General features: G+C 37.0%; 4 protein-coding genes across 6 annotated transcripts; 3 read left to right on the forward strand and 1 right to left on the reverse strand.

Moving 5' to 3' along the window:
- Positions 1–19,938: 19,938 nt before the first annotated feature.
- LOC138890267 (uncharacterized) lies at positions 19,939–20,409 on the forward strand. Its single transcript, XM_070173640.1, has one exon. It carries the CDS (start codon positions 19,939–19,941, stop codon positions 20,407–20,409), a length of 471 nt encoding a protein of 156 aa, XP_070029741.1.
- A 351-nt stretch (positions 20,410–20,760) lies between these two features.
- Positions 20,761–21,870, forward strand: LOC104237647 (uncharacterized). The gene has a single exon (XM_009791828.2). The coding sequence runs from the start codon at positions 20,761–20,763 to the stop codon at positions 21,868–21,870; it is 1,110 nt and encodes a 369-aa protein (XP_009790130.1).
- A 1,968-nt stretch (positions 21,871–23,838) lies between these two features.
- Positions 23,839–26,361, forward strand: LOC104237641 (pentatricopeptide repeat-containing protein At3g12770-like). Its single transcript, XM_009791818.2, has 2 exons — positions 23,839–24,039; positions 24,172–26,361. Exons 1-2 carry the CDS (start codon positions 23,947–23,949, stop codon positions 26,347–26,349), a joined length of 2,271 nt encoding a protein of 756 aa, XP_009790120.1. The 5' UTR covers positions 23,839–23,946; the 3' UTR covers positions 26,350–26,361.
- Positions 26,362–27,008: 647 nt separating this feature from the next.
- LOC104237642 (CBL-interacting serine/threonine-protein kinase 8) lies at positions 27,009–33,881 on the reverse strand. Of its 3 annotated transcripts, XM_009791821.2 has the most exons (15): positions 33,464–33,881; positions 32,486–32,548; positions 32,283–32,354; positions 32,080–32,187; positions 31,919–31,993; positions 31,765–31,818; positions 30,617–30,742; positions 30,355–30,444; positions 28,989–29,111; positions 28,887–28,907; positions 28,191–28,310; positions 27,865–27,984; positions 27,661–27,717; positions 27,507–27,581; positions 27,009–27,385 (listed from the first exon to the last, which is right to left on the reverse strand). In XM_009791821.2, the coding sequence occupies exons 1-15, from the start codon at positions 33,620–33,622 to the stop codon at positions 27,284–27,286; spliced, it is 1,365 nt and encodes a 454-aa protein (XP_009790123.1). In that variant the 5' UTR covers positions 33,623–33,881; the 3' UTR covers positions 27,009–27,283. The 3 variants fall into 3 exon arrangements, with proteins under 3 accessions (XP_009790123.1, XP_009790124.1, XP_070028375.1); XM_009791822.2 differs by lacking the exon at positions 28,887–28,907; XM_070172274.1 differs by lacking the exons at positions 28,191–28,310; positions 28,887–28,907.
- Between the last annotated feature and the right edge of the window lie 38,208 nt (positions 33,882–72,089).

Genomic DNA, 72,089 nt, shown 5'->3' on the forward strand with positions numbered 1-72,089 from the left:
GGGAGATAATTTTTTAATAGGAAAATATTAATAAAAGAATTCAATTTAGAATTGAATTCTATAAATGTGTTGCATGTTTTTATTTTCAATTATTGACTAAGTTATAGAATTCAATTTATAATTGAATTCCATAAATGAGTTACATGTTTTTATTTTAAAATGTTGACTAAGTTATAGGATTCAATTTAGAATTGAATTCCATAAATAAGTTACATGTTTTTTTAAAATATTTACCATAGGACATGTGATTTGTATTTTCCAAAAGAAATTATATATATATATATATTTATACATATATATATATATATATGTGTGTGTGTGTGTGTGTGTGTGTGTGTGTGAGTGAGTGAGTCCTAATTAAGAGTTAGTGAGACATAGATCTTATACATATTGTAAAGAAATCAAGAGAGTGATTCTTGAGAAGAAAAATTACTTTGAGAAAGTAATAGTGCAATATAAAACCAAGATAGAAAATACTAGTACAAGAAAATTGTTTCTTGTTCTTCTACCTTTGAGTTGAGATTTTTGAGAAAACTTTCAACACAATATTTTCATTCAATTTGTTCACGGGGTTTCATTGATCAAGGAGTTGATAGTAAGGACTAGTCTCGGTGTGGATACACATAGAGTCTTAGCACTATCGAAGAAATTTAAAAACGAGACTCTCTTCACAAGGTACGTCTTAGATCCGATCTTTGATATGTAAATAAATTTTAAACATGAAAATTTCTACCTAGGATTGCTTTTATCTTCCGTTGCGTGTTATGAACACCTCTATGCAATCTTACAGTGGTATCAGAGCCATGGTTTCTCGTGTTTAAAATTTATTTACGAAATATTTTATGATTATATTTGAAAAGTTTAAACTATAATACATGTGTCTTGTGCACTAGACAAATTGTTTGAATGCATGGATTGATATTATTTTATTGTGAATAAAATATGTAATCATAAAAATTAAACTAGTGAGATAGTTCGTAATTTGAATTTAAAATTTTGTATAAGATACGACGGTAATCTATAATAGGTTATTAGATTATATAGTTATTTAAATTGTTATTAGTTTATGAGGTATTAACTAATAATAATTTTCTGGCATGAATTATTTATGTGATATATGTGATATATAAAATAAACATGTTAGAAGTATGTTGAATTTCGTTTTTATGTCACATGCTTGTTCGGCATATGATTTTGAATTATTTATCACATGTGATGTAAATTAATTTAGGACAAAGCATGTAGACAACTTAAACCAAATTCATGTGCTATGAAAAATTTGATCATCATGTTATTAAAAGTTGTTTAGTAACAATTCCCTCTTACTAAAATTTGAGTTCTTGAATAATAAAATATAAGATATTTTATTATAGAGCTATCCATCAAAGTAAATAATTTTACTTATCTCTTGTTTAAAAGGAGCGGCCTGATTACCAGGAAACTTATAGTTCGAGAATATGTTAAAATTGTTTATTTGCATTAGATGTATGGATTAAAAGAATTATTCAATTTTACACTAGACGCCTGGACTACCCGGGGAAGTATAAAATTTAATAAGTTTTTTGCTATCATGATGGTTGAACTCAACTATGCCAATAGGATCGACCTGACTACCAGGGGACTATTTGACATAGAGCTATTTAAGGAATTTGTATAGGGATACAATTGGTAAGAGTACCTACCTTTAAGATATATGTGAGAAACGACTTGACTTCCAAGGGGCTCATACATATTGTTGAAGGATTCCTTTACTCCACTAATAGAAATAAAGATTTCTTAAACTATAATGAGGGTAAATAGTTTAAAATAATTAGTGGAAATATCATTTAGATAAAAGTCAATGTCTTTATGATATATGTAAATATTTTCTTATATTATTGCCTTTTCTTTTCAATATTTTAGATTTCTCAATATGTCTGTTATATCACTGCGTGAAATACTTGAGACCAACACATTGGTAGGACCAAACTTTGATGACTAGTATAGAAATTTGAGAATTGTTCTCATGCATGAAAAGCTTATTAATATGATCGATAAGCCTGTAAAGATAATCCCACCAGAGAATGATGTTCAAGGCACTAAGGTTTATCATAAACACTTGGAAGAATGCCTTGCTATTAAACACATCATTCTCGCTTCCATGAGTTCTGAACTCCAGAGGAAACATCAGAATATGGATTCAACTGCAATTATTGAATATCTTAAGAAGATAGTTGATATACAGTTGGACATTGAAAACTCTCCGGTTGGACCCCTTGTCAATCATGTGATTGTTCTTGCCGAAGAACATGAGAAGTTGGGGTACAAGCTTGGTAAAGAGCTTTCTGAAGATTTGATCTTGCGGTCAGTATATGATGATGAATGTTTTCACTATAAGAAGAAAGGGTATTGGAAGAGAAACTGCAAGGAGTATTTTGCAATTCTAAAGGACAAGAAACAAGGTGAGACATTAATGAAAAATGTTTTCAAGGTTTCTTTAGCTACTACTGATTCTTCACTGTGGGTATTAGATACTGGCAGTGGTTATAACATCTGTAATATGTTGCAAGGGTTCAAGATAAGTAGGAGACTAAAGAAGGGAGAAATTAATCTATAAGTTGGAAATGGTGAAAAAGTTGCAGCCATAGCTGTTGGATCAATTTCCTTACTAATGCCTTCGGGCAAAGTACTTATGTTAGATGATTGTTATTATGTTCCTAAATTTGTTTCGAACATATTTCAGCTTCTATGTTGGACAAACGTGGTTTTCACATAAATATAGGCAATGGTATTTGCTCTATTTATTATGGTGATAATTTATATGTGAATGGCTATCTCCAACATGATGTTTATGTCTTACCTAATGTAAATGCTAATTCGATTATGCATGTTTCAAGTCTTAAGAGAAAAAGAGATGATCAAGTAAATCATACATACCTTTGGTATTGTAGGCTTGGTCATATTGGAGAGAAAAAAATTAACAAGTTGTACAAGGAAGGGTACCTTGACAAATATGATTTTGAATCATATCCAACTTGTGAATCTTGTCTCAAAGGAAAAATGACCAAATCTCCGTTTACTGGAACTGGAGAAAGAGCTACTGAATTATTGGGACTAATTCATACAGATTTGTGGGCCCATGAAAATTCAAGCTAGAGGTGGATATTCTTACTTCATCACTTTCACTAATGATATGTCAAGAAATGGATTTGTGTATCTCATGAAACACAAATCTGAATCTTTTGAAATGTTCAAAAGGTTCCATAGTGAAGTTGAGAAACAGACGGGTAAAAGTGTTAAGGTAGTAAGGTCTGATAGAGGTGGAGAGTATCTTAGTGAAGATTTTACTAAGTATCTCAAAGAGAATGGAATTCTCTCACAGTGGACACCTCCAGAAACACCACAACATAATGGTGTGTCTGAAAGGAGAAATCGAACCTTATTAGATATGGTGAGATCTATGATGGGGTTCACTGATCTTCCAATAAATTTATGGGGATATGCTTTGGAAGCAGCAACATACTTACTAAATAAAGTTCCCACTAAGTCAGTCTCTACAATACAATATGAGATATGAAAAGGATGTAAGTCTAACCTTAAATATATTAAAGTTTGGGGTTGTCCAGCTTATGTTAAGAGACTGCAGTCTGATAAACTTGACTCAAAATCTGATAAGTGTAGGTTTATTGGGTATCCCAAAGAAACAATGGAATATTATTTCTATCACCCTTCTGACCATAAAGTGTTTGTGGCTAGAGGAGCAACCTTTTTGGAAAGGAAATTTATTTTGGAAGGAAATTATAGTGGAGATATAGAACTTGATGAAGTTCAGGAAACTAATGAATCAACACAAAATAAAGATCATGAGACCCAAGTTGAAGAACCTTTATTGGATGTTTTGAAGTTGCCAAGGAAGTTGTCATCTTCAACGATTGAAGTTCAAGAACAGGTTAATGAACCAGTTCCAAACCAAATTGAACAACAATCAAATCCACCACAAGGTGAACAAGTACCTCTTAGAAGATCTACCCGTGAACGACATGTACCAATTATATTAAATCTAATGGTACAAGATGATGTATCAAGTGAGGTTGATCATAATGATGATGACCCTAAGACCTATGAAGAGGCTATACAAAGTTTTGACTATGAGAGATGGCAAAAGGCCATGGAATCCGAAATAGAATCCATGAAAGAAAATAAAGTATGGACTTTAGTTGAACCTCCAAAGGATATAAAACCTATAGATTGTAAATGGGTTTTTAAGAAAAAGATTGGAGCAGACAGAAAGGTGGAGACCTACAAAGCTCGTCTTGTTGCCAAGGGATATTGTCAAAAGGAAGGCATCGACTATGACGAGACTTTCTCTCATGTGGCAATGCTCAAATCAATTCGGATTCTACTTGCTATAGCGGCATACTATGATTATGAAATATTACAAATGGATGTGAAAACAGCTTTCCTTAATGGTGAGCTAGAAGAGGATGTGTATATGACACAACCTGAAGGTTGCATATCTCCGTCTGATCATAATAAAATTTGCAAGCTACAAATATGGACTGAAACAAGCTACTTGAAGTTGGAATATTCGCTTTAACAAGACAATTGAAAAGTTTAATTTTGTTAGATGCGAAGAAGAACCTTGTGTGTACAAAAAGGTTAATGGGAGCACAATTATATTCTTAGTATTATATGTTGATGATATATTGCTCATAGGGAATGATATATCGGCACTGCAAAGTACCAAGATTTGGCTATCTAAACAGTTCTCCATGAAAGACTTGGGAGAAGCAACTTATAACTAATTGCTTTATTATTTGATAATTAAATTAAAGAATTTAATTAGTCAAATAAATTTAGTTATTAGTCCAAATAACATATTATTATATTCTTTGCTAGCACAGAGGATATAATTAATATTGTGAACAAATTGAAATATTCTATTTAGAATAGAAAAATGAAATTATATCTCTTGGTTAATATATATATATATATATATATATATATATATATATATATATATATAATTAGCACTTATTTTATATAAAAGATATTATATAAAATATTAATAAAGTCTGGTTAGTAAATTCAATTTTGAATTGGATTAATTAACACGTAAGTCCTTATGGTATTGTCTACAGTTTTCAAACCATTTGATATGGGAGATAATTTTTTAATAGGAAAATATTAATAAAAGAATTCAATTTAGAATTGAATTCTATAAATGTGTTGCATGTTTTTATTTTCAAATATTAACTAAGTTATAGAATTCAATTTAGAATTTAATTCCATAAATGTGTTACATGTTTTTATTTTAAAATGTTGACTAAGTTATAGAATTCAATTTAGAATTGAATTCCATAAATAAGTTACATGTTTTTTCTTAAAATATTTACCATAAGACATGTGATTTGTATTTTCCAATGGAAATTATATATATATATATGTGTGTGTGTGTGTGTGTGTGTGTGTGTTCGTGTGTGTGCGTAAGTCCTAATTAAGAATTAGTGAGACATAAATCTTATACATATTGTAAAGAAATCAAGAGAGTTATTCTTGAGAAAAAAAATTACTTTGAGAAAGTAATAGTGCAATATAAAACCAAGATAGAAAATACTAGTACAAGAAAATTGTTTCTTGTTCTTCTACCTTTGAGTTGAGATTTTTGAGAAAAATTTCAACACGATATTTTCATTCAATTTGTTCACGAGATTTCATTGATCAAGGAGTTGATAGCAAGGACCAGTCTTGGTGTGGATACACATAGAGTCTTCGCACTATCGAAAAAATTTACAAACGAGACTCTCTTCACAAGGTACGTCTTAGATCCGATCTTTGATATGTAAATAAATTTTAAACACGAAAATTTTTGCTTAGAATTGCTTTTATCTTCCGCTGCGTGTTATGAACACCTCTATGCAATCCTACATTGGTAACAGAGATTCTAGTGAGACTGCCCGTGAAATCTCTTTTACGATTCAAATGTGTGCATAAGAAATGGTACCCTCTTATTACAAGCTCTTTTTTTGTTAGAAAACACCTTCGTCACAAAGAAAACCCTACCCATGATCTCTTAATACCAGGCTATTTATGGCGAAGATGTGATCTCACAAACGTATAAAATATTACCCGGTTTGATTCCTGAAAAGCCTAGTCATTTACAGATTCCTGTACAATTGGATCAGTTTATTGGTCCTGTTGATGGCTTATTTTTCTTGCTCAATATTTCATATATGAGCCATGTCAATGATTCACATCGTATGGCTCTATGGAACCCAGCTACAAGAGAGTTTAGACCTCTTTCACTAGATCTTCCCAAGTTTACCCAATCGGTATTCTGATAGTGTATTTGGCTTTGGATTTGATCCAATAAGTCAAGATTACAAGGTGCGTCTATTCCTTAATTATGTGTGGTTTGCTGCCGTTTATTCATTAGACAATGACTGTTGGAAAAAGATAAGTTGCAATTTTGATGCTAATCTATTAATACATAGGCCAATAATGTTTCAATGGATTTTATTATTGGTTTGCAGACAGTACTGTTACAGCCATCCACAATACCCATAAGAAAATTCTCCTAATCCGATATTTTGGTATGCACAATGAAGTGTTAGGTGAATTTCCATGGCCTAACCATATACCAGCTAGCATTTGATTTAATTTTGTGATCTCACTATCTATAAGGAGTCCCTTTGCCTACTCGTGCGTCATCTTGATCGCGACGATGATCATAACAACAACTACTCTGATCCTCCAATTGATGTATACGACGAAAGATTGTGGAGTAAAGTTCTCAACGTGGTTCCTACAACGATTGAACTTCTTAATGTGGTGCCTACAATATTTGAGTGTGAGCCTATAGGGTTTTGGGGTCATGATAAGTTTATATTTTCACGTCATGAAAATATCATGTTATATGACTCTAAAACTCATGAATTTACCCATTTACTTGATAAAAATGAACAACGGTGTTACAGTTCTGTTTTTAATTACAGGGAGAGTCTAGTTTCCATCGAATGGGAAAACGTGTGTCATAGGCAACGCAATGTCTTGGATCTCATTCAAGAATTTTTTTTAAGATAGCGAAGATGAATAACTTTGAACGGATCGGAGCTGATTTTGTGTCATTCTTTGCTTGGTACAAAGATGGGAAGAAGTCTGCTATTAGAAAAACAAAATATGGTGGTGAACTGAGTTTAAAAGAATTTTGTCATTTAGTTCATCTTTGATTGAGAATATGAGATAATGTATGCGACCTCTGTTTTATATTTTCTGTTGAAGTGAAAATTGTGAATATTGTTTGGTTACTTGGTAGACATCTTTGTTTATATACATTGTGTGTCTTTACATTTCGCGTACAACCCTTTATTCTACATCTTTTTACCACACAATTAGCTCGCCAAAGATCATTTGATACCAGCGGGATTTCAACGGACAGTATATTCGTCACGATCCTAAATCCGTTAAAGATCGTGATGGCACCGGACACCACTGTCAGACAAGCCAACAATAAATACTTAATTTGGTTCTCATTTCAATATTTTAGAAATCATATTTTCCTTCAATTAAATAGTAAAAGATGGTATTTACAGAATAAATAATAATATTTTTAACAATTTCAGTACAGGACAACCCATAATCACCCCAAAATCCGATGTCACAAGTGCATGAGCATCAACTAGGAATATAAAATAAAATACAGTATCTGTCCGACCAACTGAACTTGCCTTGTTGTGATAGGGGTACCGCCTGGATTGATCAGAAGATCCTTTCAGTTGGCTAGAATCCGTTACTTGAACGAAATACAAATTGGACAGGAGAAATATAAATACTCTGATGGAGATTCTGCTGGCTGCGGGTCGTAATATGGAGTGCAGTTCACCTAAGTCCCTGCATGTATACACGTCTCTGCTCTCACAAGGCCACTAAACATATATATGTGCCTGCACAAAAATGTGCAGCAAGTGTATATGAGTATGTAAATCCACGTATACCCAATAAGTATCTAGCCTAATCCCGGAGGAGTAGTGACGAGGGGTCGACTTCGACACTCACTAGTGATCCATTAATATCAGGTACAGTAAAAGAGATAATAAACATGAGGCAGAGTAAATAAATGAAATAAACAAGCATAAAATACGTAATACAAATTCCCCTCTTTACAATAAACTCAAGCTTCCCATTAGAAATTTCCTCCTTAACGGGAGCACACATATCGGTGTAGTGGATCTCATCAAATAGATTGTCATAATTCAAATCAGGAAAAATTCACGGATACACTAGCTTCTTGTCAAATATTACGCACAATTTCATGAGGATATGATATAGGAAATGTCGATGCGTACGGCCCTATCCAACATAAATATTTAAATTGTGCACTGCCGAGGGTTGAACAGCACGAACCATAGATGCATCTATTAACCCGCCGAGGCGAACAGCCCACTCCCATGAGAGTGTAGTACATAAATCCTGCCAAGGCGAACGGCCCGATCACATAAGATGTGAAATACATAATCCTGTCGAGGCGAACGGCCTGATCCCATTAGAATAAGAAGCTTTGACGGGCCCTTGACCCCACTCACGAATAAACATGTGAGTTGTAATTTCTTTAACAAAAACCTTTCAATGAAACATATATATCACGGAAACATGCCGTAAGAGGAGTAAAATTATTCAGTGACTAATCATGAACTAGTGAAGTTTCTACAATAGCAAGCCTAGTCTCAAGTAGAAATGTAAAACAGAGGAATTTAATAAGCGAGAGACTGCTCAAATAGTACATCTATAGCATGAAGTGAACCTAAGCCTACCCAGACAATAACGTGAATATAGCTACACACGGGCTCTCTTCACCTAGCGCGTACGTAGCCCCGACAACAAGTAGCACACATAAATATACAACACCTAGGGGTTATTTCCCCCTCACAGGGTTAGACAGGAGACTTACCTCGCTCCGAAGTTCCACAATCGGCTCCAACATCACTCTAACACCTCAAACCGGTGTAAGTCGCTCCAAAACTAGTCAAGCAATGTGTAAACAATAAAAATATACTCTAATACTCATAATAAATCAATTTATAAAAACTCTCAATTTCGCTCGAAAAGTCAATAAAGTCAACACTCGGGCCCACGTGCCCGTACTCCAAAAATTATTGAAAATAAATATTACCATAACTCATATGGTCTATAACCAAAAATTCATCCAATTTCGTCCATGAATCGACGCTCAAATCAAGAATTTACCATTTTTCAACTTTGGGGCTTAAAATCTCAATTTCTATAATCCAAATACGGATAAAAATAGAAACCAACAGAAATAATCATGGATAAACAACAAAATAAAGGTCATATATTTACTCCCTTTTTGAGACAAGAACAACGCCGCGAAAATCACCTCAAACGGAGCTCTAGAACCCAAGATATGCCCAAAATACTAAAATTCTCAGTTTAAAATATTGTCTAGACGATTTTTCTTCATCGCCTTCGCGTTCACGAAGAGCAATTTTTCTCGTTGACCGGTCAACCCAGAAATCCTTCTTCGCGTTCGCGGAACCTCTCTCGCATTCGCGAAGAACAAATCTTCGCACCAGAAACCATCAATTTTGTCAGACATGGAAATGGGCATAACTCTCACATACAACATCGAAATTCGACGATTCTTGTTGCTATGGTTCTAATTATGATACAAATCTAATGGTTCAATCCAATCACAAATCAAAGGTCGTTTGCTCAATATAGTGCTCTTTGTGCCCAAAGAAACGACACTGAAACATCAAATAAGAGCGCAACACAATCCAAACACCTTCGAAACACACCCGAGGCCCAGGGGCCCCATCCAGTCACACAAACCAGTCCCATAACATAACACGGACTTGATCGAGGCCTCAAATCACTTCAAATGACATCAAAATCATGAATCGCACCCCAATTCAAGCTTAATGAACTTTAGAACTTCAAACTTTTACATTCGATGCCGAAACTCATCAAATCACGTCCGATTGACCTCAAATTTTGCACACAAGTCAAATTCAACATTACGAACCTACTTCAACTTACAGAATCGGAATCCGACCCCGATATAAAAAATTCCACCCCCGGTCAAACTTCTCAAAAACCTTCAAATTTTTAACTTTCGCCAAATGACCCCGAAATGACCTGCGAACCTCCAAATCCACTTCCGGATGCGCTCCCAATACGAGAATCACTATAAGGAGCTATTCCTAGACTCAGAATCCCAAATGGACATCGATAACATTGAAATACACCTCAACCCAAATTTATGAAATTCTTCCAAAATGGCAACTTTCACAATATGCACCGAAACACTTCCAGGTCATCCAAAACCCGATCCGGACATATGCCTAAGTCCAAAATCATCATACGAACCTGTTGGAACCTTCAAATACTGATTCTGAGGTTGTTTACTCAAAAATTACATTTTAGTCAATTCTTCCAACTTAAAGCTTCCGAATGAGAATCTTCTTTTCAAATCAACTCCGAACTTCCTGAAATTCAATTCCGACCACGCATGCAAGTTATAATACCTGAAGTAAAGCTACTCAGAGCCTCAAACTACTGAACAATGTGTTAGAGCTCAAAATGACCGGTCAGGTCATTACAATAAGTGATTAATTAACTCATATTTTGCATAAAGTTCTATTACTATTAGTGGTGGCTCCGCGCAATTTCTTATGGGCATAGACGTCCCATAATTTAGTCTTATTGACTACACCCCAATTCTGAGCTTTATGTTACTTTTTTCAATTGGCATGTCAGGTTTGGGGCGTCTCTATTGGATCAAATGACCTCCCTCTAAGTCCATAAAATCATAATTTCTATCAAATCACACATCGAATATATGACCTTCTAATTTTGAAAGTTGATATGACAAACCTGCTGTTAAAACAGGTTGTATAGAAATTCTACATTAAAATATTCACACCAAATAAAATAGTTATAATTGGAGTTTATATATATATATATATATATTTGGTCTTGAAAATAGGCTATTCCTCAACCCTCAGATTTTCCTTCGAACTTGTAAAGTTGCCCCCTCGACAACCATAAAATCATGTACTTAAATTAGCCCACTACTACCTCGTTACCTACACTGCCAAAAGACCTCTTGAATCACAATGGAATATTATTTGCAAGGAGACCATCCTATAGCATAGAGTATCCTATATATAGCTCGCAGTTTGATCCCATTACGTTTAGAAAGAGAAAGTCTAACCTCTTTCAAAGATATACTCCCATGAATACAACCGCTATTACACCACTCTTACCACCGGAACCATCAAGCAAGAACAATCATATGGACGTGGAAGAAACAACACCATATTCCTACAAGGAAATGCTTCTCGATAAACTGGTAATCCACCAAAATGATTACTAAAAGGAAGACGCCACCATAATCATCAAAGATGATAAGGGGAAAACATTGAAGGCTTAATCCCCCTTTCCCAGGAAGAGAAGAACCGCCTATACTTCCCATGGCGCTTCTCTATAATCATAGAGGTCTTTGGACGTAGAATGTCACATCAATATCTTCGCTCTAAACTAATTGACTTATGAAAACCATCTGAATAGTTAATTTTGATTGACCTAGGATGAGATTTCTTTATTGTCAAATTTAGTCTGGAAGAAAATATGGCTAAAGCACTACATTTAGGACCATGATTTGTCTCTGGGAACTTCTTTTCAGTACGTAAATGGAACCAAAATTTATACCGCAAGAAGCTACCTTCTCCACCACAGCGATATGGATTCGTCTCCCACAACTCCCAACAGAGTTCTATGACAAAGAAATATTAGAAAAAGTTGGGAGAAAATTAGGCAGACTACTAAAAATTGACACATGCACCTCCTCCATGTTGAGAGGAAGATATGCACGCATATGTATCCAGGTACCTTTGGAAACCCCAGTGTAAACATCAGTTATAATTGGAGACCACAAGCAAATAGTGATTTATGAAGGCGAAGACACACTATGTACAACTTGCAGAAGAATTGGGCACACATCAAAAAATTGCAACTACAAAAAAATACAATCACCCATGCCATAAGAAGCACCGGAAACCTCAGAAAAAATATGAAACAAGAGGGTGAAGATGAATGGAAGACAGTAACCTTCCTAAGAAGAAAGAAAGCGGAACAACAAAAGATGAAGGTGAGGAATAATGGATCCGCAAACAACCAACACCATGCATCACAAGCACAACGGATCCAAGTAAACATGTTCGACGCAAATTCAGGTGAGTTCCTACACACTCAAACTGTCCAATACAATTATAAGTCAAACAATACCATATCAAAATTTTATAGCAGGCCCAACGGCCCAACCAATAAACAAAGCCCCATCCCCCACTCTCCTGAAACCCTTTCCACGCCGCCCCAATCTAAACATAACGCTAAATGCAAGGCAGGAATGTGGCCCGAAGAAACTAACACGAACTCCACCCCTGGGACACACATCGACACCCACAACGAGACTGATGCAAAAAATGTCAATCTCAGTGCATTAGATCAAAAGGCTGGTCCCGATCAGCCAGTTGGGTCACACACCCAATTGGAGATACCTAGCCCAAATAATCACCACTACCCAAACACCTATGTGTACCCTACCTCTCTCTTAGAGAAAGGCTCTAGTGGGAAAAACTCACCTCACTCCATGAACACTCAAGTGCCACATCTGAGAATCCACTCAAGCTCAGGTAAAAAGACACTTTCCGTCCATTCCACAAGATACCACATTAATTCTGAATCCCTCTCCCCAGATACAATAATCGATGCCTTTTTCACTGACCAATATTTGACACCAAGAGATGTAATAGTGAATCGGTCCATTAACATAATCCCCCTCATTACCCAAAGTAGCAAATCAAAAAACACAAAAATGGAAAAAAACCAAAATCTACCCACCATTGTGACATTGCTACTACTACCACCGGACCACCTACCAGCATCCTGGTTGGAGGTTGCATTACAGGGGCAGGGTTTAGCCTACACTGTCACCCTAAGAAATCAACCAGTGAGCTTGATTGTCCAGAATCCAGCGCATTTGCAGAGGGTAACAGTGGAAGCACTGAACAAGGCCTTGTTTGCCTTTGGTCCATGCCTATGGCAAACAATGACAACCAACAACAACATGCAATCGAACATCGATCCACCTCTGCTCAACAGTCTAATTTCCCAAGCTTTCCAGTCAATACCATTCTTCCTAGATCCGGGAACGGAGGATCCAGCAGCGTCACTAGTCTTTGTGACCATCAAACCCCAAATCCATCAAGCCCCATCATTTTCTGCTCCACCAGAGAAGAATCTGTCACCACCATTGGGCAACATCACAAGGGAAATAAACAAGGCCCTAAATCTTCTGAAAAGGAAAAGCCCACCAGAAATGGAAGGAATAACCTATGGTCCCCTTCGCATAGACTCTCTACTACTGGACTTAGTCAGGGTGATAGAGTTCACTGTGGAGACCAGCGAAGTACTGGTGTTGCTGTGTCCAAGAATAGTGAGCAAATGTGGACTGAGCCTAGTGTCTCAACACTCTTAGAGAGTGACCAAGCCGCTTCTCAACCTGACTCCAGTTCTCAGCATGAGGGGAAAGAACCAAGCAACTCCAAGAGAACTCCACAGGGAATGGAGAAACCTCAGGAAAGCCAGTTCCCACACCTGCAACCACCCCTGATGAACTACATCATATGGAATGTTATGGGTGGCAACAATGCTGAATCCAAGAGGCACTGCATGGAAATGGTCAAGCTCCACAAGCCAGCTCTGCTGGTACTGCTAGAGACCAAGATGCCTGACCACAAAAAGTTGGCAGAGGAACTTTAGTTTGATATGCTAATCCAATCTCCAGTTATTGGTTTATCTGGGGGGATAGTGCTAATGGGAAAAGTGGATAGTGTTAGCATGGAAGAGATTTCCACCATCCCTCAGGGCATCCATGCCATGGTAAAGGTACTCTCTGACCATACCCCTTGGTTATTTTCTGCTATCTATGCTAGCAATATTTTAGCTAACAAAAGTTACTCTAGGAGAGCTTAGTTACTATCTCTAAAATCTACATAAACAATTGGTTTGTGGGTGGTGACTTCAATGAAGTCTTGAAATCTATGGATAAATTTGGGGGCAACCCAGTAAACCCTAGCTGTAGTAACTTGTTTTGGAATTGCCTTAATGAATGCAAGTTATTAGACTTAAGTTACAAAGGAAGTAAATTCACCTGGACTAATAAAAGATACACGAATAAGACTAATCTGATTCTTGAAAGAATAGATAGGTATTTTGCTAATGAGAGTTGGACTTCCCAGTACCCTGAGGCTACTGTGATCCACCTTTCTAGGACCCACTCTGATCACTGCCATATTCAAGTTGTGCTAAAAGGGGATTCACTCAATAATTCCACCAAGCCTTTTAGGTTTCAATCCATGTGGACTAGTCACCCATCCTTTTCCAATATCATCAATGAGGCTTTCACCCCTAATTTTACCCTAATTCAATCTACTAAGTCCTTTAAGAGGATTGTGACCCAGTGGAACAGGAACACTTTTGGCAATATATTCCATAAAAAAAGAATTTTAGCCAGAATTACAGGAATCCAAAAATCCCCTAATTATCAGTTCAACAGTTACTTGTTAAACCTAGAAACCAACCTGACCAATGAGCTTGATTCCATCCTCAAAAATGAGGAGGATTTATGGAAGCTCAAATCTAGGATTAACTGGCTAAATAATAGGGATGCCAATACTAGATTCTTCCACTCATCCACTCTCAATAGAAGAATAAGAAACAGGATCCTCTCTCTTAAAGAAGAGAGTGGATACTGGCTCTATGATCAAGGAGGCATCAAGACATCCATCTTCTCCTTCTTCAAGAATCTCTATACCTCCTCACAGTCACAAGCCCCCATCTCCACTACCAACCATATAGACATGACCCATACTATATCTGACTCTCTAAGTAATAGTCTGAATAGACCTCTTAAAATGGGAGAAATAAAATTGGCCATCTTATCCTTCAAGTCCTTCAAGACCCCAGGGCCTGATGGCCTCCATCCCCTCTTCTATCAAAAGTACTGGAGCATTGTAGGAAATTCAGTAATTGATTTCTGCAAGCAATGTTTCACTACTAAATCCATGGATGATACCATGAATCAAACTCTGTTATGTCTCATTCCAAAGTGCCCCAAGCTTCCATGCTCAAAAACTTCAGACGAATTGGACTTTGTAACACAATCTACAAGTCCATCACTAAGATTATTATAAATAGAATCAAGCCAATGCTTCCTGACATAATTGGACCTAGCCAAGCCGATTTCCTTTCAAATAGGAGAGATTCTAACAATGCTATCATTGTGCAAGAGTATATTACTCACTTTAGGAAAATGAAAGGGAAACAGACTCATATGATCCTTAAAATAGATCTAGAAAAGCCTTTGACAAACTAGAATGGTCCTTCATCAGGGACACACTCCATGCTTTCAACTTTCCCCCTGGACTGACTAAGCTAATTATGTCTTGCATTAGCTCTTCCGGCATCTCAATCTTAGTGAATGAAGGTAAAATTGAAGCATTCAAGCCCTCCATAGGCATCAGACAAGGGGATCCCATATCCCCTTACCTTTTCATCCTGTGCATGGAAAGACTCTCCAGGCCGATTTACCAGGTTGTGCTAGACAACCAATGACAGCCTATAAGTATCAGCAGGGCTGACCCAAGAATCTCCCACCTCTTCTTTGCCGATGACCTTACCCTGTTTGCCAAGGCAAACAATAGGAACTACACTACCATATATTACATTCTGCAGTCCTTCAATGAGAATTCTGGCCAAAATATCAACCTCATTATGTCCAGAGTACTCTTCTCCTCTAACACTAGTCAAGACACCATGGAATGTCTCACTAATGCACTATCAATCCAAGTTATTACCTCCTTTAAAAAATACCTTGGTTTTCCTATGTTCCATAAGAGACCCACTAGCTCTAACTTTTAGTTTATAATAGACAATATGCAATTCAAGCTGGCTGGCTGGAAAATAAATTGTCTAAACATGACTTGTAGGACCATTCTGGCTAAGTCATCCCTTAATAGTATCTCTAACTATGTCATGCAATATATCAATTTGTCCACAAAAACCACTAAGAAAATTGATAGAATCCAGAGGAACTTTATCTGGGGCACTACCCCAAATAAGAAAAAAACGCATCTGGTTAATTGGGATAAGGTCACCAAGAAGAAGGCCAATAGTGGGCTGGGCCTCCAAAAAGCAAACTTCAAAAACAAAGCAGCCTATGTTGGTCTAGCTTGGAGGATCTATCACAATACCTCAAGCTTTTAGGCTAGAGTTCTGATCTCTAAGCACTGTAATTGGAACCTTACTCCTAGGATTCTTAAATCTCCCACCTGGCAATGTATCCTCAAGAGTTGGGATACATGCAGGAAGGCTAGCAGATGGGTGATCCACAAGGGGCAACAAGGTGAGCTTCCTGAATAATGCTTGGATCCTTAACCAGCCAACCATTAGAGATATGATTGAAGGACCCCTTACTCCAAATGACATAACTATCAAAGTAGACTCCGTCTACAATTCAAGGACTTGAGACCTCTCTTCCGTCTCTATGGAACTGCCTACAAGTATCTCTAACATGATCAATTCTGTTTTCATCCCTTTCAACCCTACCAAGGAAGACATGCTAATTTGGGGATTGACTCCAAATGGGTCCTTCACCAACAGCTCAGCCTACACTTTCCTTAGCAAAAGTAAGGAGCACTTTGGAAATGAGGAGGAAGAGACTTTTACTTGGATCTGGGAATTAAAAGCTCCTAACAAAGTCAAGAACTTTATCTGGCTTCTTGCCCAAAATAGATTACCTACAAGATCCTACCTTCACAGAATTAGGGTTAACTGTAACCCCATAATACTGCTTCTGCCAAAGCTTTCAAGAAAGAAGTGACCACATTTTCTTTGAATACATAAATGTAGCTCAATTCTGGCAGGAGTAGATATCCAAGGCTTCGAATGAGAGTAGGCAACAAAATCCCATTTTCTCACCACAACAATGGCTATTAACATGGAATAAACTTAGGAACACACTCTTTAACGAAAACGTTCCTTGGGAGAACATCATTCCCTTCTGTTTCTGGCACATTTGGCTAACTAGGAATCACAACCTTTTCAACAAAAAAAAGATAGAATCAGCACCACCAACAGCTTCTCTAAAGCAACCGAATACTTTTTGTTGGCAAAAAGTGACACCATCAAGAAGTCTTTCCAAACCAATATGAAATGGGAGCCCCCCTAGGAGAGGGTACTATAAACTTAATACAGATGGGGCCGCTAGAGGTAACCCAGACATTTGGACAAAAATACAGATTCGGCAAAATAATCCAAATGCTTCTTACAGGTAACTTAACATATGATCTCATAATTTGTGAATGCAGGTTGTTAATGCAAAGGATGGACAAGGTTGTGGTGAGACACAGGTATAGGGGGTAGAATAGGGTGGCAGATGCACTAGCAAAAGAGACAGCAAAGCCAAGTTTTTTGGGAAGATCAAGCTTACTAGCAGTTCCTGTGATGTTTGCAAATGATGTATTTTGGGCTGACATCCTAGAAACTGAAGTTGTTCGAAAATTTTTTTCATGTAATATTGATACAATTAATCAAAATATCGTGGTACTGGGGGAACTACAATACCCCGATACTGACAGTACTTTGCAATATATTTTCTAGTTTTGTTGTTATATATATAAAGATCTCCTACTAACCCAAAAAAAGAGTGTATATATATATATATATATATATATATATATATATATATATATATATATATATTCTGCGAAGATTAATAACTTCTGATGTTGCTCCAATAGATTACTATAAAACACAAAAAAAGAGAGGACAATATTCATTCCTTAAAAGTTAATACTCGAAATAAACTACTCAAACATTTTCATGGTGCTCAAGGCATATCCAACATCAATAAATTATGTTCATCAAGCACATCTGAAACCTCTTGTGAAATAAAGATGTCTTAACATCTTCATTTTGATCTAAATCTATAATTATATGCAGTGTTAATTAGTTAAATATTAAAAAATAATTAAACTTTTAAGAGTAAAAAATAGTATTTAAATTCACATACCAACTATTATTAATTTTGAATTTGTACAACTCTTCATGTTGTTTTTAGTTCCTTATATTCTTTTTAATTAAATACGTTTATTTATCCTACTTAGCTTCAAGCAAGTCTCATGGGCCACAGACTTATTTGGACCGGGCTTAAAAGCCTCATTTTTAAATGGGCTCTAAAACTCTTAACCCAGCTCTACTGAATAACGACCTGGGTTGGGCCGTCCAATTAGACCAAACCCATATTGACGGCTCTAATTAGTAGTGTTCTCCTATTTAATAACTAGGGGCGGACCCACATGGGGTCAAGAGGGTTCATATGAACCCGCTTCGTCGAAAAATAATACTGTGTATATACGCATATTTTTTCTGTCTTCAAAAACGTAATGGTATAAAACTTATTTTAAACCCGCGTCAAACAAGTGAATCGCCTAGCCTGATGGTAAAGAGGGTTCAAATTTCCTATATGGTCCTGAGTTTGAAACTGGATAGTCACAATGGTGTCTATTTTTGGATTTTTTAATATACATCTCTTTTTCTACTCTGAAACGACGTCGTTTACAATTTTTAAAATATCCCCCAAATCAGAAAAATATATCCCAATTCCCCAAATCAGAACACAATCAGTTGTAATCTCAAGCCCTTCGATGCCTCTCTCTCCCTCTCTCTCTCCCTCTCTCTCTCAAGATTTGCTTCCATAGTCATCTCCTCCATTAGCAGCTGCCTAGAAGGTCGTCTCTCTCAAAGACAAAGGGCTTCATTTTGGTATCTATCAGGTTTCTCTTTGATTTTTAATCTTTTTTTTTCAGTGACAAAGCCTAAGGAGGACAGGTTTTTCAAATTTTTAAATGTATGTACTTTCTTATCTCTATGCTTGTGCATCACCAGTTGCTTTCTTATCTTTTTTTGATTGTTCTCTTCTCTGAATTGATATTATTAGGCATTATGTCTTCTAGAAATAGAAATACTAATATGCCATCAGAATTTATTTATTCTCAAGTCTTGTTTTCAATTTTGTTCAAGATTTTGGTTGAATCCTTTAATTAGGTATTTTTAAAGGAATTCGAGACTATATTTTCATAAGAATCTTTAGTAGTCTTTGAAAGTTGATTGATTTTGTGGCTTTCACTGTAATTATCTGAAAGGACTACAATTGTTAATTTTAGACTTTATTGAAATCCAATGAATTTCACTATCAATCAGAACACATCTTATATACCAAACAACACCAAGAATCTGTTGGATCAGTTATTCTTGTTACCTGAATTTTGATGTTATGGTTGCTGGAATTTTGATTGTTATAGTTGTTGACTTGCTTATGGTTGCTTGGTAGTCCAGTTTGTGTTACAATGAAGAGATTTTACCCTTCAGTATCTTCCAAGTTGCCACAACCAAGTTCATCCTCTCCAATTGCTACTCCCTTGGAACAAAATTTGAACCAATTAGAAGAGCAACCTCAATTCTCTAAAAGACAAAGACAAGGAATAAATCTTGATTCTTTACCGACTGATCCAAAAGAGAGAATACCCATTAGAGATTATCATCCAAATGAGCGTGATGAGATTAGAAGAGAATATCTCCGAAGAGGTCCTTGCCAACCCCGACATCATAAGTTTCCTCAAAGAGATTTTTCGGGCTTAAAGCGTCGTTTCAATCCTAAATGGTTTGATGAATATCGTAATTGGTTGGAGTACAGTGTGATAGAAGATGCAGCTTATTGTTTGTGTTGTTACCTGTTTCAAGATGAAGACATTCATCAAGCTGGAGGCGATGTATTTTCAAGTTTAGGATTTAAGAGTTGGAAAAAAAAGATTTGATATGCATGTTGGCAAGTCGAGCAGTATTCATAATCATGCAACAAGGAAATGTGAAGATCTATTAAAACAAAAGCAGTCAATTCAAACTTCATTTGATAGGCAATCCAGTCAAACCAAGCTTGAATACAAAATTCGCTTAAAGGCTTCAATTGAGGTTGTGAGACTCTTGTTGAATCAAGGATTGGCATTTCGTAGACATCATGAAGATGAATCATCACTAAACAAGGGCAACTTTCTTGAGATTCTTTCATGGTATGTAGGGAGGTGCGAAAAAATCCGTGATCTTGTGTTGAAAAAGGCTCCAAAGAATGATCAGTTGACCTCCCATAAAATTCAAAAAGACATTATTATTGCATATAAAATTGAAACAGTTAAAGCAATTATGGATGATCTAAATGGAGACTTTTTTGCATTGCTAGTTGATGAATCATGTGATGTATCACGCAAAGAGCAATTAGCTATTGTCTTGTGATATGTTAATGGATGTGGATATGTGGTAGAGCATTTTATTGGGATCGTTCATATTCGTAATACTAGTGTTTTATGTTTAAAGGAAGCAATTGTTGATTACCTTGCTCAACATTCTTTGAGTTTATCTTATGTGCGTGGACAGTGCTATGATGGAGCAAGCAACATGCAAGGGAATTTTTGTGGCCTCAAAACTTTGATTCAACAAGAAAGTAAATCCACTTATTCTATCCATTGTTTTGCACACCAACTTCAATTGACTCTTGTTGCGGTATCCAAAAAATGTCTTGAAGTGGAAGAACTTGTATTGTTGGTTTCTAATATATTGAATATAGTGGGAGGTTCTTTTAAACGTATGGATGATCTTCGAGAATCTCAAGCAGAAAAAGTTCAAGAGGCATTAGACATGGGTGAACTTGAAAATGGTAGGGGTTTGAATCAAGAACTTGGTCTTGCAAGAACTGCCGATACTCGTTGGGGTTCGCACTACAAATCTTTTAAGAACTTTATTTCTATGTTTGGCTCAATTATTGATGTTCTTGATACTATCGTTGTTGATGCCTGGACTTTAGAAGAAAGAGCTAAGGCAAAGGGATATCTTAGCACTTGTCAAGCGTTTGAGGTTGCTTTCATGTTGCACCTAATGAGAGATGTTTTGGGGATGACAAATGAGCTTAATACATCCTTACAAAAAAAGGAGCAAGATATTGCAAATGCTATTCTACTTGTTAAAGTGGCAAAAAAACGATTGCAAAAACTAAGAGAAGAAGAATGGGGTTTACTTGTTGATAAGGTGTCTGCATTTTGTGTCAAGTATAATATTTCGATACCAAACTTTGATGACTTTTATGTTAACTCTGGAAGATCTCGACGTAAAGTTGCTGATCATACTATTTTACATCACTATCGTGTTGATATATTTTTTAAGATTATTGATTGGCAAGTTCAAGAACTCAATGCTCGTTTTAATGAGGTGACAACGAACTTGCTTGTTGGAGTAGCTTGCTTAAATCCAGTTGATTCGTTTTCCAGTTTTGACATAAACAAGATATTGATGATGGTTGAATTGTATCCTGACGATTTTGATGAGAATATAATGGTTACGCTCAAGAATCAACTTGAAACTTATATTGTTGATGTTCGTGATGTTGATGAAAGGTTCTCAAATCTACAAAGACTTGTTGATCTTTCTGAAACACTAGTTAAGACAAAGAAGCATTTGAATTATCCATTTGTGTTTCGCCTTGTAAAATTTGCTTTGCTTCTACCAGTTGCCACTGCTACAGTTGAAAGAACTTTTTTGGCGATGAAGTTGATCAAGAGTGAATTGCGAAACCGAATGAATGACGAATTCATGAGCGGTTGTTTGGTACCTTATGTAGAAAGAAAAATATTTAACGTCATTTCTGATGAGACTATTATGAATACGTTTCAGGACATGAAAACTCGTAGAGGACAGTTGTAATAATATATTCTATTAATATATAGTTTTTGTTGACCTCTTTGTATATTTGCTTCTTTGAATTTTGAACCCACTTGATAAAAATCCTGGGTCCGCCACTGTTAATAACGCAGACAATTGCTCCACATTTTTTCACAGGATAGTATATATCAGAGACAAATCAAGAACCCAATATTTTGGGGCGGACACCTAACTGCTATTTCGACTCTAACTCGGAATTTTAATTAAGCTTTGAACGACTCCTAGTCCTTGTAGGAGTTTAAAAAAAAAAAAAAAAAAAAAAGGCCGCCTTAGTAGTGAACTGAACTCTATAAATATTAGTGTATATATTCCCCACGTAATTACTACTATTCATTACAACTCTCCCAAACTTTTGAAGCAGTGAAGACTTTGTTAAATTGCAGAATGGAGCATTCTAATTGCCCTGATGATTTAATAACAGATATTCTAGTGAGGCTACCTGTTAAATCGCAAATGTACTCTCTTATTACAAGCTCCTTTATTGTTAGAAAACACCTTCATCACAAGGAAAACCCTTAGCCGTTTCTTCATTCTGAGTTACAACCCACCTCCCCCACAATCCATGACCTCTATTCTGCTATCGCCCCCTATGATTCCTGTACTTGAAAAACCTATTTATTTACAGATTCCTATAGAATTGGATGAGTTTATTGGTCCCGTCAATGGCATATATTTTTCTTGTACAAAGATTTTGGTAATAATCGGATGGCTCTTTGGAACCCAGCTACAAGAGAGTTCCGACCTCTTCTTTCTCCCCCATATTTCCTCGAACTCAGCCAATTATACGAACCTTATGAACTTCATATATTTGGCTTTGGGTTTGATCCATTAAGTGACGATTACAAGGTGGTTTGCGTTTCGCATTTTTGGGAAGAGTTTGCTGCTGTTTATTCATTAAACAAGGACTGTTGGAGAAATCTAACGTACAACTTTGAAATCAGTCCTTCAAATCTGAAACAATCATCGTGCTCGACCTGTGTGAACGGAGTTTATTATTGGAGTAAAACAAGAGACATTGGATTTGAAGAGGTCCTTCTACTCGAATATTTTGACCTACATGCCTGATATATATATGTATATCAGGCATGGCATTGATGTTCATCTTACTCTTTATAAGGAGTCGTTTGTCTACTAGTGAGTCACTTCGATCCTTATAAAAGAAGTATTGATATATGGCTGATGAACGAGGAAAAGTTGTGGATTAAAGTTCTCAATGTAGTGCCTAGTACACCTGATTATAACCCTCTTGGGTTCTGGGGTCATGATAAGCTAATTCTTGGAAATGGTGAAAATGTACTGTTTTAATTTATGACGGTGGATTTACACATCTGTTTGATAAGTATTGTGACATGTGGTGTTCTAAGTAGTTACAGGGAGAGTCTAGTTTCCATCAAAAGCAAAAATGTTTGTCACGGGCAAGCTAAGGCGATATCATGGATCTCATTCAAGAATTTTTTGAATTTCACATTCAAGAATATGAAGGTGAATAACTTTGATAGGAGGTTATTTCCTAGTCATTTCATTGCTAGGTGAGAAGAAGTTTGCTACTCCTATTATATATGAACTGAGTTTATTAGTTGGACTTTCTTATTCAGTTGATCATCTTTTGATCACAAACACACTACAGAAACTATCCTATTTCGATATATTTGCGGCTAGTATATACAGTATGTTCTTTTTCATTGAAAATTGGATTTAAATTATATACAGTTACATTATAAGTAGTAATTCTTTTTATACAGTTAGAATTTTTTTATCGATTTACTTTTTGTATTGCTATATACACTTGTACCCTTCCGTACAAGCGTGACGTAACGTTGTTAACAAATTGTGAATTTCCCGCTAATGATTAATTCCCGATAACTTGTTGCTGGGGTCCACATAATCAATCTCTACCGGTCTCCCTTATTAGGATTTTCAGTTCAATTTCATCCAAACACATCAAAACTGTAAAGATAACATTTTTCTTTCTTCTTTTCAAAATTCAGATAAATATATAACCAAAGAACAATGAACTAAAATCAAAATATTTTTCCTCTTTTATACTTGACAGAAATCATGGCTTTTCTGCCTTCAGTTATAGTAGGCAGCACCCTTAAGCTCGAACCTGATTTCAAGAAACCTACACTCGCTTCTTTACCATTAGAAAAGGTAAGTTATTTCGGCTCTTAGTTTATTTCATTAACTTACTACTACTTGCTTAAATTGAGTAATACCAATAATTTCATTTATGTCAAAGTGCTCATGTTATTTTTGCTTGTTTTCTGGTTTAATTTATGATAGAGAAATCATAGTCCTATGATTTTGGATAAAGCTTTGGACCCATTCAATCTTGACTTCAGAGAAGCACTTTCACTGATAAAAGAAGGTGAAAAGAAAGTGGAATCAGCTGCTTATGTTCCACTATTACAAGAATGTATCAAGAATAATTCAGTTTCAGAAGCTGAAGCAATTCATGCCCACATAATCAAAATGGGTATCCATGAGGACTTGTTTCTCATGACATTCTTAGTTAATGTGTATGCGAAATGTGGGACTATGGATTGTGCACGTAAGGTTTTCGATAATTTGCCTAAAAGAAATGTTGTTACCTGGACATCCTTGATGTCTGGCTATGTTCACAATGCACAGCCGGAGGTAGCTATTTCCGTGTTTCAGGAAATGTTGGAAGTTGGTGGATTTCCCACGAATTATACGTTAGGTGTTGCATTCAAAGCTTGCTCTTTGTTGGCTGATTTCGAGTTAGGAAAGCAGATTCATGGGTATGTGGTAAAATATGAAATTGAGGATGATACAAGTATTGGCAATGCTCTTTGTAGCTTGTATTGCAAAAGCGGTAATCTGGAATCTGCTGTTAAAGCATTTCGGAGGATTTCTGATAAGAATGTGATCTCTTGGACAACTGCTATATCTGCCTGCGGAGATAATGGGGATTCTGCAATGGGATTAAGCCTTTTTGTTGAGATGCTTTGCGCGAATGTGGAGCCTAATGAGTTCACATTGACAAGCGTAATGAGCATGTGTTGCATAATGCAGGCTCTAAAGATGGGATCACAAATTCATTCTTTGAGCATTAAACTAGGGTATGGTTCTAATTTACGAGTAATGAATTCAATTATGTACTTATACTTGAAAAATGGATGGATTATAGAGGCAAAAAAGCTGTTTGATGGAATGGAGACAATTAGTTTGGTTACATGGAATGCAATGATTGCAGGTCTAGCTCAAATGATGGATCTTGCCGAGGATGGTATCATCAATGCGCATTCCAGTGGTATTGAGGCGCTGAACACTTTTCTGAGACTGCATCGATCAGGGATGAAGCCTGATTTATTCACCTTCTCAAGTGTGTTAACTGTATGTAGTAGTTTGGTTGCTTTGGAACAAGGGGAGCAAATCCATGCTCAGGTTATTAAGTCCGGTTTTTTGTCTGATGTTGTAGTGGGAACTGCCCTAGTTAACATGTATAGTAAATGTGGAAGCATTGACAGGGCAAGTAAAATTTTTGTGGAGATGTCTACGCGAACTTTGATATCTTGGACATCTATGATTACTGCCTTCGCACAACATGGCTACTCTAAACAAGCATTACAGCTATTTGAGGATATGAGGTTCGTAGGAGCTAGACCAAACAAGGTTACATTTGTGGGCGTGCTCTCCGCATGTAGCCATGCTGGACTGGTTGAAGAGGCATTGGCATATTTTGACATGATGAAAAAAGAGTATAAAATTAAGCCCGTGATGGACCATTATGCATGCTTGATTGATATGTTTGTGAGGTTAGGTAGGATAGATGAAGCTTTTGACTTCGTAAAGAAGATGGATTTTGAGCCTAATGAATTTATATGGTCACTTTTAATAGCGGGCTGTAGAAGCCATGGGAAATCAGAGCTCGGCTTTTATGCTGCTGAACAACTACTAAACCTGAATCCGAAAAATTCAGAGGCTTACTTCTTGTTGTTAAACATGTACCTCTCAACGGAGAGATGGAAGGATGTTTCCAAGGTGAGAAAGTTAATGAAAGATGAAAAAATTGGAAAGCTAAAGGATTGGAGCTGGATCAGCATCAGGGACAAAGTTCATTCATTTAGAACAGGTGATCGGTTGAATCCTCCATATGAAAATATAGACAATTTCTTAAGGGATTTGGATGACAAAGCAAGTACTATGGGATTTGAGTTACAGACAACTTTGGAGCTGCGAACTGAAGAAGATGATGAAGCAGCTTTTCCTAGAGGTCGACACGGTGAGAAGTTGGCTGTTGCGTTTGGATTGCTGAGCACACCAAGTGCTGCACCCATCCGAGTTATTAAGAGTATTAGCATGTGTAGAGATTGTCACAGCTTTATGAAATTCATCTCACAGCTAACTTCAAGAAAAATCCTCATTAGAGATAGTAAAAGGCTGCACAAATTTGTAAATGGACATTGTTCTTGTGGTGATTTTGGTAGTCTTGTTTAATTCTTTCTCAAAGCCTTGGCTTTCTTTACTTTCTTGATTATCAGTTTTCTTGTCAAGTTTCTGTTCTCTAATTCCACGCAATACCATAATGTCCTAAAGGTTCTTCATTGACTGATCAGTAGATCATGTAGCTTGTCATATGAAAGGAAAATCAGAAAACAAATAGTGGCTTATATTAATTTGGTTGGATTAATGTGGTGCGGCAGCAATACCAGCATATTGAGTTCGGTATTTTTTCTAAATTCCAATTGCTATTTCAGTTATACTCTGAGGTTTCTCGTGCCATCTTCTTTTTGTATGACATCTGAAACAAGGTTTTATTTTTGTTGTTTAGTAAAACCTGGGATTGCTATACTTTAGATGAAATTTTACGGAATTTTAAGACTGAAAATTTCAGAGGAAACACAGTACGAAACTTAAGAAGAATAAAAACTGGCGAGAAACTTTAGAACAACTCATATTGTTGATGTCCAGGTTGGAAAACACTTTTCGGAAAATGACTTAGTTGCTAAAGCTCAGGTGTCGGGCAGAACATGGCTTTCACAGCAGTTGCCTCAGCTGTTCACATAAATTTAATGAAACCAGAAAATAAAATTGCATGGTTTGCTAAGAACAATGGCACTATAAGATTGTTGAAAATGGAAATGTTGCGCAGAAGCTGGTCAAAGTTATCGACTTGACAAACTCTTCTCTAAAAGTGTTTATATGTTTACTTTTTGCTCTAAGATGATAGATCGTCACCACATAGAAATGATTAAAGATACAAAACCTGGGGAAAGCATGGGAGCTTTAGCCCTCACTTGGCTCAACTATAAAAAAGTACTCACTGCCTATCGTGGCTTCAAAGGTTAGATGTCAATCTATAAAAGTTTACAACATGCTGTAAACATCATACAAACACAAAAATACAAACAGATTCTCCTTAACACGAATATCATCTCTTTCTACTCCTTGTTTTTGTAACCCTTGATTTGCATGTTTCATCTGATGGCTTCCAGATAATATCCTCCAGATTGCCACAAAAGTTCTTGTAGAACTGTAAATCACGGTAGGTATCAGTCAAAGCACTTGCGTGTAGGCATGTTTGGATAAGAGAAGAAGCAAAGAGAATGGTTGGAATAAAGAATATCAATGTATATCCACAGGACAGAACTAACCTTAAGGAATTCACCAGCATCACCAGCTGCTTTCTGAACGTCTACCATGAAAAATGTCGGAGCAACCTCAAACACCTGATGAATAATAAACATTTAGCTACCAAACAAAGAGTGCCACACAAATTGAAACAACTTATGTAAGATGTAAACTTGCCTCCAGAATTACAGAGAAATGTGAAGTCTTGTTCGAGGACAGACCTTCTACCCTCATCTGCGACATACATGCACAAAAAAGACTAACCTTGAGGGTTCTCCAAGAAAACTGCAGCATAGAACTTAAGGAAAGGAACAATGACATAGGGAACCCAAGTGGTGAAACTCGAGATCCCCCTTATTAATAAGTAAAGGTATGGTCTACCTTAAAATTGCGGATATGGGTCTTGAAACCCATGGATTGGGCCACAACTTCCATACTTGATAAAACAACTTTTGCTGGTTTCTGCGTAAGAAATCGTGTTTGATGCTGCTTCATTGAATCCTGTAAAGCCAGCATCCACAATTCACTTATCTAAGTTGAAGACCAGCACCTTAATAATGACAAGAAACTAGGACCAGCACCTTATATATTTAACTAGTTGATAAATATGTTAATGGACACTATAATAATTATGATTCTATGAAAGAGAGGAACAATCAGAGCTCCATTGTAAATGGTCAATTTGGTATAAATTTCAGAACTTATACCTGCCCGCGATCAAACAATACAGATAAGTTCAATCCTTGAGAGAGAATAATAAGGTCAAAGGCATTTAGAGCCAGAGGCCCAGCATCCGCATTGTCACATTGCTCATTGGATCGCACCCCCTATAAGACATTGTAGGGTGCCATAAAAACAAGGGGAAAGCAAACAAAAACAACATAAACAGTCAATAATTAGAACAACCCAGGAATATATTTCATCATACCAAACACTCCCTAAAATCCCTACCAAATTGAAATTTCTTTGATTTTTTGGTCCATATCCTCTGCTTCTCCGAAGAAAAATTTCAGCAAGATTCGGGATAATGCAAAAAGTTATACCCGGGGCCTAGCTCAAGTGGCAAAGGGTGGTGGATTTGTGTCTTAGGTCACAGGTTCAAGCCCCCACATGCAAAGCAAAGCCTGGTATTTAAGTGGAGAAGGGTAGAGGGGCGGGCCCATCCACCGAGTTTCGAAGGTTGCGGTTGGTCCAAAGGATCGGCCCCAGACGGATTTCTCGGTCATCCAAAAAAAAAAAAAAAGCACCTTTATAAAACTATTTCCATCCTCAAAATACAAGTGTTAGCCCCAATATGTTTTATTACTCAACACTAAACAATTACATTCTCAACATAATGATAAGAGGACATTCCACTTTAGCAGTAAACAAGTACAAACTGATGCTTCAGGGAAGATCCTTACCAGCTTGCCACCAAGCAAGACCTGGCAAGATTTCACTTAAAATCCCAGTTAAACAGCAAAATGTTTTATATATCAAAAGCAGCAATTCAAAGCCTTACCAACCTCGGTATCATCAAAAGCTGCATTAATATCATCTAAATTGACATCTTCATACTCCATAGATTTGACAGGAACATAACCTTTTTTAAACCACTCATCATTACGGATATCTTCAATCCGAATACGCTGCACAGAATAGCAGGATATCAAAGAGTGGTAACATCGCAAAAAGACGTAAATTTTTGTAAAAGAACAAATTTCTCTTCATGATCAATATAACTGTATAATGCTTAAACCTCAATACAGCTACTTCACTCCAAGAACAACCCAAAAGTTATGAAGTCGAGTAAGAGAATATAACGATAATTTAAAGAATAAATAACTCAAGAAGCCATAAAAAATATTAGCATCTTACACACAGAACCTTTTAAAACGTTGCAACTTAGCACTTCTGTTAAACTTTAAAAACGAGCCAGTTAGTACTAAGGAGAATCCTATTTCCTCTTTCCTTGAAATGAACCCCCATCCATCTGCAATTGCCTACTATCCCAACAGTTCTCCTTCTTCCTTTCTTCTTCTCTTTCTCCTCTTGTATTCCTGAGTTGTTCTACGTTTATTGATATTTTAGTACTAAGATGAGAAGAATATGTAAAGGTAGAACAGGAATGCTAGACAAAGAAAGGGGGAATCATACAGAAAAAGGTTAAATGAACAAAATGGTTCAAACAGTTGGATTATGTCAGTGATGGTGATGATACAAAGAAAAAAGATGAAAGGTAAAACCCAAAAGGCAGAAGTTACTGGACGCTGCCTTGGTCCATGATAATGGAGATCATCATGAAGAACTGAAATTTCAGCACAAACAAGAAATATAAACAAAATGTGAAGCACTCTGCTTTTCCTTTTCTTTCATTCATTCACTTTCTCTTTCTACCTCCTTCCCTAGAACCAGCATAATTTGTCTATTTTTCTTCCATCTATTTTTTGTTAATTTTCTTCCATTCATTTTCAATGTACTTTCTGATTCAAAAGGCACAAAACAGTGGATTGACGCACCCTTAAACATACGAAGCTATGCATAACTTGCTTTAAGTCACATAGACACCTAGTACATATTTTTGACGCCATCTAGCTCTATAGTAATGGAAGTTGACTTATACCCAGAAGCATAGTGGGAGAGCGCCAAGGACAGCAATGTGGTTTCATTTGTGAGAGGGGGAAAGAAGAGAGGTGAAAAGGAAAAGGATTTACATTAAAATTCCTTTCTTGCTTTTATTTGACAAGTTTGCTAATACATACTAACAGACTGGATAAGTTGCAATCTTGTACAAATTCAATAGGTAAATTAATTTTTGACAGATAAGTTTCCGAAACAATATATGTTTATGGGCGCAATTTACCACATGTACGTTCCTGATTAAGTACTTACTGTTTGAGGATTTGGGTCTAAAATTCGAGAAATGAGTGATTTTGCTCCAACCGGAAACCAAGACGGGCAGGAGAACTCTGCTCTTTCAATCTGCAGAAAAAATATAAACATACATGTTGGTGATTAAAACTTTGCTACAAAATAATCTTCTTTTACTGTGATGAAATGTGAAAATGTCAGCATGATTATCATGTCACATTGCTCTGCAACCGCAGTAAGGAATTCCATTAAGTACACAATAGTGAAAATGCAAAGCTACTACCTTCGCGTACAGTGTAGTGAGATCAACCTCATCAAAGGGGAGATAACCTGCCATCAGAACATAAAGGATGACACCACAGGACCAGATATCTGCCACAGCACCGTCATAACCTTTGTGACTAAGAACCTAGTAAAAAGTTTCAATAGCAAGGACAAAAAGGGAATCTTAATCCATAATAATAAAAGTAAAGGATACACATTATCGATCGAACTACTCGTTCAAAGATATACTTGTACCAAAGGACTAGACTACTATAAGTAGGAACGGCAGGTGGTGCGGGGCGGGTTCTGTCTGAACCCGCAAAATTTAAACCCGCCCCACACTCCACCCTTATTCACCCGCCCCGCACCCGCAATTTTTTTTTTATTTATAAATTATTATTTTTTTAGAAAGCTAGACTTAAATCTGATTTTTTTAACAAAACAATTAATTATATCCAAATTGTTCTTAAATTCTCATATTTTGCCTCTATATCTAGTGGTTTTTCCTATAGAACAATTAAACTCCACCCTCAACTACGATTCTGTTTGTTGTTTTCTCAAATCTCACGTCTATTTGTGATTCTGCTAAGTAAAGCAATTGAGAGCAAAAGATTATTTTTAGGAAGACGTTGGAAATTTTTAGCAACGAGATGGTTTCTTTCAAATACCATCTGAAAGACGATTTGCAGCTTTTTTTTTTGGTAAAATGCAGCCTCAACAACTGAATGCCTAACATCTGTTGAAAGGGCGTTCATCAAAATTTCAAAAGCTAACATGTTGGTCAGAATAGTGACATTATTTCATACTTCTATTAAGCTTTCCAAAATAAGGAGGCTCAATTCATGAGTCAATCTTCTGTAATACTTTCTGCAAACCATCTAGGCAAACAAGAAACAAGCAGTGGATACGAAATCCGAAAAACAAGCAGCCCGAGAAGCTCCCGAATTCGATTAAAACGAAAATGTGTCGAATTAGTGATTGTGTGTGGAATTAGGATAATTTTATCATCATCTCTCAACTCCAATGTGGGACAAGGGTTTTAATATTTAGCCTTTATGTCTATTAGTTTAAAAAAATTAAATCCCCACCTGCGACCCGACCCGACCCGACCCACACCGCACCCGCACCGCCCCATTTCCATCCCTATAAGGAAGCTGTATAACTAACCTCTGGTGCAACATAGTTGGGGGTTCCACATGTTGTCTTAAGAATGTTGACTCCCTATTAGAACATTGTTGACAGCAGTTAGCAGCATAAAGACTTTTGCTAAAATTGTGAAGGTTTTATTTATAGAAAAAAGGGTAGAGCCTTGAGATCTTACCTCGCCGGGCGAAGCACTAAGTCCAAAATCTGATATTTTCAGATCTCCTTGGGAATCTAGCAGAAGATTTTCAGGCTGAGAAATTTCAAAAAGGTCAGACTTTTATTTAAATGCGTAATAATTTATTACTTTCTCAATTTGACATTTCTATCAACAAATACCTTCAAATCTCTATGATAGACTCCTTTGATGTGACAATAATCCACTCCATCAATCAATTGCTGAAAGTATCTACGGGACTCGGCTTCACTTAATCGCCCATGGTGAACCTACAAGTACATACCAAAGATCAGTCAAAGAAAAATATATGCTTAAGCAAAATTATCTGCAATATCTCTTTAGTCCATTTTAAAGTACGACTTACTATTTTATCAAACAGTTCACCGCCTGTAATAAATTCCAAGATAATATAGATCTTAGTGCGGGTTGCTATAACCTGACAGCAAAATTTATTTATATCAGCAGCATAGAGAATCTTCCAGATACCAATAACGGATAACCTAAAAGTGAAACAGACTATGAATTTCAGGAAACTAAAAGCCAAAGGCTCTTGCTTTTGGCACATGCCTCGTGTAATCGAACTACATATGGATGTCGGACAAGCTTCATTATCGATATCTCCCGCTTTATCTGCAAGATGACAATGCAGAAAGCTCTTATTAGAGAACAGAAAAATCAGTAGTATAACAGAAATTCTGTTGCCACAACACAAGTTTACAAAATTCAAATGTATATGTACGGAACGAAATGCTTTAGAAATTGACATTCGAAGAGAAGACTTGGACTATTCTAACTTTTTTTTTTAATGAAGTTGAACTCTTGAACTACGACAAATTCTAAGATTGTAGGACTGTTACCTAGCAGCACCGTGTATACATTCTCGAAAATAATCTATAAGCTAATCTGAATCTATTGATCAGATAAGGAAAATATATAGAAGTCTTCAAACTTGATTTGCTATCATATGAGAACTTCATTAAGCTGCTAAAGGTCTATTTCCTTCTTCAACCGAATTCACTCTTATGCTAACATTGTCCCCTCCATTGCTTTGCAGTCCACAAATTGCCGAAAATCACCATTCAATATGGCAGGGTCAGTCAAAATAACACCCTAAACAACTAAAAGCTTCTCTATGATGTCGAGAAACAATTAACTAAAATTTCAAGTACGTTTATTAATTGACTTAACACAACAACAACAACAACATCAACCCAGTGGAATGTTTATTAATTGACTTAAAAGGGAGAATCAACTTATTGCATTGATTCCATTAATCAAAAACCTAATTCATTAATTGATAAAATCAAAAGGCTACAACAAGTCGAGAAATTAATTAAAAAGTGCTAAATATAATTAATAGGAATAATCAGTCCACTTTCCAATTCAGTTACCACCCACACATTTCCAAACAAGGAAAAACACTTTGCACTTTAAATATGAAAAGAAAACTAAAAAAGAAAGAAGCTCCAGCTGGGTATTTTGGTTTTTGGAATTATTCTCAATTCAAAAATAGGGAGAAAAAAGAAAGAAGAAATATGGATAGACCTGGTCAACCATCTTGTGTTTGATGATAGTAGTACGATCAAGGACTTTCATAGCAACACTTTCACCAGTTTCCGTATTCTGTGCAAATTTAACTTTGGCAAATGTTCCTTCCCCTATCGTCCTCCCTACTTCATACTTGCCTAATTTCCTTATCACCATCTTCTCCTACCAACACGAGACCGTTTTTCTTCTTGTTCCAAATTTCTTCAACCCATTCTGGTTTTTCAGGAAAGCATATAGGGCTTGACAAACAAGATTTTGGCTTTTTTTCTTTCTTTGTCGCTTTTATTTGACTATGACTAATATATTTGCGATGGATGGATGGGATTAATTGGGAAGAATGGAATATGTAATTAACTGTGAAGAGTTGAAAATGAAAAGGAAGTTAGAGAATGGGAAAAAGGTGATTGGGGGATTTGAAAGTGGTTTTGTGGGGCTTTTTAGAGTATGTATTTGGGATTTCGTTTGGTAAAGTTGGAATGACAACCAGTTAATACAAGTAGCAGAACGCTCCAGTGGTTGAAAAGGAGAGATTTTTAGTGGGGAATGCCTCCCACTTGAAAATGATAACATGGGTTCACTAATTTTCAAGAATATAACATTGTTATACATAATTTGGGAAGTGGAGTATGGGTCCTGTGCTTCCACTTAACTCATAATTATCCCTCTTATCAGCAACAGGTATCAGTAACTCTATCAATCAAAATTTGGATAGATGAGAAATGTAATATTTTTTGCTTTTGAACTCGTTCTTACCCAATTCATTGACCACCAGGTCACATACTTGGAGGCTCAAAGATCAATTAAAGAGGTATATATTCATACCGAAAGATCTCCTTCATTTTTTAGAATCAAAGTCAAAATATCTAACTAAATGCCAATAAACTTTTGTCATTTCACCACACCCTTGAATAGGAGTAGGGTGGCAAACGAGCGGGTCGGGTCGGATATGAGTGGGTCGAAAACGAGTAATTTTAAAAACAGATAAATTATCCGATTCGTATTTGAGACGGATAAAAAACGGGCTATCCGACGGATAATAGGGATATCCATATTATCCATGGCTTCTTGAATATGATCACTTTTGGGAGAATTCCTGGTCTCCCAAACTTGAGGAACTCCCTGTTTGAGGCTTTACAAATGTAAAAGTCAAACACATTGGTTATTCATTTGGTTAGCCATTTTCTAAGTAGATAATATGGTTTTTATTCATATTCAGTCCGCTTTTAAAAAGTTCATTATCCAACACATTTTTTAATGAATAATATGAGTGGATAACTGTTTTCTTTTAACAATTTTGCCACTTCTAAATAGGAGTAATTATTTTAAACAAGAAACAACCTTTATTCTTTTTGTCCAATGGCTTCTTATTTTAAGAAAAACATGGTGAGTAATAGAATGGCGGAGGATCGGCGATCAATGCCAAGTTGCTTTTACAGAAGGTTTATAACTGTTTACAGCTGTTTTGGACCCTTCATTTTGTTAAAATACCAATATAGAATGGGGAATTCTTCTTTAATTAAAACTTAACAAAAGATGTAGACTTATGTAAATAGAAATGGTAAAAGGTGGGCGTTAAACAAATGCAATCTTGAGTACTTTGAATATCCTATATGTCAACTAATAAATAAACAAGTTAAAAAATATCTTGTCCATCCTATGCAAGATTTGTATTAGACTATTATATTATAGGAGTTTTGATACAATTATCCACAAAAATAAAATTATTTACCTTTGTCTACTCATTTGTTTTTCTACCCATAAATTAATTACATTTCCTACCCATAGTAGGTTTTGTGGGGAATTTTTTCTTTATTCTCCAATTCTTTTTTATTTCTATGCTTCTTTTCTTTTCTTTTTTATTTTTTTTCTTTTCTCCTTTTCTTTTTTCTCGTTTTCTTCTTATTTTTTTCTTTTTTCCTTTTCTAATTTCATTTAACTTCTTTTTTTTTATATTTTTTTTCTCTTCATAATTTAATTTCATTTACTGTTTTCACTATTTTTAATTATTCTTTTTTATATTATTACTAAAGAAAAATCAAATTGTGTACCAATTAAATGTAGCTAATACAACCAAAAAAATATTAACTAACATATGATACCAGTATAGTATATAGCTATATCAACAGGGTATACAATTGTACGCAAAGAGTTTAAAAAAAATTAATTCAATTATTAAACTGAAATAATATCAGTTGTCAATAAAAAATTTCAAAAAATTCTAAAAGGATCTAATTGTAAGAGTATACCGTTATATCATATATCATACTATAATATTATTATTTTTTCGCATTTTCAATTTGTCCCTCACGCTGGGTAAAAGCTTGAACTAAATTAAAAGGGAAAAGGCAAGTGATTTTACGTGTAATAAGTATACTATTATATAGTATATTGTATACTATTACAACATGCTGTTGCAGTATATTGTATATTGTTACAGTATACTATAATAGTATACTGTTGCAGTATACCTATATACTCCTATAGTATATTGTATACTATAACGGTATACTGTTAGGTATTGTGTTCTTCTTCGATTATTACAATATACCGTTGCAGTATATTGTAAACTATAAAGTATACCAAAATGGTATATTTGTATACTATTTGGGTATACAATATAAATCCGTCTTCTTCCCTGGTTCAACTATATTTCAACCCAAATTTCTAAAATTTGCTACAAAATCTCCACCAAATTGACTAAAACTTTAGCTACAACCTCCAATCAAACTTTTCAAACAAACCCATGCAGGATCGGATCAAAACAATTAAAAACTCAAATAAATCAAGTTATGAGTTTCAAGCTTCAAGGTCCTTCAATGGTGGATTTAAATTTTTTTACAATAAATCTCCAAAAACCATCATCAAAGGTACAATCTACACATCAAAAAATAATAGCTAACGAATTTCAACACTAAAACACCATAAAAAATCACATCTTGACATTTTGAACTTATGGGTTAACAACAAAAATTGATCCGTTCTTCATATGATCTAGTTTTGAATTGTGCCCTGTACTTTGGTGTTGGAAATTTGTTTTTGCGGGTCGACCCGATTGATGGGTGGATACTATATCAGCTCAGTTTCAACAGGGAATGGGAAAAACAAGAATAATATGAATAATGGGGATTTATTACGCACGAGGAAGCAAAAAGGGTGATGAGATTGGTGAATGTTGAGGAGCTAAAGTGGAAATTAGGTATGGAGAATACTGAGGTTATTGGATACAGTGAGCTGTTTAAAGCTTGTGAAAAAATGGGTGTGGCTAAAACGCGTGATAAGCGGGTAAATAGTTTGGAACGCATAGATAGGAATAGTAAATAGTTTGTATCTGACACTAAAAGATAAATAGTTTGAAATTAATGGGTATAAAGTGAGATTTTCTCTATATTATATTCTTTTAACTTCATTTGATTGTTCTTTTTCGCTATTGATTCCAATAACACTTGCGAATGTTAATATTTTTAATTTCAAAATCATACTAATCTTTTGTTTTGCACAAAGTCATAGATACTAAACACTCGAATTCAAACTCTTAATAATGTAGATTGAATTATAGCATTTTGACGTTCTTCTTGTTTACTAGAAAAGAAAATTATACTATTAATCAACGTTTCTTTATCTTTTCTTTTTCCTGATTGGCGTAGCTTTCTGTATTATATACACAGGAGTCCTGCGCAATTGGAGCCCCTAAGCAGTATTGGCTTTTAGTGGGCGTTTGGACATAAGAATTGTAAAATTTCAAAAAAAGGGTAAAAAAAAAAAAATCAAGTGAAAATAGTATATGAAATTTAGAGTTCTGTTTGGACATGAATATAATTTTGGATTGTTTTTTAAGTTTTGTGAGTGATCTGAGTGAAAATTGTGAAAAATAACTTTTTTGAGTTTTTTAAATTTTCGAAAAATTCTAAAATGCATCTTCAAAAAACTTTTATGAAGTATGAACAAACGCTGATTTGGAAAAAATGAATTTTTTTTGAAAAAATTTCTTATATCCAAATGGGCTCTTAATCTATATTTATTCCAACTCTTGACAAAATTGTTGTGATTGTAGTCGTGTAATTTGCTCATCAAAGGAAAAATAAGAGTTACAATATAAAATAAATAAATAAAAGTATTTCACTATAAGTACTTAAACTTTTAGACAAAGTGATGACATAATTCAATATAAAATCAGAGTGAACATGAGTTCTAAGTTCGATTGTTTCATCCATAGTAAATAAAAAGATACTTTGGTGTGTCTGTTCTTGTTTGGAGCGAAGAATGAATAAATTAAAAAACAAAATTTCCTTGTCCTTAAATGGAGGCTTGTTGTTATGGTAACACAATTGGACAGTGAGCTGAATAATTGAAAAGGCATAATTTCCTTGTCCCTATAGGAACCTTCTTATTATTGTGAAAGAGGGACACGTGTCCTTTGCTTCTCTTAAAACATCTTTGCTGTTCATATCTTACGGAAAATCCAAGAAGAGGAAGTACAAAAATTTGTCCCCCTTTCTCTTGCTAATACAAATCAAATTAACTTGTACTTCTATTGGTTATCATTTCTTCTTTATTAATTTTTGGGATACCTCTTAATTTCTAATTACAAGGTGACAGCTTGACATATTTTTCCTATGTAACGTCTTCACATTTGTTGAATTATGTATTCAATGCTTTCAGTATCTATTAGACTATTACCTAATCAATAGTAATCATTGTGAATTTGCGGTGTGTACTGGGTTAGTACTCATTATTTACAAAACTTTAAGATATATAATTTGCATTTTACTAAAATCTAAGTATATCACTGTTTACCCGTAAAATGATACGGTTAAATTTATACGTGGTTTATCGACAAGCGAATCGATTTGATCACAAAATAATAAATAAATTAAATAAGAATGTAAGACTTAGCGTTGAAATCAAGATAAGGCAGTAGAGAACTTGGATCCGGGAGCAGAGCTTCCGAAGGCAGTAATAATGTTATTAAGAAGCAAGAAAATAAAGTGTTGTTGAGCTTAGAACAGTACATAGCATAAGTTTGTCAGAAAATTCATGTCCTTACAATGGTTGTTGGAATCCTTATTTATAGTGGCACCTAGGGAACAAGGTCCTAGGATCAATCCCTTCTTAAATGATAATTACGGGGGCCATTGAAGAATGTGTAACGGCAGGCTATGAATGTCATATTCTATATAACGGATTATGTATTTAATACTGCAGAATATCTTCACTGAATACTATCAGGTGACATGTATTCATTTGCCCTCATGAGCAACATTCCCTTCGAGGGCTTCCCAGTGCCAGCCGAGACTGCTGGCCCCGGTCTTGACTTCCACTTCCTCTCGGAGTCCCCGATCGGAGAACAAGCAACAAAAAAGGCGACACTCCTCTACGGCCGAGGGTAAAAATAAAAGGTGAAGAGCATCGAGCCCGAGCCAGCCCAGACACCATGGTGATCGATGATGATGGAGGAGCCAATGAAGGGGCTTCTCTACATAGAGGACAATGACCTTCATCAGCTCAACAGACTGCTCAATCTGTTGAGCTAATTACACCAACCGAGGACGACGTCCAAGCGCTCTTGGGAGAGTGTGATAGAGTGGAAGATGCCAACTCTCGCTTCCGAGCCCTTGTCGCTGCTCCTGGTACCATGTTGCTGGGTACAGTGTCTTTTCTATCTTCGGTTGGCGAGCAAACAATAACTAGCACTGCCTTCACTACAACTGCTTCTCAATCTACAACGCAATAAACTTCATCTTCTTCTTCGCTTATCGTGTCTTCTCCACCAGCAACTGCTACATCATCTCCACTGTCCGCGAACACCCGAGAAGAGAATGTCCCCCATCTCTAGTCCCCAATCCATGGGAATTTGGGGCATAACTATTGCCCCCTTCCGAAGATCCTCAGAAGAGGAGGAGCATTTCCCTCTCAGTCTCTATCAGGTGCCGTCTGCTGTCCCGCCCAGTGGAACTTGCCAATTACCTGAAGCTTCTGGCTTCAGAGAAAGATAGGAATAAAATACAATCTCTCTCGGGAGAGTGTTGGTAAACAATGCCATGCACAATGCAATAGAAGTAAGATATCTTTTCCCTTTATTGTTCCTTGTATCTTTGTTATGACAAGATTTTTAATTTGAACTTTTGCTTTGCAGGTTAACTTCCTTGCTTCCGAGGGCCTTCAGAGGTTGATCCTTGATAAAGAAACACACACATCCAAGCGCGATCAATTGTTGGCCGTCTGCGATCAAATTGTTGCTCGCCTCCCTGCACTGGAAGCACAAACTTCTAAGGTCGTTGAGTTAGAGGCTCGGTTACAGCAAAGTGAACAAGAGCTGGTGACCCTCAATCAATAGGTCGTCCTGTAAAGGGTACAATTTGAAAAGTCCAAGGCAAAGTGGGTCGAGGTCCAAAATGTTGTTCTTGCTGCTGCCGATCGTGAGGCTACCTCTACTGAAAGACTGAATAATTTGGAGACAGCCTTGAACTCCAAAGCTGAAGAAATTGTTGCTGCTGTGGAAAAGCATGCCCCGTTGGAAGAGAGGCATAAGAGGGTCATAGATCATAATAAAATTTTTAACTCCACTATCTATGACCTTGATGTCATCCTCCAGGCCGCTAGATCTGAGCGGAATAACCTTTCAACCAAGGTTGCACTTAAGGAAGAACTTTAGCACCGAGCGGCTTTCCTCATTGTTGAAAAAATATATGCTATGTATAGTATGGGGAGAAGAACCTTGGAAGAGGCCAAAGTGGGCATCATTGATTTTGATGTCGGAATCACCAAGGCCCGTGAGCTGGAGTTAACTGCCCGAAGGGATCACCCGGTCCAACCTGATGCGACTGACTCTTCTAGTTCCCGTTCCGAGTTCTCAGGAACTGAAGAAGAACCTAAAGGGGATGATGGTGAAGGCCAAGATTTTGAGCCCACCTACTTCTCCTAGGGGTGCAAATACTTCTCTTCCCCTAGATTCCAGGGATGCAGTAGCTTAGCTTTTTGTTTTTTTTTTCACTTTGCTTTTCTTTTCCATACTTTTGTACTCGTGTTTATTGGCACATTTATTGTATATAGAAGTGCTTTGTCGTTTAAGTACTGCGCAAATTTTACTTTTTTGTGTTGAGTTATGCAAGGCTTTGGGTGTATTTTTCCCCGATAGTATTTGGATTTCGGGCATAGGTTCTTCTGAAATCGACCCTTTACTGTAAGGGTTTTATAAGAAAGGTCCTCTTATGTTTACAGTGCTTTAGAAGAGGACGTCTCATGTTCATTCTGGCACTAGCATTTGAAGTACTTGTTTAACTTTCAAATGATAAAATTAATTCATCGTTCAGATAAGAAACAAGATAAAAATAAAAGGACTTTACTTTATCCCTTCCATTTTCAAAAGTAAATAAGTTCATTGTACTAAAAAGAAATTGCCAATATTTATGGCTAATTTGTACAACTTGTTTCTACGGGGTTGGTCGCACAGTCCCCGGTACCAATGATAAAACTTTGTTACCGGATTCTGTAGTCCCAGTTGATGTGGCAGTCATCTTGCTGTATTCTCACATCATCCCCCCCCCCAGTATTCGAATGCGAATAATACGAATTTGAACACTGGAAGTCTTGCTTTTTTGAAAATTCCACTAGTGAATGATTGAATAATCTTTGGTTCGATAGCAAGTTTCGCTTCCCGTTAGGAATTTTGCAATATAGCTAAATATTACCTAACCACTCCCAGTGACTTGCACTCGTGAATGGCCAGGTAACCTTTGGCCCGATAGCAAGTTGTTTTCCCCGTAGGAACTTTGCTATCGAGCAAAAAACTATCTAACCGTCCCGTAGTGGCTCATTGCTTGCATGCCTTGTCATTTAAAGGTCTTATTTCTGCTGATGAAGCTTCTTTCGTTGTATGCTTTTCGTTGTTGCCTCGTTAAAAACCTTGCCAGAAAAAATCCAACTGGGATAAAAATTGGATAAAGGAAAAAGGGTGCAGCACATACTTTCAGTATAGGCGGTTGATGTTCTGCTAAAAACTGCATATATTTAACCATTATTGCTTTATAATCTAGTACTTTTAATTATCTTTTTAGTATTAATTATATTATTTTGTGCTTATTATTATATTTTAACTATGTAAGAATAAAGTGGTGTGAAGATGAAGAGATTTGGAGCAAAATTGATAAAATACAGAAGAAAAAAGAAGAAAAGAAAATAATTAAATAGGAAAAGACAAAGGGGGGGGGGGGACACCCTTTGGTGTTTTTCCCCCAAGTTGAAGACAAAAAAAAAGAAAAAAGAGGAATACAATTCAAATCAAATAGTGAAAGGATGCCGGAATCTTTACTGTTTTCTTCGCCAGGGCCAGCGTTAGGCGTTGGTCGAGACGCTGGAGGTGGGGGTTTTTCTATTTTGTCCAAGACAATGTTATTTCGGTCCTACACGACCCCAATTCGTTTAAAAAGGGTTCTAAACCTATTTTGGAGGGGAAGAACGTTTTTAGAGTAATTTTTGACGAAGCGAGAGCACAAAGCCGCCGTGGAGGCCGGATTTCATCTTTTCTTCCACCAAACTTAGTAATTTTTATGTTTCTTTGTATGATTTGTTGTTGGCTACCATGTCTATGTGGATCTACACTTTACGTTCTAGGATTGTGATTCTTTCATAACTATTGTTATTCGAATATGATTTTGATTTTTTGATTTGTTGTTTGGTTTATTTATAATCTTGCGCTTAATTATTTAATTGCTTGATCACTAATTTAATACTATCTACGAATCTAGAATTGAACTCGAAAGTGAGAATTCTAGATTGCACATAAGATTGAGTAGAGCATGTTTTTGAACCTGGCATCGGGGAACAGATTCGTGGTTAGGATAGACATATACTTGATTGCCTTGCTTGGTTGATTTATAGGAATTGCAAATGTTTTCTTGTTAGTTCTAATTTCATAGATATATAGGCGTAAGGTTATCTTAAATAGGCGAGTAAGAACTCGATAGATTCTTATGAGCAATGTAAACACGTGATTTTTGCCCAAAATGAGAATTATTCCAAAAAAAAAAATTCAAAAAAAAAATGATTTTTCTTTGGTGTACAATTTTGTGATATTTTGTGATATTTTGAATAATTATTTGTATTTGTCTGTGCGTGTTTATTTGCTAAATTAATAAAAAATACAAAAATATGTCGCATTTTGCATGTAGGATTTAATTCTACAATTGATAGTAATTAAATTTGTTTTACAAAAATTAAAAATTACAAAAATAGGCATCGTTTGCATTTTTAGCATTTAATGTCCAAATATACAATTTTATGCTTAATTAATACTTAATTGTGCGTTAATTGTTATTGGGAGTTAATTTGCGCTTTTATAACTTAATTTAGTTCTTAATAATAGTTTAAGTATTTTTATAATTTAGTTTTAGAGAAATAACAGAAGAAAGAGAGCGAAAATATAAAGAAAGTCGGAATTGGGCCTCTTCTTCGATTTCAAGCCATAGGCCCAAAAAATGGCCCAATCTTCCCTACAACCCAGTCCATTTCGAACTGGGTTGACCCAGTCCATAATCCAACACCCCTATTATTTTACAAACAAACAAATAAAAAAAAAAAATTAGAAGAGAAAACCCTAAAACTACTAAGTCATCCGCCACCCCCCCCCCTCCTCATTTTCCTTCTTCTTCCTCAAAACTTCAAAACACCCCATCCATGGCTGCCTACCCCCACAAACCCCAGCCTGCAACGTCGACCATCTTCCCCCACGAACACCCCCCACGTCGTCACACTCACACACACATACACAACCAAACGACACAACCACCACGATAGTCCATCGCCCCAGCGTTGTTTCTCCATTGACGAGCTCAAGCTCGACCATGGACTGCCCACTGCTTCATCGTCCAAACCACACCGTCGCCGCTGCTCCTCCTCACGTCCGAGCTGCTGCTGCGTCCATTTCAAGCTTCGATGTCAAGCAGTAGCGATGCTACTGCTTCAGTCCAGTCGAGTTCGTGATGGCTTCTTCATTAAGTTGCTGCTGCGTCAACTGCTCGTGCTACTGTCGCGGATGTTTCTTCTACTCCTTCTGCTCGCCGCAACTGTCTCCTCATCGTTCAAACGTGCCATTGTTGATCGTTTCTGCCCACGTTGCTTTTGCCGATGTTTCTTCTTCTCCCCGTCCTCCTCCTCGACGGACAGCTGCTGCCATGGTTGCCGCAGTTGCTGCTCCATTTGTTTTTGCTGCTCGTCGCAGCAATTCCCATCGCTGCTTCATGCCGCTTCATCGTCTTCGTCTTCGTCGTTGTTTTTGAATCGGTTAGTTGGTTTATGTTTCAAATTTTGTACATATTTTTTGTTTGATATTTGTCGGACCCATCTTTTCGATAAGGGGAGGCTATTCTTGAAAAGAATAGGTATATTCAACTAGTTATTTGAACTATTCAATAAGAAGATCGTTAAATAATTCGATTCTTGTTTTGTTTATCGTTGAAATCGTTTTTCTAGTTTGTTCATGTTCATGTGCTTTGTTAAAATTAATTTTCAGATTTCAAAATAGAAGTTTAATTAGTTGTTTTCATGTTTATTTCATGTTTGTATTATTGTTTAAGTGAATATTTGTTAGTTTAATATTTGTTAGATTCAAATTAAAATTTAATTAATTGTTTCTTCAATTTGTTTCATTGTATTTGATGTATTTTCCGGAAATTGTTAATATTGTTAAGTTCAAGTTTAAATTCATAATTGTTTCTTCTTAGTTTTTGTTTTGTCATTTGCCTAAAAGAATTTAGTTATAATAAGGGAAGTATGTTGGTTTTAGTCATTTGAATCCGTCGTTTTTATTTTTAGATTTAATTCATGTTCATATTATGTTTGTTTGATTTTGAATCCGAAATGTTTATAGTTTGATTTCTTGTTTACCATTTGTGATTATTTCTTGAATTGGTCTCATAATCTTGTTTAAAGTTTAATATAAGAATTGTTTGTTGTAATGTTGTTAGAGTGTATTTTAAGTTCAATATGATTGAATTTAGAAATCTAAATATACTTGTTTGTTGTTGTTGTTGAATCCGAAAATAGGATTGTTTGTTGCTAAAATATTGTTCAATCAAATTTTAGTTGTTCTTTGTTGTTCAATTTGTATTCATGTGATTTGTTGTTGAAATGTTGAAGAAATCATGTTCATGTGATTTGTTGTTGAAATGTTGTTAAAATCATGTTCATGTGATATTGTTGTTATGATGTTCATCCGTGTTCATATTGTTGTTTGAACATTGTTAGAAATTGATCATATTGTCTATATTTTGGTTAAGTTTGATTAATTGATATGTTATAGCTGATGGGTAGTTTGGTAAATTTGTAATACGTTCAGGGGTAGTTTGGTAATTTCAGTAAGGTCGGAAGGGATAGTTTAGGAATTGTACATTTTGTAATTGTTTATTTGAAGTATGGGGGACAAAATGAAATGGGGTGAGTTGTGATATGATTATTTAATATAAAGGGGGGACAAGATTTAATTTAAAGGGGAATCTTGCATTATTTTATGTTAGGCATGGGGGACAAAATATAATGGGGTAGTGTGATATATTTATTTAATGTAATGGGGATGAGTGGGAAGATAATGGGTTTGGTAGAGAAAGGGATTGATTTTAATTGATTAAAGGGTGGGGATTATATATATAGAAGTCTTGAAATCAGATAGACAGACAGAAAAAAAGAGAGATTAGAGAAAAAAAGGAGCTGAACATTTATTCCGAAAAAACATTGAAACTCTCAAGAAAAGAAAAACATACAAAGAAAAAATAAAAAAATAAAAGTTGAAAATTAGAAGAGAAAGTAGTACACACCTGATAAATATTCTGGTATACAGGTGTAGAAATTAAGGGTTGAAGGTTAACTAGCCTTTCAAAAATCTGAAAATTTCCCTTGGTTTCTGTCCGTTATTTTCGGCATTCCTGGATTTTATTTTGAATTTTTCAAAGCTGTCACTGGGATTTTCGTTGACTGGTTATTGCTGGTTATTGTTGTTGTTGCTGTGTTACGTATTACGTTGCTGACTTTCTTCTTCTTATATTGACAATATCAGGTACACAACTGTAATTTTGGCATTTTGTAAGCTGAAATGAAGAATGGAGTGTTAAATTTTTAATTTAGTTTAATTTAATTTTTTGTATTGTATTTAGGTTATTCATGTATTATTATTCTGTAAATCACTGTCATTTGGCATAACTAGGCATATTATAGCGACATATTAAATAACGCCTTAACCAGATTATTAGGAAATATATTTAAGCCTGATTATTAATTAAAACTGTTTAATAAAAAAAATAGAAGAAATAACGTAAAAAATGGCGTTATTGAATCAGTTTGGCAAAAATTAACTAAGTTCCTTATTCATAAGGTTTTTCGTCAACGATAAGTTAATCGGAATCATGTAGTCAATTTCAGTTAAAACATGAATTAGTTTGCGAACAAGTATTAGGACATGATGTGAATTAAAACAAAGTTAGTTAAGGTTAAATTGTTTAAATTTTTTAGAAATATGGTTTAGTAATCAAGTTTTTTTTTCTTTCTTTCAATTTTCAGTATTTGTAAATAATTAGTTTCAATAAGCTAAATAACGCCTTAACCAGATTATTAGGAAATATATTTAAGCCTGATTATTAATTAAAACTGTTTAATAATAAAAATAGAAGAAATAACGTAAAAAATGGCGTTATTGAATCAGTTTGGCAAAAATTAACTAAGTTCCTTATTCATAAGGTTTTTCGTCAACGATAAGTTAATCGGAATCATGTAGTCAATTTCAGTTAAAACATGAATTAGTTTGCGAACAAGTATTAGGACATGATGTGAATTAAAACAAAGTTAGTTAAGGTTAAATTGTTTAAATTTTTTAGAAATATGGTTTAGTAATCAAGTTTTTTTTCTTTCTTTCAATTTTCAGTATTTATAAATAATTAGTTTCAATAAGCTTAAGCCTTACTAACAATTTGAATTTTAATCCAACTATGGGATAATTAGTTTTTTTCTTATTTTTTTATTTTATTTTTCGACAATTCCATGTTGTATTTATGATTATAATTTTTATTACTTTCTGTTAATATTTGTTTTTCTCTTCTATTTAATATGTTATTTTCAAGAATGTAGATATTGATTTTATATTTATAGACAAACTTAGTAATAATAAAAAGGTAGTCATTAAAGGATATTCTTAAAATAAGGAAGGATTTCGCTAAAAATAAATAGATGTAAATAATACAAAAATTTACAGGATTCTCCAATCTCATTTATTTATTTAATTATTTTAAAAAAAATTACTTAGAATTTGGGATGGATTGTTTAGTGAATTTCACTTCCTTCCCCAAAGATAATGACGCGCTAGACTCTTTAGGCGCGATTTAATTAATTTTACCTTCTTAAACTCGGGTGCGCATTTCATGCGACCCAAATCTAAATCCTAAAACATTGAATAAAAATGTGTTCCGGATTGCGGGTGCATTTCATGTGACGTAATCCAAAGACATGTTTTAAACGATGTTCACAATTTTATTTTATTTTATTTTTTAAAAAAATATTAATAATAAAGTGGTAAAAAGTTAAGATTGGCACATCGGTTCATAATTGTATTAAAATCAGATAAATAAGTTAAATATGACAATTGAGCGACCGTGCTAGAACCACGGAACTCGGGAATGCCTACACCTTCCCCCGGGTTAACAGAATTCCTTATCCGGATTTCTGGTACGCAGACTGTAACATGGAGTCATTCTTTTCCTCGATTCGGGATTAAAATTGGTGACTTGGGACACCCTAAATCTCCCAAGTGGCGACTCTGAAATAAATAAACCAATCCCGTTTCGATTGTCCTTTAATTGGAAAAACTCCCTTGCACCCTCGCGGGTGCAGAAAAAGGAGGTGTGACATCTCTGGCGACTCTGCTGGGAACGGGGACTGCGGACCCAGAATCTCTGGTTCAGGGTTCAGAATTCGAGCTTTGAATAATTGTTGTATTTGGCTTCGTTTGATTTTGTTACATGATCTGTGCTTAATGTGCTAATTAACTGCTTTTACCGCTTTGATCTTATGTGAACTGTATATAAGCTGTGCCGAAACCCATCTCCTCTCTGAGTCTTCTAAATCATGAAGAAGGGTGCACTTCGTGTGACTTCTTTTCTGTATAGTGTCTAAATTCCCAATTTAGAACGAGGTTGGATAAGTTGCAAAGCCGGTGAAACTTCTGTATTCCCGGTACGCTGCCTCCCCCTCGGCTCGAGCTGTCCGCTCGGGTAAGCCAGGTCTAGAACAAACACCCAAGTTCTGAACCTAGAATAACTCAGCTTCATGCCGGATCCCTAATAGGAACGCTTATTTGCATCATGTGCATTTTGACTTAGGGGACTCAACACAGGGGTTGAGTCCGTCTAGGGCTAGCAACCTGAAATAAAGACCATCCTGATGCATCTTATTTGTTTTATGTGCATTTATTTGCTCGGTCTTGCATGTTGACCGGCTTCTGAGTCTCGGGAGTGTAAAATAATAATAATAATAATAATTTAAAATAAAATAAAATAAAAATAGCAAGTGGAGAGTTAGATGATTAATTTAGAAAAATCAGTGTCCAAGTACTGTCGAAATGCTGCCGAAATTTTGTTTTTTTAAAAAAAAACATATATATTTTTACTTTTAGAATTGTTTGTTTGCCTAGAAAGCAGAAAGTGTGTAGGAATAAGTCTTTTATTTTAATTTGCTTTATTTTCAAAAAAAAAAAATGAAAAAGGAAAATAGTTTTTTTTGCTATAAAAGAAAAAGGAAAAAATTTGTTTGTTTTCAAAAATTAGTTAGTTTATAGTCTGAACTACGCGGGTCTGATTCTCACCGGATGTGAGATCAGAGGCAAACCTCTTTGGTTTCGGCTCACCGTATTAAAAAAAATCCAAAAATATTTAACATTACTCACTTCTTTAGAAAGTTTTTCTTTTAAACCTCAATTTTTTTTTTAAAAAGAATAATAATAATATTTCCTTTTAATCTCAAAATCCCAATTATTTGTTTAAAAGATATTCAAAAGAAAATTCAAAAATATTTTTTTTCTGTAGTATTTCTTTCATAAATTCAGAATAATAGTTCAAAAATATTTCCTTTCTCCTTAAAAGTTTTTTTTTCAAAAAAAAAAAAAAAATTAAAATCCAAAAAATATTTCTTTAGAATATAGATAGTTTTTAAGTCAAATAAAAGTTTTTCCTTCTTTAATCACTATAATAAATGTGCAGGATGAGCACAAGTCAAAATGAACCATTCTCAGTCTGTAGCGAGGTCCCTTTGCAACTCCACATGTGGTGGAATGATATGGGAAAAGATAGTATAAAGATAGTGGAAAGAGTTTTGGGAGGTTTTGTCGATCTGTTGAATATCAAGCCAAGGACAGATATCATCGAGGCTCTAATACCGTTCTGGGACCCAACCCGCAACGTGTTCCGTTTTGCTGACTTTGAACTTTCACCTACACTAGAGGAAGTCGCCGGATATGCGGGGTTGAATGGGAAACTAAGAGGGCAGTATTTACTTTCACCAAGACCAGTATCTCCGCACGCGTTCTTGGATTTGCTAAGCATTAGTCGGAAGGTGCAGAATGATGATTTGTCGAAGGGATGTTGTACTCTCCAATTCTTGTATCAACGGTACGGAATTCCTCAGGGTTTGGAAGAACCAAACCTCGGATTAATTCACACTGGGAACAGAATCAAGTGGGAAGCAAGACGTACTTTGGCATTTATCACAACATTTCTGGGAGTTGTGGTCTGTCCCCGCAAAGATAAAAAAATAGAGATAGGCCTTGTAGGGATGGCCGATGTTGCAATCAAAAGAACCGACAGTACTGTGGTTCCTTTGATTTTGTCCGAAATCTACCGAGCTTTAACTATATGCCGAGAAGGAGGCAAGTTCTTTCAGGGATGCAATCTGTTACTCCAGCTGTGGATGCAAGAACACCTCCATCACCGAGTGGGATACATGAACCACGGGTTGACTGAGAGAAACTGCATTAGCGGCTTTGAGAAACGAATGACAGGCGTCATATTTCCCGAAGGCGTCGAAGCATGGCTTGCACAATTGAGGTCAACAACAGCCGACCAAGTTGAATGGGCATTTGGGTGGTTGAATGATACTGAGGTAATATACATGGCGGCCGAGGAATGTCATGTTCTTTTGATGGGACTTCGTAGCATCCAGCCATATGCTCCTCATCGGGTACTGCGCCAACTAGGAAGATTTCAGGTAATTCCCACTGATGAGGATCTAAGCAAGCACGCCATTGAGTTGAGTCCAGGAGTCGTGTTCCCCGAAGGAAAAATTAGAAAGTTGTGGCACGAATGTAGATTCCTTGAACCCAAGACTATGGTTCGAGAGCTGGCTAAGGGTGAGGTAGACCCAAAATACGATGTTTGGTTCGGGAAAAGGTTCCAGATTCGTCAGAGGCCTGCCAAAAGAGCTCACGTCCAACAATTTACGGATGATTCGCAGGAACAGTGGGGCTGGTTAGTGAGAGAGGAAGGCTACCGGGTTGAAATCGGGAAGCTGAAGCGACAAATTGAAAGGCTTATGTTTGAAAACAACGTTCAAGTAGCCTCAGAGCAGGGTGAGAAGAACAAATTAGCCAAAGAAAACCAGGCACTGAAAGCCCGAATTCGCCAAGTCAGTAAGAGTGATAGCGACCGACAGAAACGTCGCTCTGATGAAAGGTTGATAGCGGAATTGAGAAATCAAGTCAGCCAAAGCCGAGAAGACTTGGAGAGATCCCAGGCTTGTATAACAAGAATGCGGGTCAGGTGGGCCACAGTTACAACATCACGGAGAGAGCACCTATGGCAAGTAAAAAGGGACTACGAAATGAGTGTTGCGACATTGAGAGAGATAAACTCCATTCTCAATAATCGGGTCCTCAAACAAGCCCAGGATGCTAGAACAGATAGAGAACGCTGCTATGAGTCGATAGCCCGGATGGAAGAACAAATGGAGAGGTTCCAAGAGCAGCTCATTGACAATACTCGAATATTGGGACTAAAGAATCAACGGATAGAACAGCTGTGCATAGAGAGGGATAGAATCAGGGGTAGGATCAATGATATAGGGCGCTATATCACCACGAAGTGCCTAACATGTGAAGAGATGCCTCGTGATATCCTTTTTGCCTCAATCATGGGTTATGTCCATCAGATCATGGAGGAACTAAAAAGCTTGCAAAGAAGCCTGGCCCCCAAGCCCGCGGAAAGGCCGAATGATGCCTCGCGGGCACCAAAATTCAAAGCTTTAATGTATCCCTAGTTCAATCTTGCACTTGTTTGTTTTTCGAGTCTGTTGTCTACCCATATGTTTTTTCCTTTTCTTCAAACATTCTCAAAAATATATATATATATATATATATATATATATATATATATATATATATATATATATGAAGTCTGTATTTTTTTTGTGATGGCTTGTAATAGCATTATTTTGAGTAATAAAAAAAATTATCTTATCTGCACGAACTACGCTTGGTCTGATTCGTGCGGGGTCACGATACGTAGACAATCTCTATAGGATTCGACCGTAATTTAAAAAAAAAAGAAGAATATATATTTATATATATATATATATATATATATATATATATTTGTCAGAGCAAAAATAAGTCGGGATGATGCATGCGGTCAGAGCAAAAGCATGTTAGAAATGATTAACTGCCTAGGAGCATTGCATCCCCATAACGTGCAATTACAATATCTGTTAAGACTCTAACACTGACAAGTTTGTTGTTTTTCCAATCAATATCAGTTAGTTGTTAGAGCGTACTGGCACCGTACCATTATCAAACAAGATCAAAAGGTCCTATACCAGAAAGCATGACTGGGTCAGACAACAGCGTTGAGTCAGAAAAAACGGCCAATCAGATGCTGAAGGAAGCCCTGGAGAAAATGGAAAAAATGAGGCTAGAAATGAATGAAATGCAGATAGCCTTAGCTAGAGCCCAGAAGGGGCAAGAACTACCCGTTACTCCTACCCTCCAACCAACACACACGCCGGAATACCCCTCTCCCGGTCCTTCAACAAGTTTCCCAAGCCATCACTATTATCAGGGAAGAGAGGCTTATGATTCCCAAGCTCCACCACCCACTCAAAACCCTCCTCCACCAAATGTTCCCGTCTTTGTGGCACCTCCCCCAGCCCCATTGCACAGATCATCTAGTGAGCCACTGTTTCAGGCTCACGATACACAATATTACCCCCCTGAACTCACATTCAAAGCACCCGAGCCACATACCTATAATCCCCACTTTGAGGTCCCGGCGGAGATTGAAAAGCCGGCTAAGAGCCCAGAGCAGGACGAGGTGATGCGGAAATTTAAAAGCCTGGAGCAATCCTTCAGGAACATACACGGGTTAGGTAACCAGGTCAGCGTGGCTTACAAGGATCTATGCCCTTTCCCTGACGTTCAATTACCAGCAGGGTTCAAGATGCCCAAGTTCGATTTATACGAAGGGCATGGTGATCCTATGGCACATCTACGGGGTTTTTGTAGCAAAATGAGGGGAGCAGGGGGCAAAGATGAGCTATTAATAGCTTACTTTGGCCAGAGTTTGAGCGGGTCGGCATTAGAGTGGTATACAAGACAAGATCCGAGCAGGTGGTACACCTGGGATGACTTGGCACAGGCTTTCGCAGGACATTTCCAATACAACCTTGAGATAGTCCCAGACCGTCTCACATTGCTAAAGCTCGAGAAGAAACCCGGAGAGAGCTTCCGGGAATTTGGGTTCCGATGGAGAGAACAGGCAGCCAGAGTTGATCCCCCAATGAGAGAAGGAGAAATGGTGGATTACTTCTTACAAACTCTCGAGCCAACTTACTTTGGTCACTTGGTGACGTCAGTTGGCAAATCATTTAATGAAGTGGTGAAAATGGGAGGTATGATAGAAGAGGGACTTAAGTCCAATAAGATCCTGAGTTATTCGGCAATTAAGGCAACAACTCAGGCCATTCAGAGCGGCACGGGAGGTGCGCTAGGGAAGAAAAGGAGAGAGGAGGTCACGACATTAGAGGCCGACAATTGGTCCAGATCTAGAGGTCCTTCCCCTCATTACCAACCCAGACCCCATCGTCTAAACTACCCACACATTCCAAATTACCCTCCACAACCCTACTACCAACCACAAGAACAACATTTCACCGTCCATCAAGCCCAGACATACACCCAACCTCCGGTTCGCCCACAATGGCGCGCGCCGGTTCCCCACAATACATACCCACCTCCACATAACACATACCCACCACCACAAAACACCTATCCACCACCAAGAGCCTACAGGAACCCTCCAGGGATGGGTTTCAGGGGAAATCCGGCCGCCAGAAATGAAAGATTGCAGAGGCAAAGAACTTTTACTGAGTTGGGGGAAACTTATATTGCCTTGTTCCACAAATTGAGGCAGTTGGGTTTATTAAATCCTGTTGAGCCTAGATTACCAAATCCCTTACCCCAAAATATGGATCACTCGGTAAGATGTGAATATTGTTCGGGAGCTCCCGGACATGATACCGAGAAATGTTGGAGGCTGAAACATGCAATACAAGATCTTATTGATACCAACAAGATCGAGGTACAGGCACCGGAGGCACCTAACATTAACCAGAACCCATTGCCAAAGCACCCTGAAGCCCACATGATCGAGCTTGTGCACGAAGTAGGGGAGCCGAAGAAACCCCCACAGACAGTGATGATGATCCGTGCCACTCCAAAAGAAAAATCGATCAATGAGGAAGCAGGGGTACAGTTGAAGGGGGAAGATGTCAAGCCAGTGGTGATATTGGGGAAGAATCCATCTGCCGCTACAAGGAAACCAGAACCAGCCAAGTTGGTAATAACGGGAGCATCATCTGCACCCGTGGTTGTTGTGAAGGGGGTCTGCAGGGAACCGGTCATCATAAAACCAGTAGTCCAAACACCAGTGATTGATAGCAAGGCTGTGCCTTGGAAGTATGAGAAGGCAGTGGTGATGTACAAGGGACAACAAGTGGAGGAGAATAGTTGTGAGGCGCAGGGACTGACTCGATCAGGACGGTGTTTTGCTCCGGCGGAGTTGAGAAGACCCAATCCAGCTGCAACAAAGAAACCTGTGTCAGAAGAAGAAGCTGAGGATTTCTTAAAGAAGATGAAAGTGCAGGATTACTCCGTGGTCGAACAGTTGAAGAAAACACCGGCCCAGATCTCACTGCTATCATTATTAATCCATTCGGATGAACATCGTCGGGCCCTGATGAAGATACTGAATGAAGCTCATGTGCCCAATGAGATTTCTGTAAATCACCTGGAAACGATTGCCAACAAAATTTTCGAGGTGAACAGGGTAACATTTTCAGATGATGATCTGCCAGTGGAGGGCACGGAGCATAATAAAGCTCTCTACCTAACTGTCAAATGTGAAGATTCGGCAGTTACTCGGGCATTAGTGGATAACGGCTCAAGTGCCAATATTTGTCCATTATCCACCCTGAACCAATTGAAGATCGACCACGGAAGAATCCACAAGAATAGCATTTGCGTCCGAGGATTTGACGGAAATGGAACAGCCACCGTGGGGGATATTGTACTTGAGTTGACCATCGGTCCAGTCCAGTTTACCATGGAATTCCAGGTATTAGATGCTACGGTATCTTATAACCTTCTGTTGGGACGACCGTGGATCCATGCAGCCAAAGCAGTGCCATCCACCTTGCATCAGATGGTCAAGTTCGAGTGGGATAGACAAGAGGTCGTGTTGCACGGCGAGGACACTGCGTGCACCGTAGGAGGCGCCATTGTACCCTTCATAGAGACCAATGATGACAAAGGTCCCTGGGTCTACCAGATTTTTGATGCAGTGTCGGCAAACAAGATCCCCGAGGGTGAAATCATTCAGCATCCTAGGATAGCTTCCGCAACGGTTATGATGGTTTCAGAAATGCTGGGTAATGGGTTTATGCCAGGAAAAGGCTTGGGAGCTGAACTTCAGGGAATTGTTCAACCTGTTTCCTTGCCCAAGAATTTGGAGACCTTTGGGTTGGGGTTCAAACCGACTGCGGCAGATGTAAAACGAGCGCGGAAAATGAAGAAGAAAGTTTGGTTTCTTCCCAAACCTGTGCCACGTCTCTCAAGATCTTTTGTTAGAGCAAGCGCCAAGGGGTCACCGGTCCCGAAAGTTCTCGGGCCATTGATTGGGATTGACGGGGATCTGAATCAGAGCTTCGAAAGATTGTTCACTGATGTCAATATGGTAGAAGTCGGAGAGGGTTCCAGCGGAACAGACATACAGTTTATGGGGCCTGAGGCCAAAACCAACAATTGGACGGTTACTCCTCTTCCTACTCGGGGAGAGTCCTGGTAGTAGGCTTTGATTTTTGCTTTCTTATTTTTCGGATTATTCAGGGTGTAATCCAAATCTTATTTTGTCTTGTAAAAGTGTGAACCCTGTTACCCCGCATTTTAATAAAATTCTTTTCTTGTCTCATTTTAATTTTGTTTTATTCTTTTCTCTTTCTGAACAGTTCTCTTTTTACTGGTTCTAATGACATGGCATGCACGACGGATCTTCGACCTAGTCTAATAAATCAATCTGACTCTGATTTAATGATACAAGAGATCGATTATGACGATGAGTCTGAATATGATGAGGATAAAGCCTTCGAAGAAATAAACCGAGAACTATGCCAATTTGAAGAGAAACCCAAGCCTAATCTGAATGACACCGAGGCTGTAAATCTAGGGGATGCGGATAATGTCCGAGAAACCAAAATCAGCATCCACATTGAGCCTGGCATCAGGGAAGAATTAATCAAAGCACTCATTGAGTTTAAAGATATTTTTGCATGGTCGTATGACGACATGCCGGGTTTAAGCACCAAGCTAGTGGTTCACAAATTGCCCATTGACCCGGCATGCCTTCCCGTCAAGCAGAAACTGAGGAAGTTCAAGACAGATATGAGTGTGAAGATTAAAGAAGAAGTAACCAAGCAGCTGCAAGCAAAGGTTATTCGGGTCTCTCGATATCCTGATTGGTTGGCTAATGTGGTGCCAGTACCAAAGAAAGATGGGAAGATCAGGGTATGCGTCGACTACCGTAATCTGAACAGGGCAAGCCCAAAGGATAACTTTCCATTGCCCAATATCCATATCTTGATCGACAATTGCGCCGGGCGAGAAATCGGCTCCTTTGTGGATTGCTACGCTGGGTATCATCAGATTTTGATGGATGAAGAAGATGCAGAGAAAACAGCTTTCATTACGCCATGGGGGACTTATTGTTATCGGGTAATGCCATTCGGTTTGAAGAACGCTGGGGCAACGTACATGAGAGCAATGACTACTGTGTTCCATGATATGATACACAAAGAGATCGAAGTGTACGTAGATGATGTGATCATCAAATCCAAGCGTCAGGAAGACCACGTAGCAGACCTTAGGAAGTTTTTCCAAAGACTTCGAAGGTACGACATTAAGCTCAACCCAGCCAAATGTGCATTTGGTGTTCCATCTGGAAAGCTGTTAGGATTTATCGTCAGTCGGCGAGGCATTGAGTTGGATCCGTCAAAGATCAAATCCATCCAGGAATTGCCGCCACCGAGGAACAAAACAGAAGTAATGAGTCTGTTGGGAAGGTTGAACTATATCAGCAGATTCATCGCTCAGCTCACAACAACTTGTGAACCCATCTTTCGATTGCTGAGGAAAGATGCCGCGATAGAATGGACGGCAGAATGTCAGGAGGCATTTGACCAGATCAAAGGTTATTTATCCAATCCACCTGTATTGGTTCCACCTGAGTCGGGGAGGCCATTAATCCTTTATCTAACGGTCCTGGATCATTCGTTTGGTTGCGTGTTGGGTCAACACGACATCACAGGAAGAAAAGAGCAAGCCATCTATTATCTCAGCAAGAAGTTTACAGTCTATGAGAATAAGTACACTCAACTTGAGAAGACATGTTGTGCTCTAACTTGGGTAGCACAGAAGTTTAAGCATTATCTGTCGTCACATACTACTTACCTTATTTCACGTCTGGATCCATTAAAGTATATTTTCCAGAAGCCTATGCCCACAGGAAGATTGGCAAAATGGCAGATATTACTCACAGAGTTCGACATTGTCTATGTGACGAGGACGGCCATGAAAGCTCAAGCATTGGCCGATCACTTGGCTGAGAATCCTATTGATGAAGAATACGAGCCTTTGAGGACGTATTTTCCTGATGAAGAAGTGATACATATAGAGGAGTTAGAACTGAATGAGGAACCAGGGTGGAAGCTTTTCTTTGACGGGGCTGCTAATGCAAAAGGAGTTGGAGTAGGAGCAGTACTTATTTCAGAAACAGGACATCACTATCCTGTTACAGCTCAGCTACGTTTCTATTGTACCAACAACATGGCTGAATATGAGGCATGTATTTTGGGCCTACGATTGGCTGCAGACATGGATGTTCAGGACGTCTTGGTCTTGGGAGACTCGGACCTCCTAGTACATCAGATCCAGGGTGAATGGGAAACACGGGATTTGAAGCTTATACCATATCGACAATGTTTGCACGATCTGAGCAAGCGATTTCGATCAGTGGAGTTCAGACACATCCCGAGAGTTCACAATGAGGTTGCCGATGCTTTGGCCACTTTAGCATCGATGTTGCACCATCCAGACAAAATCCATGTTGACCCATTGTATATTCAGGTTCGTAATCAGCATGCCTACTGCAACATAATAGAAGAAGAAATGGATGGCGAGCCATGGTTTTATGATATCAAGGAATACCTCAGGATGGGAATATACCCGGAGCAGGCAACCGGAGATCAAAAGAGAGCCATTCGACGACTGGCAAATGGATTTTTCCTCAGTGGAGGAATGTTGTACAAAAGAACCCCAGATCTGGGATTGCTGAGATGTATTGATGCAGGTCAAGCCACGATAGTGATGACAGAGGTACATGCTGGAGTCTGTGGGCCCCATATGAGCGGATATGTGTTGGCAAAGAAGATTCTGCGAGCGGGATATTATTGGCTCACTATGGAGCATGATTGTATCAGTTTCGTACGAAAATGCCATCAGTGTCAGATACACGGAGATCTGATTCATTCTCCACCAACGGAATTGCACACAATGTCCGCACCATGGCCATTTGTAGCATGGGGCATGGATGTCATTGGGCCTATCGAGCCGGCAGCTTCGAACGGTCACAGGTTCATTCTGGTAGCCATCGATTATTTCACTAAGTGGGTTGAAGCCAAAACTTTCAAGTCTGTAACCAAGAAGGCAGTGGTGGATTTCGTCCATTCCCATATCATTTGTAGATTTGGGATCCCAAAAATAATAATCACGGACAATGGTGCTAATCTTAACAGCAACTTGATGAGAGAAGTATGTGAACAGTTTAAGATTACACACCGTAATTCCACCCCGTATCGGCCCAAGGCGAATGGAGCAGTTGAGGCAGCCAACAAAAATATAAAGAAGATATTGAGGAAAATGATTGAAGGATCCAGACAATGGCATGAAAAGCTACCATTTGCGTTGTTAGGATACCGCACTACTGTTCGTACTTCAATAGGTGCGACTCCTTATTTGTTGGTATACGGAACCGAAGCAGTAATACCAGCAGAAGTTGAAATTCCTTCCCTTCGAATTATCGCTGAGGCCGGGATTGACGATGATGAATGGGTCAAAGCCCGACTAGAGCAGCTGAGTTTAATGGATGAAAAAAGATTGGCAGCAGTATGTCATGGCCAGTTATATCAGAAGAGAATGGCAAGAGCATACAATAAGAAGGTGCGCCCCAGGAAATTTGAAGTAGGGCAACAAGTATTGAAACGGATCCTCCCACATCAGATTGAGGCAAAAGGCAAGTTCGCCCCGAATTGGCAAGGGCCGTATATTGTGACCAGAGTATTATCCAACGGCGCTTTGCGTCTGACAGATGTTGAAGGAAGATGCGTCGACATGGCTATCAATTCTGATGCAGTCAAAAGATATTATGTGTAATTTCTTTTGTTGTTTATTTGTTTGTTTGTACTTAGTGCTTATCGGATAATGAAATGACGGAGGCAATTCTTTCTTCTATCCAAACACTTTTAACCTTTGCTTTACCCCTTTGAGCCATACTTATCTTTTTATACCCCTCTCTTGGAATCATTAATGAAAAAATGTATGAAAAAAAAAACTTTTTTTTTTGAAGGTCGCAAGAAAACAAAGGAGTCAGTGAACTACGTTCGACCTGATTCCTCAACGAGGATACGTAGGCGCCTCACGGCTCGGTCATAAGGTAAAAAAAAAAAAGGAAAAAAAAAATCAAAAGAAAAATCCCCCAAGCAAGAAAACTGGGGCAGAAATTATGTTTCTAAATTTTGAAAAAAAAAGAGTTTGATTCCAAGAGTTGTAATACTTTACCCATCAAAGTTATTTTGAATTTTATATCCTTTTCTTCTAAAACCTATATTGATGTCCAAAAAAGACCTCCCGATCAGTATCCGAGAGGTGTTAAGACAGGCAAATGAAAACCAAGAATAAAACGCCGATCCTCGACTGCATGAGGATCATGAGTTGAAAGAATTGATAGCCATAAGAATTCCCAGCAGAGAAAAATCTTATCGGCAACACTCCAATTCCAAACTGAGAAAATAAGATAAGAGAGTCTTATCGGCGAAAACCTTCACAGGCACCATAAGGCGACGTAAGCTGAGAAATAAAAAATGAGAGAGTCTTATCGGTGAAAACCTTCACAGGCACCATAAGGCGATGAGAGTTGTGAGAAATGAGAGAGCCTTGTTAGTGAAAACCCCGCGAAGGGCACTATAAGGCGACAAGATAGATTGACGGAAAAGATCCGCATTTTGCGAAGAATTGGGCACCTATTTATCCCCAGCAAGTGAAGACATCAGAAAGTTTGATCGACACAAATAGACTGGGTTGATTAATCTGGAATGCACAACATGATCATTGGAATCGGTTATATCACCCAGATAAGTTCATTTTTTTCCATCATTTGTTCAGAAAGATTTTCTCATTTTTCTATCTTTTCATTTCTTTGTTTAAAAGAATTTTTCTAGAAATTTATGTTTTAAGAAAGGTCTTTCAGAGCTTACTACCAGTTGCCAAAATGGTACAACATAAAATGTGAAAAGGGCAATCCAGAGACAAGGCAATAAGACAAAAGACGTTGATTGCCAGGCCGAATAATACTGTCCTAAAATGGCAAGGAAAGTACGGGGAAGAGCCGGAAAAAAAAAATACATGTTGAGGAAATTGTGGGCCAAGTTCCAAGACGATCCCCAGAGGACTCCGACCGAATATCGACCAAGCTCCGAGGTGGTCGGACAACACAAAATGGGAAGGGAAGAAAGGAAAATCCATCTTCGGCAAAATAACCTCCAGAAATTTTTGAGATACAAAATGGTGAAGGGATAAATGGAAAAACCATCCCCAGCAGAATGTTATCCCCAGCAAATAACATCATCCCCAACAAGTTTTGAGAACGCCGAACAGGAATAAGGGAAAGGGAACAATCATCCCCATCAGGAGTGACATGACCACTCGCCATATTTCATTCAAAAAAAAAAAAACTAACTAAATTTTCTTTGATTTGAACAGGAAAATAAAGTGTTGATGATGGCCTAAAGATACGCCATAAGAAAGATCGCCAGAATTGGGGCAGAAAATTTTCTGCCACAAGTGGAAATTTTCTCGGAGAATCGAGGAAACAAATTCAAATTATTCTTTACCAATTAGGCGCCCACCAGTATAATGCGGGAATACATTTTATGTTTTCATTTCATGTTCTAGGTCGCCAACCAGTATAATGCGGGTATGCATTTATGTTTTCATTTCATGTTCTAGGTCGCCCACCGGTATAATACGGGTATGCATTTCTCTTTTCATTTCATGTTCTAGGTCGCCCACCAGTATAATACGGGTATTCATTTCTCTTTTCATTTCATGTTCTAGGTCGCCCACCAGTATAATGCGGGTATACATTTATGTTTTCATTTCATGTTCTAGGTCGCCCACCAGTATAATGCGGGTATGCATTTATGTTTTCATTTCATGTTCTAGGTCGCCCACCAGTATAATGCGGGTATTCATTTCTCTTTTCATTTCATGTTCTAGGTCGCCCACCAGTATAATGCGGGTATGCATTTATGTTTTCATTTCATGTTCTAGGTCGCCCACCAGTATAATGCGGGTATTCATTTCTCTTTTCATTTCATGTTCTAGGTCGCCCACCAGTATAATGCGGGTATGCATTTATGTTTTCATTTCATGTTCTAGGTCACCCACCAGTATAATGCGGGTATTCATTTCTCTTTTCATTTCATGTTCTAGGTCGCCCACCAGTATAATGCGGGTATGCATTTATGTTTTCATTTCATGTTCTAGGTCGCCCACCAGTATAATGCGGGTATGCATTTATGTTTTCATTTCATGTTCTAGGTCGCCCACCAGTATAATGCGGGTATGCATTTATGTTTTCATTTCATGTTCTAGGTCGCCCACCAGTATAATGCGGGTATGCATTTATGTTTTCATTTCATGTTCTAGGTCGCCCACCAGTATAATGCGGGTATGCATTTATGTTTTCATTTCATGTTCTAGGTCGCCCACCAGTATAATGCGGGTATGCATTTATGTTTTCATTTCATGTTCTAGGTCGCCCACCAGTATAATGCGGGTATGCATTTATGTTTTCATTTCATGTTCTAGGTCGCCCACCAGTATAATGCGGGTATGAAAAATGGTGTGTGAACATTAAATCATGCCCATCCTAATGAATCTGATGAAGATAATCGTGTCCCCGGAGGAACCGCCAAAAAGCTTAATGAAAAAAGTCATGTCCCCAGCGGACCGAACAAAATGATGAAAACTGGTATTCAAAAAAAAAGCCAAGGGCCAGAAGTCTTGGTAAAAAGGCACCAGAGGAAACACAAACCGACAAAAAGCAAGGCAACCGGAGCAAGGGGGAAAATAGATAAGATTCTGTAATTTCTAGCTTAGTCTAGCTTCTTATTTTTTAAGCATGGTGTAATAAGGAGGTCAGCAAACAGTAAAAGTAGCATGCAACAGCAGTAACATTGCAGTCCCATGGTAGTCCCAGCTACCAAGACTTCCCGAACTACATTGACCTGATTCCTGTTTAGCCCAGGATATGTAGGAAACCTTTGAAGCAAAGGTTCGGTCAAATCTTTTTCAAAAATGCTTCACACGGAGTACTCGGATGGGCAAAAATCGCTCGCTTTATCTTTGCACGAAAACCCTTCGTGTCTTCGGGCAAAGAGGGGCAGCTGTAAGCACGTGATTTTTGCCCAATATGAGAATTACTCCCAAAAAATTCAAAAATAAAATGATTTTTCTTTGGTGTGCAATTTTGTGATATTTTGAATAATTATTTGTATTTGTCTGTGCGTGTTTATTTGCTAAATTAATAAAAAATACAAAAATATGTCGCATTTTGCATGTAGGATTTAATTCTACAATTGTTAGTAATTAAATTTGTTTTACAAAAATTAAAAATTACAAAAATAGGCATCGTTTGCATTTTTAGCATTTAATGTCCAAATATACAATTTTATGCTTAATTAATACTTAATTGTGCGTTAATTATTATTGGGAGTTAATTTGCGCTTTTATAACTTAATTTAGTTCTTAATAATAGTTTAAGTATTTTTATAATTTAGTTTTAGAGAAATAACAGAAGAAAGAGAGCGAAAATATAAAGAAAGTCGGAATTGGGCCTCTTCTTCGATTTCAAGCCATAGGCCCAAAAAATGGCCAAATCTTCCCTACAACCCAGTCCATTTCGAACTGGGTTGACCCAGTCCATAATCCAACACCCCTATTATTTTACAAACAAACAAATAAAAAAAAAATTAGAAGAGAAAACCCTAAAACTACTAAGTCATCCGCCACCCCCCCTCCTCATTTTCCTTCTTCTTCCTCAAAACTTCAAAACACCCCATCCATGGCTGCCTACCCCCACAAACCCCAGCCTGCAACGTCGACCATCTTCCCCCACGAACACCCCCCCACGTCGTCACACTCACACACACATACACAACCAAACGACACAACCACCACGATAGTCCATCGCCCCAGCGTTGTTTCTCCATTGACGAGCTCAAGCTCGACCATGGACTGCCCACTGCTTCATCGTCCAAACCACACCGTCGCCGCTGCTCCTCCTCACGTCTGAGCTGCTGCTGCGTCCATTTCAAGCTTCGATGTCAAGCAGTAGCGATGCTACTGCTTCAGTCCAGTCGAGTTCGTGATGGCTTCTTCATTAAGTTGCTGCTGCGTCAACTGCTCGTGCTACTGTCGCGGATGTTTCTTCTACTCCTTCTGCTCGCCGTAACTGTCTCCTCATCGTTCAAACGTGCCATTGTTGATCGTTTCTGCCCACGTTTCTTCTGCCGATGTTTCTTCTTCTCCCCGTCGTCCTCCTTGACGGACAGCTGCTGCCATGGTTGCCGCAGTTGCTGCTCCATTTGTTGCTGCTGCTCGTCGCAGCAATTCCCATCGCTGCTTCATGCCGCTTCATCGTCTTCGTCTTCGTCGTTGTTTTTGAATCGGTTAGTTGGTTTATGTTTCAAATTTTGTACATATTTTTTGTTTGATATTTGTCGGACCCAAAATCGTTAAATGATTCGATTCTTGTTTTGTTTATCGTTGAAATCGTTTTTCTAGTTTGTTCATGTTCATGTGCTTTGTTAAAATTAATTTTCAGATTTCAAAATAGAAGTTTAATTAGTTGTTTTCATATTTATTTCATGTTTGTATTATTGTTTAAGTGAATATTTGTTAGTTTAATATTTGTTAGATTCAAATTAAAATTTAATTAATTGTTTCTTCAATTTGTTTCATTGTATTTGATGTATTTTCCGGAAATTGTTAATATTGTTAAGTTCAAGTTTAAATTCATAATTGTTTCTTCTTAGTTTTTGTTTTGTCATTTGCCTAAAAGAATTTAGTTATAATAAGGGAAGTATGTTGGTTTTAGTCATTTGAATCCGTCGTTTTTATTTTTAGATTTAATTCATGTTCATATTATGTTTGTTTGATTTTGAATCCGAAATGTTTATAGTTTGATTTCTTGTTTACCATTTGTGATTATTTTCTTGAATTGGTCTCATAATCTTGTTTAAAGTTTAATATAAGAATTGTTTGTTGTAATGTTGTTAGAGTGTATTTTAAGTTCAATATGATTGAATTTAGAAATCTAAATATACTTGTTTGTTGTTGTTGTTGAATCCGAAAATAGGATTGTTTGTTGCTAAAATATTGTTCAATCAAATTTTAGTTGTTCTTTGTTGTTCAATTTGTATTCATGTGATTTGTTGTTGAAATGTTGAAGAAATCATGTTCATGTGATTTGTTGTTGAAATGTTGTTAAAATCATGTTCATGTGATATTGTTGTTATGATGTTCATCCGTGTTCATATTGTTGTTTGAACATTGTTAGAAATTGATCATATTGTCTATATTTTGGTTAAGTTTGATTAATTGATGTGTTATAGCTGATGGGTAGTTTGGTAAATTTGTAATACGTTCAGGGGTAGTTTGGTAATTTCAGTAAGGTCGGAAGGGGTAGTTTAGGAATTGTACATTTTGTAATTGTTTATTTGAAGCATGGGGGACAAAATGAAATGGGGTGGGTTGTGATATGATTATTTAATATAAAGGGGGGGACAAGATTTAATTTAAAGGGGAATCTTGCATTATTTTATGTTAGGCATGGGGGACAAAATATAATGGGGTGGTGTGATATATTTATTTAATGTAATGGGGATGAGTGGGAAGATAATGGGTTTGGTAGAGAAAAGGATTGATTTTAATTGATTAAAGGGTGGGGATTATATATATAGAAGTCTTGAAATCAGATAGACAGACAGAAAAAAAGAGAGATTAGAGAAAAAAAGGAGCTGAACATTTATTCCGAAAAAACATTGAAACTCTCAAGAAAAGAAAAACATACAAAAAAAAATAAAAAATAAAAAGTTGAAAATTAGAAGAGAAAGTAGTACACACCTGATAAATATTCTGGTATACAGGTGTAGAAATTAAGGGTTGAAGATTAACTAGCCTTTCAAAAATCTGAAAATTTCCCTTGGTTTCTGTCCGTTATTTTCGGCATTCCTGGATTTTATTTTGAATTTTTCAAAGCTGTCACTGGGATTTTCGTTGACTGGTTATTGCTGGTTATTGTTGCTGTTGCTGTGTTACGTATTACGTTGCTGACTTTCTTCTTCTTATATTGACAATATCAGGTACACAACTGTAATTTTGGCATTTTGTAAGCTGAAATGAAGAATGGAGTGTTAAATTTTTAATTTAGTTTAATTTAATTTTTTGTATTGTATTTAGGTTATTCATGTATTATTATTCTGTAAATCACTGTCATTTGGCATAACTAGGCATATTATAGCGACATATTAAATAACGCCTTAACCAGATTATTAGGAAATATATTTAAGCCTGATTATTAATTAAAACTGTTTAATAAAAAAAATAGAAGAAATAACGTAAAAAATGGCGTTATTGAATCAGTTTGGCAAAAATTAACTAAGTTCCTTATTCATAAGGTTTTTCGTCAACGATAAGTTAATCGGAATCATGTAGTCAATTTCAGTTAAAACATGAATTAGTTTGCGAACAAGTATTAGGACATGATGTGAATTAAAACAAAGTTAGTTAAGGTTAAATTGTTTAAATTTTTTAGAAATATGGTTTAGTAATCAAGTTTTTTTTTCTTTCTTTCAATTTTCAGTATTTGTAAATAATTAGTTTCAATAAGCTAAATAACGCCTTAACCAGATTATTAGGAAATATATTTAAGCCTGATTATTAATTAAAACTGTTTAATAATAAAAATAGAAGAAATAACGTAAAAAATGGCGTTATTGAATCAGTTTGGCAAAAATTAACTAAGTTCCTTATTCATAAGGTTTTTCGTCAACGATAAGTTAATCGGAATCATGTAGTCAATTTCAGTTAAAACATGAATTAGTTTGCGAACAAGTATTAGGACATGATGTGAATTAAAACAAAGTTAGTTAAGGTTAAATTGTTTAAATTTTTTAGAAATATGGTTTAGTAATCAAGTTTTTTTTTCTTTCTTTCAATTTTCAGTATTTGTAAATAATTAGTTTCAATAAGCTTAAGTCTTACTAACAATTTAAATTTTAATCCAACTATGGGATAATTAGTTTTTTTCTTATTTTTTTTATTTTATTTTTCGACAATTCCATGTTGTATTTATGATTATAATTTTTATTACTTTCTGTTAATATTTGTTTTTCTCTTCTATTTAATATGTTATTTTCAAGAATGTAGATATTGATTTTATATTTATAGACAAACTTAGTAATAATAAAAAGGTAGTCATTAAAGGATATTCTTAAAATAAGGAAGGATTTCGCTAAAAATAAATAGATGTAAATAATACAAAAATTTACAGGATTCTCCAATCTCATTTATTTATTTAATTATTTTAAAAAAAATTACTTAGAATTTGGGATGGATTGTTTAGTGAATTTCACTTCCTTCCCCAAAGATAATGACGCGCTAGACTCTTTAGGCGCGATTTGATTAATTTTACCTTCTTAAACTCGGGTGCGCATTTCATGCGACCCAAATCTAAATCCTAAAACATTGAATAAAAATGTGTTCCGGATTGCGGGTGCATTTCATGTGACGTAATCCAAAGACATGTTTTAAACGATGTTCACAATTTTATTTTATTTTTTTTAAAAAAATATTAATAATAAAGTGGTAAAAAGTTAAGATTGGCACATCGGTTCATAATTGTATTAAAATCAGATAAATAAGTTAAATATGACAATTGAGCGACCGTGCTAGAACCACGGAACTCGGGAATGCCTAACACCTTCCCCGGGTTAACAGAATTCCTTATCCGGATTTCTGGTACGCAGACTGTAACATGGAGTCATTCTTTTCCTCGATTCGGGATTAAAATTGGTGACTTGGGACACCCTAAATCTCCCAAGTGGCGACTCTGAAATAAATAAACCAATCCCGTTTCGATTGTCCTTTAATTGGAAAAACTCCCTTGCACCCTCGCGGGTGCGGAAAAAGGAGGTGTGACAAGCAATATTAACCCTGTCAACCAATAAACCAGATAAATTAATTTGTTAATTCAATTGAAGAATACAATAGAAATATTAGATAGCCCACAACTCTGGATTGTTTTCATTACATTGATAACATAAAAATCTTATCTTCCTTTGTTCAGAGTTCATTAATTATTTTTTTTTAGTTTAAATAGTTTAGCATCACTACTTTTGAGTTCAATTCATGTTTAGATAATTAGGATAGTTTAATCTAATTAATAGTTGATAATAAGTCCTCGTGGGTTTGACACTCTATCTTATCACTTTATTACTTGATGACCGTGTATACTTGCGTGTGCATTTATCCGCAATAGTGGTGCTCATCAGCAATAATATCTTTTGAGGTGGCCACATTCTAGTTGCTCGGCAACTTTAATCCGTCCTAATTTTCCAATTCGTATGACCCTGTTCCGGTGACAGCTCAAACCTGATAGAAGCCTTCACATGTCGGACCTAGCTTTCCTGCATTGAGCTCTCGGGTGTTTTGAGTTACTTTCCTTAAAACCAAGTCTCGTACTTTGAAATAATGGAGGTTGACTCTTCGATTGTAATGTCTTTCCGTTCTCTGATTTTGGGCTGGCATCCTTATATGCACCAAGTCCTTACGTTCGTCGAGCAGCTCCAATCTGACCAATAATGCTTTGTAGTTTGTCTCTTCATCTGCCCGAAAATATCAGGGTAGGTTCTCCTACTTCTACCGAGATCAAGGCTTCTGCTCCGTATACAAGAGAAAAAAGAGTCTCCCCCGTGCTTGATTTGTTCATTGTTCGATACGCCCATAGTACTCCTGGCAGCTTTTCGGGCCATTTGCCTTTGACTGCTTCCAATCTCTTTTTGAGATTTTGGATTATCACCTTGTTTGTTGATTCTGCTTGACCTTTTGCGCTGTGGTGGTAAGTTGATGATGTGATTTTTTTGACTTTTAGATCTTCAAGGAATTTTGTGACCTTTGCGCCTATAAATTGTGGCCCGTTGTCGCAGGCTATCTCTTTTGGTATCCCGAACCTACAAATTATGTTCTCCCACGGGAAATCTACCACTTTGCGCATGTTGATTTTCTAGTAAGGACCCGTTTAAATCCACGTAGAAAAGTAGTCCGCTAAAATCAAAAGAAATCTTACCTTACCAGGGGTCGGCGACAGCGGTCCGACTATGCCTATTCCCCACTTCATGAATGGCTAAGGTGATAAAACCGAGTGCAATAACTCTACCAGTTGGTGCATCAACGGTGCATAACATTGACACTTATCATATTTTCGAACATATTCCTTAGCGTCTTGTTCCATTCGGGACCAGTAGTATCCTGGCCTAACCAACTTTAATACCAAGGAGTCTGCACTCGAGTGGTTTTTGCAAATCCCTTCATGAACTTCTCTCATGACGTAATTAACTTCGGAGGCTCCCAAATATCGGGCCAACGGGCCTTGAAAATATTTTCTATACAATTGACCTCCCTTGAAGCAGTATCGGGCTGCTTTAGTGCGTAGCGCTCGGGATTCCTTGGGATATTTGGGTAACTTTCCGTGCTCGAGATAGTCAATGATCCCATTCCTCTAGTCCCAAACCAAATTGGTCGCGTTCACTTTATAGTATCCATCCATGTCCAATACCAAATGCATAAGCTGCACGACCGTAACGAAGTCCAATCCCATCTATTCTGTGGACGATCCCAGGTTGGCTAATGCATTTGCTTCCGTGTTTTCTCCCATTGGAATGTGGGTAATTGACCATTCCCTGAAATGTGTGAGCAAAGCCTAGACTTTCATTACATATTGTTACATGCGCTCCTCCTTGGATTTGAAGATTCCATGGACCTGATTTACTACCAGTTGGGAATCACACTTGATTTCTATGACCTCAAAGTCCAGTCCTCGGGCCAACTCCAATCCTGTAATCAAATCCTCATACTCGACTTCATTATTATTCAGAGATACAGTTCTTATGGCTTGCCTTAGGATTTCTCCCGAAAGTGTGATTAATACTACACTGTGCCCAGACCCTTTCATATTGGAAGCTTCGTCCGTGAACAAGGTCCAAACTCCCAATGTCGATTCTGACACCACTACTACTTCTTTGGTAGCCAAAGGCAGCAGTCATGGACTGAAATCAGCCACAAAGTTGGCCAAATCTTGTGACTTAATCGCAGTTCTAGGTTTATACTATATGTCAAATTTACTCATTTCGACTGCCCACTTGTCCAGTCGACCTGAAAGTTCAGGTTTGTGAAGGATATTCCGCAGGGGAAAGGTTGTCACCACTGCTATCGGATGACATTGGAAATAAAGACTAAGCTTTCTAGCGGCGACTACGAGAGCTAAGGCCAATTTTTCAAGATATGGGTAGCCACTTTCCGCTCTCGTTATAATTTTACTAACATAATAGATAGGAAATTGCATACCTCCATCCTCACGGGCTAAAATGGCACTTACTGCTACCTCTGAGACCGGTAAGTAAATCGACAACTGTTCGCCTTCCTCCGATTTTGATAATAATGGAGGGCTCGATAAATACCTTTTCAAATCCTTTAGAGCCTACTGGCATTCCGGAGTCCATTCGAAGTTATTTTTCTTTTTGAGAAGTGAAAACATTTCTTCGAATACCTAGAAATAAATCTGCTTAAAGCGACCAGTCTTCCTGTCAACCTTTGAACCTCTTTCACGGTTGACAGCTGGTCAGGGATGTCCTCGATGGCTTTAATTTTATCAGGATTGACTTCAATCCCTCTTTGTGACACCAGGAACCCAAAAAACTTACCGGAACTGACTCTGAATGTGCACTTTTGGGCTTAAGATTTATGTTGTACTTCCTTAGGATGTCAAAAGGTTTCTTGCAGGTGTTTAAGATGATCACGTGCATTCCAAAACTTAATCAGCATATCATCTATGTAAACTTCCATGGTTTTTCTTATTTGTTTCTCAAACATTCTATTTACAAGCCTCTGATAAGTGGCTCCGGCGTTCTTAAGCCCAAAATGCATCACATTATAGTAATATGTGCCAAAGTTCGCTATGAACGAAGTTTTTTCCTAATCCTCCGAGTTCATCTTGATTTAGTTGTACCCGGAGTAAGCATCGAGGAAACTCATCAACTTGTGCCCGGTCGTCACATCAGTCATTTGATTAAAGTTTAGCAATAGGAACGAGTCTTTTGGGCACGCCTTATTTAGATCCTTATAGTCTACGCACATGTGAAATTTATTCTTCTTCTTTGGAACTACCACTATGTTAGCAAGTAGTCAAGATAATTTACCTCTCGGATTGAATCGATATCAAGCAAACGAGTTACCTCTTCTTTGACAAATTTGTTTCTGACCTCGGCAATAGGGCATTTTTTCTGGCTCACCGGAAGGATGTTAGGATCTAGGCTTAGTTTATGCATGACTACGTTTGGCAGGATATGTCGCGCCCCTTTTTTTCTCGCAAAATCGGGTTTCGACATTGACAACTCTTTTAAGGAAGGGTTTTAAAAGAGAAAGTCGCCACCTAACGCATTAAGGTTCTTAGGGCACCTATTTGCAGATAACTCTGGATTAACTAGTTGTGTCACCAAAGATCATGTAAGGGCTCAAATTACCTTGAGAAGAAGGTGTTAGGCACTCCTTGAGGTCCACAACAGTGGATCCCAGCCGAACTTGAATTATATGAATTAGTCTAAGAGAAGGACAAATAAATGATTGATTTTAAAACAAAGATGGGGGGATCCTAAGTTTTTTAGCCTAAAGGATCACCCCGTGCAACATAAATAATACTTCGTAACTCCCTCGAGATAGGGTGTTACTCATATTATTCAGCGGGCACAAACTATCATCTCCTGCTACCCGATTACTAACTTTAAGTTGTTTACCTAAAGTGCACTAGTCAATTCCAAGTCGTATCCTACGCGTACACTACCCGCCCCATGCCTATTGTCCAGGAGGCATTTGGACATCTATCTCAGGGTGGTTCTATACTTTAACTTAGGTTTCTCAAAAATGAAAAATACTAGGCGACAAAACTTTTTGAACTTTCACTTATAAGCAAATAAGGGCTCAAGTTGGCCTCCGCACTTAGACAACAAATGCACGCAAAACCTGATTAACGAAGATAGCTATAAATTTTAACAAGTTAAAGTTACATAAACCTATAGGCAGGATCTCTATGTGAATTTGGATTTAATGAGCGGGCAGTTTACAATCTCTGAAACCTACATGGTTGCCTACTGATTACAGGTATAAGATATTAAACCTATAGACATGATATCTAGGCATTTTATGCAGTAACTAATAATGGTAATCACAGGATTATGTTCAGAATTGGTTAATTGAGTCATATATGCATGGTTTCTAGTGATGATAATTAGCACAACATTGAAGAATATTAAAGAAACGAGTAGGACAATTAATCAAACTGATTCAAACCCTGTAGGCATGAGTTCTATAATTGAAACTGATTTTAGATCCTATAGGCGTGATTTCTAATAAGTAGGTATAGAACATATTTTAACCAAATGAAGAATCTATAAGCAGGATGGATAACATATAAGAATTGAACATTTTGAGCATAACAATATACCTATACGCAAGATTTCTACAATACCTGAAAAGTAACACGTTTTGAGCAAAGATAATAACTAACTAATGAACGTGTTTGAACATAATAACATATGTTAACTAACTAATGAACCTATAGTAGGACCTCTACCCATTTTAGTGCAAATATAGGATAAAAGCCCCTTCCCCAATTTCACTAATACCCCAAAATGTTATTACCAAAATTATTACAAACCCAGAATGAATAGAATAAATTACAAAGTAGAATAGCTATAGGGAGCCTATAGCAGGCCCAAAGGTACACCTGGTCAGGCCAGGCCTTCATTCTCACAGTTCACAATAGCCCCAAAATCATATGTTCATGGACATAAGGCAGCCAAGACTTGAGGGATTCCCCCAATGGTCTAAAAACAGAGTTGAGCATATAGAACCAAGACCCTAGTGTATCAGAGTTCCCAAGGGCTTCAAGAACCCCGGGCAGTACTCACACTAGGGAGGTTAACAGAGATAACTCAAAGGAGAAACTAAGGACCAAGCCCTAGTGTGTCAGAATTTAAAAGGGTCTCAAATGAACCCTGAGCAGTGTTCACACTAGGGAGGTCAAAGGACAGAACCTAAGTAGCCTTGGCTTTCAGCCGGCTAAGAATGAGATTCAAAGAACTTAGGTGACAGGTGAAAGAAAGGACCAAAATTGAGAAATAGGAATTGAAGAGTTTAAACAGACACAACCAAATTGAGCAAGCCAGGCAGATAGTTGATTAAAAGAACAAGCTTAATGTAAACTGAGAAACGGGTTCAACACTTAGCACAGAAGCAGTCACATGCTAAAAGAAAAATTTGAGACATGATTAACAAAGATTACTGTTCACAGGTGCAAAATAGGTCGAAACATAGTTGAATTATGCTAAATACACAACCTAGTATTATCAAGAGAACAGGACAACATTGTGATGAGCCAAA

This window comes from Nicotiana sylvestris, chromosome 4 (assembly GCF_000393655.2).
Source record: "Nicotiana sylvestris chromosome 4, ASM39365v2, whole genome shotgun sequence".
NCBI classification, from domain to species: Eukaryota; Viridiplantae; Streptophyta; class Magnoliopsida; order Solanales; family Solanaceae; genus Nicotiana; species Nicotiana sylvestris.

What these genes read in the sequence shown, in the direction of transcription:
- LOC104237641 (XM_009791818.2), top strand. Translation starts at nt 23,947, where the DNA reads ATGGCTTTTCTGCCTTCAGTTATAGTAGGCAGCACCCTTAAGCTCGAA. An exon ending in CTTCTTTACCATTAGAAAAG is followed by an intron (nt 24,040 to 24,171) that starts GTAAGTTATTTC and finishes AATTTATGATAG; the next exon opens with AGAAATCATAGTCCTATGAT.
- LOC104237647 (XM_009791828.2), top strand. Translation starts at nt 20,761, where the DNA reads ATGGATGATCTTCGAGAATCTCAAGCAGAAAAAGTTCAAGAGGCATTA.
- LOC104237642 (XM_009791821.2), bottom strand. Translation starts at nt 33,622, where the DNA reads ATGGTGATAAGGAAATTAGGCAAGTATGAAGTAGGGAGGACGATAGGG. An exon ending in TTAGTGCTTCGCCCGGCGAG is followed by an intron (nt 31,819 to 31,918) that starts GTAAGATCTCAA and finishes ATGTTCTAATAG; the next exon opens with GGAGTCAACATTCTTAAGAC. An exon ending in TCTTGCTTGGTGGCAAGCTG is followed by an intron (nt 28,311 to 28,886) that starts GTAAGGATCTTC and finishes AATGTCTTATAG; the next exon opens with GGGGTGCGATCCAATGAGCA.
- LOC138890267 (XM_070173640.1), top strand. Translation starts at nt 19,939, where the DNA reads ATGCATGTTGGCAAGTCGAGCAGTATTCATAATCATGCAACAAGGAAA.